Below are 72,089 nucleotides of genomic sequence, written 5' to 3' on the forward strand. Positions count from 1 at the left end.
GTGTTCCGTTTGATGAATCCCAGTGTTTTGAATGCTTTGCTGGTGATTTTAAGGACATGGGCATCGAATTTAGCACTGCTGGAAAAGAGAATCCCTAAGTCGTTAACTTGGTCACACCTTTCGATGATCACAGAGTTAATACTATACTCCGTATTCATTAGTTGTGGAGATCTGCAAGATGAGAAAGAGATTACTTTGCACTTCGAGGGGTTAGCAGACAAGCCATTCAGAGATAGCCACAGAGAGAATTTATTGAGAGCACATTGAAGTTGTTGAGAATCGGTAGTCTCCTTCACTGCTGAGTAGATCTTAAGATCATCTGCATAGAGAGCAACTTGAACATTGGAGGTGTAGATGAAAGAAGGAAGATCATTTACGAAAACAATGAAGAGAAGAGGACCTAAGGGAGAGCCTTGTGGTACTCCGCTTAGTGGTATAAAACAGTCTGAGTTCACTTGATCGATGATAACGCTCAAGGAACGATGCGTAATATAGCTGCGTAGCCATGAGAGCAAAGGGTCACGGATGCCATATAGCTTAAGTTTTTCCAGAAGTTGTTCGTGCGGGACTTTATCAAATGCCTTAGATATGTCTGTGTAGACTGCATCAACTTGTAGGTGGTTATCAAGAGCTTCAGAGGTGTATTGCCAGAAAGGAAGTAAATTTGTGACTACTGACTTGCCACTGCAGAAACCATGTTGATTCTGATCGATAAAAGGCTTGAAGAATTCGAAGAGATGTTTGTGCACTGCTGTGTCGAAGAGTTTAGCCAGGCTGTTTTGCAAGGTTATGGGTCTGTAATCGCATACGTCATTTTTATCACCTTTTTTGAAAATAGGAACTATATTGACCTGCTTAAAGTGCTTCGGATACTTCCCCAGCCTGAGAGACAGGTTGAAGATCCGCAGTATGAGGGGTTTCAATGTAGTGACAGTCCTTTTCCAAAATAAGCCTGGAATGTCATCTGGGCCTCTAGTATAGTCATTTTTCATGCTTTTTAATGCCGAATTTAAATCTTCATCAGTGATAAAGAGATTAATGAGGATATCATCTTTAACAGGTGTGAAGTCAGGAAATGAGGCAGGTCTCAATGTATCATTTGTTTGAATTCTAGAAAAGTGTTTGGCAAACTCTTGAGCAATACTGAATTCGTCAGATAAGAGAATTCCATCTGCGTTATGGAGTTGTAACTTTCTACTGGTTATGTTCTTATGCTTCATGAAATTCCAGAATGGTTTGATATCTCTGTGAGTAAGCAGACTATCCTGAACTGACTCTGTATACATGTTGTAGGAGTTTAATATGAGAGTTTTCACTTCTTTGCGGAGTTGGCTGAATATTTCATAGTATTGACTGTCACCTGTTTGCTTATATTTGTTTCTGTAGAATTCTTTGGATTTAATTTTACGTATTAGTTCACTATTATACCAGTGCGGGTAGGTAGAGCGTGCGGTAAGATGGGATTGAGGAACAATGTCAGATATAACTGAATGGACACAGTTAATCAGGTTGTTGGTGAGCACATCGATGTCATCCATAGCGTCAGCGAGCTGCTTGTCTACGTTTCTTAGAGCTAGGTTGAGCAGAGGCCAGTCAGCCTTTCTGAAATTGAATCGAGGAGTACGGGAGCTGCATTTGAAGTTATGAGAAGTCACTGTGATGTCAAAAGTAATTGGTGAATGATCCGAGTGAAATATGGGGTTGTCGGTGTGAACATCTATATGAGTAGAGGAAAATATTAGGTCGAGGTAGGCATTTTCTCTGGTTGTAAAGTTGCAAATTTTTTCCAGACCATAGCTGTGAAGCATATTAAAGAGAGCCCTAGTCTGCAGTGATGGAGAAGAAGATTCTAAATTGGCCATTTGACAGTTAAAGTCATCCAAAACCATTGCTATGTCGGCAGATTGAATTAGTGGGAAGATTGATTCCAGCGAGCTTTCTAAGTACTGGAGATCTATATTAGTTAAGGGAGGTGGAAAATAAAGCAATACTATTAAAACCTTTAACTTGCCAAGATGAAGAAGGCAGTATACTGATTCAATATTTGTGAAATTTGATGCAGTTTCACAGAGTATATGGTTAGAATGTATAATAGCTACTCCGCCTCCACGAGATCCTCTGTCCTTTCTATGGATTGTATATTGTCCATCTATAATCTCCTGATCATCAATATCAATGGAGAGCCAGGTTTCAGTGAGCAGGTAAATGTCGTAAATATGTGAGCCTTGGATTGCTCTGAAGTGGTTTAGGTTGCTAATTATACTCCTGCAATTCTGAAGGTAAACACTGAACAGTTGGGATCTGGGGATTCTATGACGAGAGGAGAACGTAGTATGTGTAGATAGCAGGGTATCTGATTGCTATGCCGGTGGAGAGGAGATTTTGGACTCCCTTGATGGTCTGTCCGTGAAGCGTTTTACTAGAGCCCCTGATAAAAGGGATCTTAGATTCAACACTTTTTCTGTTTGTGATGGAAGGCATGTTATTATAAAAGATGAGTAGGCGGGACATCGTGTCTTCAGAGAACGGACATCTACTCCGAAACCATATTCTTCTTTAATTAGGTTGATAAGATCTTCAGATTTAGTGGAGGGTCCAAGTCTAGAAAGAAAAATTCGGTCTTTTGTGGGAATAATTGTGATATTATACTTGTGTTTGAGTAACTGAGATTTTTCTGCAGTAGTTACATTCTGTGTTTGATGAGTTATGGCTGGAAGCTTGGAGAAAGTACCTTGAGATATAGATGCTTTAATATTTTCTGACGGTTTGTTCTGTTTTGATCTTTGGTGCGATATTTGAGACTGGCAATCAGAAACAGGTTTACTCACTGTGGCGGCAGATCTACAGACAGGTTTGCAGACCTCATTAGATGTGGCAGCAGTTATTTTTGCATATGTTGCCTTAACTGATGTTGAAGAGTATTCCGCTTGGTGACTCTGAGCTTGTGAAATAGAAGTACAGACAGAACTGTTCCGCAGAGGAGAGTAGGTGGGAGGAGTGGTTCTATTTACATCAGAAGAATCATCTAACAGAGTCTGTTTGGCAATAAATTGCTCAGTTGAATGACTTGAATCATGAATGTTAGCAGGCTTGGGCAAATTAATATTTGAAGCAGTAGAAGTATTGAGGCCGGTGGAAGGTGAAGATCTGGTCTCAGTACTGAGGGCATCGTCAGTTAATGAAGAATTCGTATTCACTTTGAGCCCATTGGTGTCGAGAGTAGGTTCAGAATTCTTCCTAGCTTCCCTTAAGTGGCAAGACATAACTGATGTGAGATTTTTAATTTCGGCGTTAATGTCAGAAATTTCAGCCTGTTGATTAGCTAATATTGTTTTTATACCACAAATCTCCGTGTATAGCTCGCTGTTTCCTTCATTGAGTGTATTAGAATCCAGGAGAATTTCAGAGTTTGCAGTATGAGGTGCGCTGATTAGATGAGTTTGAATGAGGATTTTCTGCATAGTGTTAAAGAGTAGTTCCTGGAATTCAGTTGATTGCAGAATACCAAAGGTTGGATTCAGAGTTTCCGTAGGGAAGGAGTTAGCGCTGAGATCTTCTGACAGCACAGATATATGTGTTTGAGTTGATGCATCTGAGATTTGATGCGACAACAAAGAAGGATTAGAGGCTTCATCCATGTACGATTCAGAGTCGGTATTTCTAGTTATTGGCATGATATTTGTCTCAAATGTACTAGAGTACGGCATTTCAACTTTGTTAGCCGAAGAGGAGGAAAGTGACTCAGGTTCCGTGCTGTTTGGCGTTGCAACAGTTATAGGGCTTTTCTGAGAATTTCTGAGTCGACATCTATCACAACAGAATGATTTCCGCCGACTTTTATTTAATTTTTTCAGGTCAGAATGTGTACAGTCATTGCATATTAATTGGTTGCACTCAATACATTGGACAATGGGGTCAGAGCTGGTCCCACAGATGGTGCAGACGTTAGAATTTTGACAGGAGGTAGTATTTGTCATATTGAATTCAGTTACTGTAGTTTTACTAGATAATTTAATATCACCACAGTTGTGGTTTAGCAAGCAATAGGCACTGTGACCAGCCGGTCGCCTTAGTTGCCCTGCAGTGAAATCCACAGGGAGCAGGGGACTAAGTAGGGAGGGAAGAACAGAGCGGCTAGGCGAAACTCTAATGCCTGGTCAAGGTCAAGTGTCTGTTGGACACATGTATAAGTTGAACTACAAGATAATGGCAGAAAGCGCTTGTATGGAGTAGCGGAATGAACATGCAGAAATTCATTTAATACTTATCTGTTGTCCGTTCAAATAATACAGTACTTGCACCTGGCAATCCAAGGGCCTACCCTTATGTGGTGGCACTAATAGGAACTTAATACTTTAAATAAAAAACACACAAAACAAGAAAAGTTTACGGAGCATATCATACAGACAGCCGGACACAATCATCCCCCTAGCGGAATTATCAGTCAGTTCATTACTAAAAATTTCGGAATCCAGCAGAAGGTGACCAGTTGATGGCGTTCTTCAATCTGTAGTAATAATTTTAGAATTTCATTTAGCAGAACAGGGTGAACTTTATCTGAGGAGTTACATAATACCAAAATCCCTCCACTTTACCCTTGGAAACAGTTATATTTTTAAGTAATCCCACATCCGAGTGTTATTATTGAAATTCATAATGCATGAATGGTTACTACTGATACTAAGAAAATTAACATTCCGTTTTGCCTTTTTAACACGCTGGTGTATGAGACAGTCATTGAACAAAACCGCCCAAGTAACGAGTTGGTTACTTGAGCAAGCAACTATCCTACAGTTGTTCCAGTCAAAATCCTGAAAGTTGAAATTTCCCATTATAAGGTGTTCTAATTTACTGGCGCTCTCCATTTACGTGTGCGTGTATTAAGTCCTAAAACAGCTAAGGCTATAAGGCATCAGTATACTTTGCCTCTAAATTTCGTTTATGTCACGGTTAATTTGTCTGTTTTCTGGATGAAAAACCATTTACGGAGATAAAACCACGCAACCTTCCCCTGAGACCGATTAACTCAGCCACTTTTCTCAAAAAGGCCCAGTAAACCACGAACATTCCTTTTCTCATTAACAGGATTCGAATCCAGGCCTTGGAAAAGAATACCATCACAACGCCCAGTTTTCGTGTACATTTGAACTGAAAAAAAAAAAAATAAATAAAATAAATATCAATTTGTAACCACATCATAAGCTACCGAATATTGATGATGACCCGCCCTCACTAGGGTACGAGACATGGAAGACTGTGTTGTGTTTAAGGGATTTTATTTTTATCTAGTTCAGTTTCCTAACAAAATTTAGAAACCATTTTTGGCCTTCCCAGAAAATTCATGTCCCTGAAGTTGGTGGTAAGGTCACATTCCACTACAATGGAAACAGAAGGATAATAATTCAATGAGTCCAACAGAAGGATAATAATTCCACCAGTCCAACAGAAGGATAATAATTCCACAAGTCCAACAGAAGGATAATAATTCCATAAGTCCAGCAGAAGGATAATAATTCAATTGTCCTAAAAGCATACGAGCTCTGTTTGTCTTCTCTAGAGCATCTCTTGTTGCTGAAAATTTACCAGAAACATTTTCGAAAAGAAATTGCTGAGTACCTGTGTGGGGGGCGGAGGAGATTGTAGCCTGCTGCTTGAACTTACTTTAATAAATCTTCAACAAATATTAACTTCGCGTAATTCCATTAATTTCGATTAATATCAGAAACTCCAAGTTTCGTGTGAAACGAAACTGCTGATATATGGGCTACACCGTGGTGCCATCTATCGCTGATTTCAGAAACCAAAATGAAAATAGCTAACGTGTATTGTCATTCTATCAACGTAATCACCTAATGTAGGAACTGCGTTAGATATCAAGTGCACTGGAACGTATTCTTAAATTAATAATGCCTCGCAATTATTTTATAAGCTATCTTTGTGCAGCATTCAAATCGATATATTATGAAAGCTAACGAAAGCATTTAATAAAAAATAAATAACGTGAAAAAAGAAGACGTTCCCTTTAAATTCTTGACTGAGTCTTTTGAATTAATTTAATTTGTGTTGCTCAGCCTTTGTTTATTTTGTTGCCGAAAAAAATGGTTCTTTTGTAGATACGAGGGGGTATCAGAAAGTTCGATTCCTTACCTAGAAATCATAACCCTAGAAAGGTGAAACTTCACAGGAACTTTAATCCTTTTCTGTGTACTGTCCATGTTTAGTAACCCATTTCTCCCATCTATGGTTCCACTTGGTCTTTGCCTTTCGGGAGGTGTGCTTCCACTGCTTTGACATGTCTTTTGTCCAGATCATACTGGTACACCCAGCATTCGTCACCAACCGATCAAAACGTTCTCAACATCCGCATTACACAAATCAAACAGTTGGCGAGACCGTTGCATTCGACATTGCTTCTGCAAAGGCGTGAGCAACCTTGGAACTCATCGTGCGAAGACCTTAGACATGTGCAGTTGGTCATGTAAAATACTGTGGGCAGATCCAAAACTAATTTCCACTGCATTTGCGATGAAATGAATTGTCACACGTCTGTCACTCAGCATTAGCTGCTCAATCTTTGCAACCATCTCATTGTCTGTGGATGTTGATGGCCTTCCTTCTCTTGGCTCGTCAAAAGACACTTGTACGGCCGCACTGGAACTCCCCCTTCCACTTTTTTACAGTATCATAGGGTGGACAATTCTGCCTATACACAGTTTTCATTTCTTCGTCAATTTCCTGAGCTTCCTTGCTCTGCATATACAAGAACTTGATCCCTGCTCGATACTCCACTTTGTCAACCACATCGTCTTTCCTCAGATTCCGGCTCCACCTCTGGTGTAGCCCGGAATCTGAGGAAAGACGATGTGGTTGACAAAGTATTGAATTTGTAGACAACTTCTATTAAAAACAGCATCTTCCTACTGATGTTTTATCTAGGTCACGGTACGAACCTTTTGATATCCCGTCGTACATCTGAGATTTGCAAAATTTCTTGATGGGGTTAGGAAAGTAGGGTCTTACACGATAATTGAGACAGCCAACTTTAACACTCGATGGTATATTTGGTACGATAATGCCAAACATAAGGATGGTATTCCGTGTGGGAAAAAGCTGACCATATTTTCTGATCATAATCTGCTTAGCTTGTGTGATGTTTTGTTCTTTTGAGTTAAAAGACCAGTTAGTCTTCCGTGACGTTGATTAAATCCCGTTCTGCACTTACCCCTTTGGGGATATTTAGTGTTGCATGTAGGGAAACTTTCCCGGGTATACCACCAAAGATTGAGAGTTTCAGCAAAGTCTCAGATTGCTTACGACTCTCAGTTTCAATTAATAAATCACCAGATCCAGGTCTTTTACCATTTTGGGCGAACCTGTTGAGTTTTCCAAGCATCTATATGAGAAATGGGGAAAGCGTATTCATGCTTTCTGTGTCGGTATGCAGTCTCTTCGGTTGTGATGTGTCATGGTCAGTGTCCTTTAATTTAGCGCATGATGAACGTCAAGGCTCAATTGTAGGGTAATTATCAAATTCAATATTTGTAATACGATCTACGTTGTGAGACTGAGATACTTTAGATTGAAATCTCTACTAAGCTAAATTGAAGCTTTCGCGAATCAAAGAACAGTTCGCGATGGTTGCATAAAGCTGAGATGGAATGAGAACTCCACTTGCAGCGAGTCTCCACTTAACGCAGAGAAAATACATTTAATTAAAAACTTTCGACATAATGTTTTAAATGAATGAGATATACCTCAAAGACAACTTAAAGCAATTATTACGAGATTCCATCTGGCCAGTTCATACCAGGAAATTACCTTCCATAAAAATGCTTAACAATCGGGCACTCTAGTTAATTGGAGTAATAGACAATTAAGCACCGTTTATGGAATATAAATATTCATGAAAGGGAACTTTTCAGTTAGTAATGGCTTTTGAAATTCAAGTTGCATACAGCTGTTAACTGGCAGTATGCCATTGAACACATAACTTTGGTAAAGAAGTGATATGCATTCAAACTCAGAATGAATCAATAAGTTTTTCTTTCTAACAATATTTCCTGAAAAGGATGTCAGCGTTGAGTAATTCAGATAACTGTTTCGCAAATGATAATTTGTTGTCCCTAGTCGTCAGGGCCATGAATGGTTTCTTTGTGACTTTACTGTAATAAATTATTATTTATGTATTTATTTTAATGAACTTACTGGGCATCAACTGACTCCATATCTCTTGTACTGTCGAAGTGCATTGACTGATACATATTAAATACATATTAAGTACAATATTAAAAAGGGAATTGTGGTGAAAAGTCTATTAAACACTCACCTCCTCGTTTTAAAAACTGATCTACAATAGGTTAAATTTCTTAGATTTTCTTCAGACCCTTTACAGGGACTATAAAGTAGTTCCTATACAGTTGGATGCCGAATAGGGACTACTTTATAGTTGCAGCCCAGCTTCTTGAAATTTGCCAAAATATTTTCAACTATATTTTTGTAGTCTGGATCATTTTTGTTCCCTAAGAAGTTCCCAATAAGACGTGAAGCTGACCCATGTCTGTTTTTCTCCTTTATTCATAGTTTCCTCGAAATTTCGGTTCCTCATCAGTTTGCAATGAGGGACCGAAATTTTCTGGGGAAAATGTCGGTCCCTCATCGGTTTCTGGGAGAAAAAACCTCGCTCTCTACGCCTGAGACCGACTAACTCAGCCACGGAGTGAAAAAAGCCCATTAAAGTTGCTCGCATCATTGACAGGATTGGAACCCGGGCCTTTTCCACCGGTGTGGGGAGGACTGTAACGACACCACTGTACTACACGCGCAGACAAGATATACGGTAAAAAAAAAAAAAAAAAAAAACTAAGCTATTATTTTTAGCTTACCAAAATAATTAAATTTATCTGCCGTGCATTATGTCTGAATTGCGTGTGTTCTCTGGTCGATTTGCCTGTTTTGCTGGACAAAAAACCCGAGTTGCCGGTGGAAAGAGATAGACGGTAAGCAAAGCCCTTTTGTACCTGAATTAAAACATCTTGGGGTAATTTCAGATGACAGGTTAACCTTCTCCTCTCATATTAATCACCTCGCCTCAAAGATTAAGAAGTTCACTGCAGCAATTATCCGCAATTCCAAATTGGACTGGGGACTAAATAGGAAGACTAACACTATATTATGCAGTAGTATTCGTACCAATAACAACATATGCTTTGGAAGTCTGGTTCCATAGAGCCGTTAATGTTAAAGTCCGTTCCAAACTCATCTCCATTCAAAGGATTATGCTGCTTGCCGTGCTCCGGACTTGCAGTAGAGAACAGTGTCTTCTGCTGCTCTGTAGGTCCTCCTTGCTGGAGTCTTACTACTAGTCCTGCATGTCCTCTTCAAAGGCTATGCTATCGTCTAAAGCACGGTGTTCCTCAGCATCTCATGCAACCTAACTGCTAACATCAAAGACGAGAAACGGAGAATTTGGAATGAACTTACCAATATGTAGCAACCACGATGGGATTCCAGTTCCACTGGTCAAGTCACCCGCTCTTTTGTTCCTGCTGTTACCTTCCCTCTGAACAAGAACGTTCGCCAATGGTTTTCTCCCCGCTTAACAACATCGTATATACTTGCTGGGCACGGCTCCATCAACTCCTATTACAATTTGGCTTGTCTAACACCAATCTCTGCTTGTGTGGTGCTTAGAAAACCTGGACGCATATTCTGTATCGCTGCAGTCTGTACCACGACGACAGATCTACGCCACAAGCTGCTGTCAGCAACTTCTCTGAAGGAAATGAAGTCGCACTGACTGAAAATTCTCTGTCATTCTCAGCTCTACCAGAACTTTCCTCTACTATTTTCACCAAATGAAAGCAACTCTTCTGGAGTTTGTCATTATCTCAAAAACAAGGAACCAACCCAAAACCTGAAATGGTTATCGATATCTCTAAAATCTGCTTTCACCTGCCATCTCCACCTTGTTTTCTCTTTTTTTTTTTTTTAGCTGGTACTCCAGTTTGGGCAGTTGTGGGTACGGGATTAACTAGCGCCCACTAGTATAGCACTACCTTCAGTGGGTGTTTTTTTCGTCCTTCCTAGGATAGACAAAGACTGCTGTCTTCTGGTTCCTTGTGCCACAAATTTATACTTCTATTTAGTTGCGTGATGTGATTTGCTGTGTGGACATGTTACATGTTCATTTCATTAATGACTTTGTAATTAATAATACTCTGACTGTGTGTATCATTTGCGTATAATATAATATGTATACAGCGGATTTGCCAGCTTCTGGATAGGGGCCACTTTTTGTTGTTGTTGTTGTTGTTGTTGTTGTTAATAAAAAAATTGTTATTCTTTATTTCAGCTGACTCACTATTAATGTCGTCAACTTCATTGAAGTCGTTGTACACGGTAACATATGGTGACTGACAGGGAAGTCAATGCAATACAATGCAACTCAATTGTTCCTCTGTCAGTCGTCTTCTAATAGTCTTTATTGACACCGGATGTTCCTATGATGAATTAAATAATTTTCAAGTTTCCTAGACAGGAAAGTCTGTCAGTTTCAGCTTGCAGATTAATTATTCTTTTCTTACCATGTGATTTTTGGGTATTCCAGAATGGCAGGGAGGAGAGCTGTGGATGTATCTTGATATGTACTGGTGCCAAAATCAATCTAGTGTCCTATGAATTGTCTAACATAGTCATGGCTGGATTTTTGGGCCATACAGATTCAGAGAGTCGAACTGTGTTGCCAGTTCCCTTTCGAACTCATTCATTTGAGTATACATGGATCGCACTCATGGACCAAGGAATCTTAAAATACTTTCCGATGAATTGATTCGCCAATATTCGGTCTTTTTCAGCAAATAATAGCGAGTTTAGTTTTATAATGAACAACTCTTTTACCATTTAACAGCTACTCATTCCTAGGCTTGTCTAGGAATGAGTAGAAACGGTTCCTGCAGAAACGGGTCCTGCTTGGAAAACAGTATTATGGCAAAGGCTACACAGCGATCAGTCATCTCAGTATCACAGACTTTAGTTCCATACTGGCACAGTGGCCTCACCTCTTGATGGTGTGGCATTTCTATTGGCAAGAACCTGTTGACCACTGTAAGCCTCCATGACGTGACAGACTGTAGAGCAGAAAGAGCTCTTAAAGTATGACGGAGGGTATTCTCCATTGACACAGTTGTCAGAATTTGGGCGCAATTACGTCTACTAGAAGGTTGTTGTTGTTGAGTTTAACGACACACACAGGCTGCTTGGGCCATATTGTGTCTTTTTTTCTTAATGCCGTTTTCCTATTGACGTTTGCTAGGTTGGTAGAGAGGAATTCGTCTAGGACGATGTTCCAGAAGAGGGGCCCCAACACGGACCCCTGTGGGCAGCCCCTGTAGATTGATCGGGTGATCTGGTTGTATGGTGTTCTGACAGTTATGCTGCGGTTCGAGAGATAGCTGTAGATGCAAAGATGTAGGTTTTGGGGCAGGTTTGTGGCTCGAAGTCTAACCAGAACGCTTGACTACCAAAGTGAGTCAAACGCCCCGGCGAAATCAATTCAGATTAAATATTTCTTGGTAGAGCTTTTGGCGGCTGTGATGATGTTATCCAGGGCGTCCACAGATGACCGTCCCTTCCCGAAGCCATACTGGTTTTTGTGACTGGAGATTAGCGTTGACATGAGTTGTTATTCTGCTATGTAAGAGATGTTCAAAAAGTTTGCTAAGGCAGGAGAGAAGAGCAATTGGGCAGTAGGAGTCTGGTCTATCTGGCGGCTTGTTTGGATTTTTTAGGATCAAGCGCACACTTGCTACTTTCCAGGCACTTGAGAAATATCCTCCTTGGAGACAGTGGTTGAAAATGTCCAAGAAGGACGTGGGGTATATTCAATTAGTTTCTTAACAATTTCTGGCTCGAGTTTGTCCAGACCAGGTGACTTACATGTCCTAATTCTTGCTGCTGGTGCTAAGTTAAGCTCCTCCAAAGTAAATTGTGGTTCCGTTGTTTCCGTGCTGTAGTCGTAATTTTCTCTGCATAGTAAGAGCAGCTGTGGGGTTGTTACCATTGCTGGCTGCTTAAAGATTGCATCAAGACTATTATTTATCGAGCTGCTCCAGGTGTTTGTCATACTTGCCGTTGGTGTTATGATTGACGGGATAACTTCTCCTCTGGGGAGTTTGTTGTTGGTAACCTTATATACCATCCCCCAGGAGTTTGATTTCCAACTTAGATGAAAAGATTTTTGTTTTTGTTTTTTTTTTTTCTAATTAGAGATTTTTGTTTTGTTTTTCTAATTAGAGCAGTGTACTCATTTCGGATGTTCTTGTATTGTTGTCTTAATTCTTCAACCTCAGCGGCAGGCCAAGATCTCCTGTCACGCTGGAAGATTTTTCTCTTCTGGTTCATCTCCTGTCAAAGATTTTGTAATTCTGCGGACCACCAGGGGATAGAGCCTGGTCTAGGATTTTTTTTCTTCATTGATGGGTCACACGCACTGGTAATGAGGTTGGTGACAGTTTGCTGATGTAGGTTAGGGTCATTTAGCCTAGAATCATCTGCTGGTAATTGGTGGAAGAGGTCTCACAGGGTCTTTTGAGAGAAGGCCCAGTTTGCTTTACCGACCACATATCTCTCTGTCATCAATCATTGGATGGGAATGCGGGCAATGGAGAGCCTCATTTCAAAGATAATGGCCCGGTGATCAGAGGTGATCCAAGCCTCCTGGACCACTTAGTTCTGGAGGTAGCCTGCCATTGATCTGATAGCAAGGGTTGCATCTATGGAAGTCTCCCACAGGGTGCTGGAGAATGTGGGAAGGTTGTGGGGCAGGTTGAAGACTGTAAGAGTGGAATTAGCCAAGAATTCTTCCAGACGCTATCCATTCCCTATTCCCCGTCGGTCTTCAGTGTTGCTATGCCAAAGCCTTGAATGGCAATTGACATCTGCACTAATTAGTAGTCTAGCCGTCGGTAGTTCCGCCAGAACTGTTTCGAAGTATCTAATGATGGCGATACATCTTCTTCAGGTCTGCAATATAGAGAAATGACATAAAAATCCCCAAAGGGGATTTTTATGTCATGTGTGACCTTCATTACTGTGATCTCGGGATTTCGAACAACGATCGGTGTCTCTCCTTCCACTTGGATTATTTTGTAGGAGAGTGGATATCCTCTCACTTTTTATTGTTTGTATATGGGTCTTGTAATAGAAATATGTCTGTATTGGTTTCATCGGCCTTAATCCGAATTTGGTCTACCACCGCACGAGCCCTCTGTGCATTGATTTGAATAAACTTGATTTCTCTAGTATTAAAACGTTTATGCAGACTACCCATAGTCATTTCTTGTTTGGTAAATATTCTTTTGTTTTAAGTAGACAGGGACTTACTGTCCCGTATGGAGTGGTTATGATCCATGTTCTGGACCTTGCAGTTTGCACAGACAGGCTTGGTTTATTTCTTGGGCGTGTATTGTACTCGTGTCCTTTGTCTGCGCAATGCCCACAGGTTGATGTTGCCCGGGCGCATGTGTACGTGGTATGTCCATACCGGCAGCAATTAAAACATTTTGGGACTGCTACAGGCTCTTTAAAGCGGTGGCTTCCCCATTCTATATAAACTCTGTTTTGCGTGGAGATCTTTTGCCAAGCAGGGGGAGAAAGCTCTACTACCCAGTTGGTAGCACCCCCATTTCTTGATTTGTCTTGTATTTTGGCATGTCAAGCTCTCTTTATCCGCGTTTGGGAAGTCAGTCTGGTGATTTCTATGGTATATTTCTTCTTTTAATATCTTCGTAGTAATATCTTTGTCAACATCAAAAATGATGATCTCTGGTCGCTTTCTCTTGGGTTTCTAAGCAACTAGCCCAAGCGCCTGTATCAGCGGATTCGCTAGGATTTTGGTAGCTTCCTCCTGCGTTTCAGTCTCTATAATGACTCCGACTGTCCGGGTTTTTCGAATGGATTTAATCTTGGTGGTCCTCAAATCTTCCTTCAATTGCGTGACTACAGTTGTTTTAACTCCCTCGCTGGTTTTCGGAGCGTCTTCAGATGCAGGTTTCACAATCACTATGTTGGGTTGTTGGATTAGTGGTCTTTTCTTCGGTGCAGTTTGTTTGGCGGGGACTGGCAGCTTGTCAGCCGGCTTCCTCAGCATGTCGGCATAAGATAGGGCAGCACGCTGTGGCATTTGTTCTGCCCTATCTAGAAGGATAGCCTCCAATTTTGCATTTGCTTTTTCCTGCTCAACGTAGGAGTTGTGCAATAAGGTTTCCATCTTGGTCCATATATTAACTATTTCGCCAAGCAGACCTGTAATTCTATTATTCGATTTGCCATCAGGGTGTCTAGTTGAGCTCGAAGAGCCAAGATTTGCTCCGGCAGGGTCCCCTCTGGAAGAGTGTGATCAATTACAGAGCTAACCTCTTGCTGTTTATTTCCCTCGTCCTGGATATCAATAGGTGTTGGAGCACTCGTCTGAGCATTCTTAGGCTCACTAGTGCTCCTAGTCTGTCTGTCCGATCTGGGAACAGTTGGCTCCTGGTTTCTTTTCTTAGAGGCGGAAGGCCTCGTGTCATCAGTGTCTTCTGTTACCTCATTCTGGTTTGGTTTCATCTTGTGTGTGGAAGGGGCAGGCATGGCCTGCTGGTCTTGGTTATCAGAAATGACCTCAAGTTCTACGTCGCTCATGCTGGATGCGGATAATCGAGTCTGGCCGGATTATCGCGATGTTAGATATTCCACTAGATAAAGCAACTCAAAAGCTGAGGAATGACACTCGGCACAAGTCCGTAGCACTATTAGGCGTCAATCTGAAAAGTTTGCGGTGTTTTGGGCTATCCCTGTTGATCACGCGTGCTCCTGAGGAGCCCAATTGAAGAAATTCAGCTAGAGCAGTGAGATAAAACTCATACAGTGTAGTTGTACGTAGGAGTGACAAAACTACAGGTGCGTAATCTTAAAAAGTTCTGAATGATTTGAGGAAGGTAGCTTCTCAGCCCAAACTGATGCATATCTTTAATAATACCATGACGCCAAGTGGTATCAAATGCTTTCTGAATATCTAGGTTCACCATCACTAGATGTTGCCTCATGACGAAGGCATTACGAATGTTCGATTCAATTTTGACAAGTAAATCTAGGGTAGATCTGTTTTAACGGAAGCCATATTGATGGTCAGTAAGAAGGTTTTGGGAGTCCTGAATCTGACATACAGTTTGTCAAGTAGGACACAAGTGGAATAGTTTTTCCAGTCTGCTTTAAAATATGAAACTTCCAAGACGTACGGCCTTTAGGACATGACATGGAATGGAAATTTCTGCTGCAGATAATATGTGAGCCTCTTATGCACCATCCTTTCAAAGATTTTGCTTACACAGCTTGTCAATGATATTCGTCTGTAATTCTCAACTAGAGAAGGATCTTTGCCTGGTTTTGGGACAGTACAAATATATGAATGACGCCATGACAGAGGATATGTATTTTCTGAAAAGATCAGATTATAAAAGAGTAATAGTATGTAGAGATCAGTTTCACATAGATGTTTCAGCATACTATTGTGAATGCCATCTGGTTGTTCGCTGATCATGCTGCACAATTTGAGGAGTTGCTTAAGGAGTCTCTGAGTTCAGATAAAGTAAAAGGCTGGTTATATGTAAGTGAGAGTCTAGTTGAAAAATTCAATTTACGGCGTTCTTCTTCATCAGTTTTAATGCGTTGAAAGGAGGTCACATAAGTGGAGGGGCAGTAATGTTATAAAAAGATTCTGCTAAAGCATTTGTAATATCAGTTGGGGAGGATAATTCATACCCATTCCATTGTATTATTGGAGATTGTAGCGGTAGAAATTTCCCATTGAGTGCTTGTATTTTTTTCCAGATAATTCGAGTGTCAGTATTTTTGTTGATAGTTGAAGCGAAGTTAATCCATGAGTCACGTTTTTCTTTCTTCCTAATTTGTCTTGCTATTGCTACGAGTTTTTTGTAAGCAATTAGGTTAGTGGTAGTTGGCAATATGCGAAACTGGTTCCAAGCACGGTTTTTTTCTCGTTTCGCTTTGGAGCATTCTTCACTCCACCACGGATTTTGGTGTACACGCTTGCGCTGGTCAGATTTTGGAATGGAAATTTGTGCTGCAGATAATATATGGCTGGTAATGTGATCAGTTACGTCATCGATGTGCTGTTTCTGTACATATAGTTTTTTCAAGTAGGACACAAGTGGAATAGTTTTTCCAGTCTGCTTTATGAAAATTCCAAGAAATACGGCCTTTATGACATGACATGACATGACCTGTGTTTGAATTGAACTGATGATAGGAAAATGATCACTGTGAAATGGATCATTCAGCACTGACCATTCCATGCTTGGATAAATAGATGCTGAACGGATGGATAAGTCTATGGCTGATGTAGCACCTGTAAGTAGTTGAATATGAGTTGGACAGCCAGAATTTAACAGAGTCAGGTTGTGGTTATCCAGGAATGTTTCAATTAATTGGCCTCTCGTATCCATGGTAGAAGATACCCACAATGGGTGGTGACTGTTGAAATCATCGAGTAAACAGACTGGAGGTGGTAGTTGTGTGATACGATTATCATGTTCAGTCTGAGAGCAAGGATAATTCGGTGAGATATAAATGGATGCAAGGGTTAACGATATTCCCATTGTCATCCGAACTGCCACAACTTCTAAGGGGGTTTGTAGTTGGATAGGTCTTGAAGGTATGGTATTGTTGACAAGTATAGCCACTCCTCCACGAGCAGGAATGCTGGAATTCTTGTCTCGCCTAAACATAGTGTACTTTTTGAATTTCATAGAAACTTGTGATGATAAAAAGGTTTTCTTGTAAACATACACCTACTGCTTTAGTTTGTATCAGTAAATCACTCAGGTCATCTCTATTACTGCGTAATCCTCTACAGTTCCATTGTAAGAATTTGTTCATTGTTTGGAATTAATTGAAGAAGATTGGTCTTACTGTTTTTTCTGAGAAGGTTTCTGTCTGCTTAGTTTTGATTTTTCATTTTTTGGAAAGGTCGGGCGTCCTGTGTCCATGGTATCATTGGCATGTAATTCTAGTACTGTGTCGTCATCTTCTGATTGAACATCAATTTCCATGTTGCCATTGCGTGTTTCACTTTCTTCTGATTTTCAAAAATAATTGATTTTTTTTGTTTCTGGCAAGGTAGAGATAGCATCAGTTGGGACACTGATTGGCGTATTGCTCGTTTCATTGACTGTAAGTTTTTTTTGCAAGTTAACACAGTTTTGGCACAGGTGGCAAAGGAAAAGATCTGTTCTATAGAGACATCTGTTTGGGTTGCATCTGAGCGGCTGTTTCTGGTAACCGATGCGTATGATCGGCTAGGCATAGTTAGCAGCACTTTCTTTCTTGCGCATTATAGCCTTAGTTGCTAATGTGCCAATAAAACCCAACAACAACCAACTTGCTTTCTTGCTTCAGGGTATGCGATTTTATGCTCCACTTTATATTTTTGGATTTTTTGCCTGTTTTCCAAAGATCACACGCTTTAGAAAATGCAGTTTGGGCAAGTAGGAGTGGAATCAGTACAGTCTCCTTGGAGCCACAAATTGGACACACAGCATTGCCTCGGCATGCTGTCTAAGAATGGCCGTACTTCTGCTTAAAGCAGCGAATGGGATGCGGGATATAAGGCCGGATCTTGCAGTTTACATAACCTGCTTTAACAGAAGAAGACTTGGAGTACTGAACGTCAAAATAATGGATCTGGGTGGTAGTAGGTTGCCATCTTTTTTGGTCATTATTCTCCATGCATGAGTCACTTTTTGTTCACAGAGCTCTTATACTATTTCTTCTTCTGAGGCAGTAAGTAAGTCACATTCGCTGATAACGCCTTTAGAGGTATTCAGAGTGTTATGTGGAGTAACCGACATTGGAATATTGTGAAATATTGTTAATTTTTTAACAATTTTTCTGAATGCCTAGGCTTGGAAGCTTCAATTAGGTCTCCAGATTGGAGACGTTTAACCATTTTAGGAGATCCAACAACCGATTCTAAACATTTCTATATCAGAAAAGGCTATAGCTTGCCGACAGGTTGTGTTGATAGTGAATGCATTATGAGAAATGTTGGAATGTCTAGTTTGTTTTTCTGTCCGCAGTCTCTTCGGACGATTCGAGTCATGCTCTGAGTCAGTGTTAACAGGTCTGGAGCCCGTGGGCTCTAGCGGTGGATATGCATCGCAATCCATCCTGCTCCTTTTAGCTCTGGAAGAGGGAGAATTCCTTCTCCCAAGTTACCGATCCCACCACGTAGAGGCAGGAGCGGTGCCAACCAGTGACCAAGCGATCAGCAGAAGAGGAGAGCAATACATTGCTAGCGATAGCAGTATCGTTGGAAGCTGGATTAGCAGGAATGTTGCTAGTGGTCAGCAGGAACGTTGCGAGCGGTGGAGGGATTATTAAAGCACTAATACTCTCCTTAGGAAAAACGCTAGAAAATCGCACTAGAAAGATCGCTTGCTTGGCACTCGGGCCCTACAAGAAGAATAAATATCCTTCAGAAACTTTTCTGAGGTTTAGCACTTCTAGTAACTGAAATGTATATGATTAGAGTAGCATCGTTTATACAAAATCCATCAGATGTGATGGTTTTCAACGTTAGTTTAGCTCCACATGCCCAGATGAAATCTGGGCGTGTGCAGTAATAACAAACTAAAAATAAAATGGTAGATATAGTGTGATATCCCATTAGTTGACATGTAAAAGGCGTTGTTTACAAGTCAGAATCTAACAAACTTTGTTGTGCATTTGTTGTGTTTAAGGAATAAACATATATCATGATTGCAGAAATTTATAAAATTTTCTTTCAGGAAGCCTACTCAAAATTCAAGCTACATTTGAAGCAAAAATAACCAAGGTCTTTGTGCTTTGTGACTGTTGGAATGAAATTTTCATGAATTTCCAGGTTCAGTTGCGTTGGATGTGATTTTAGGGAGGTTTTACTGCATTTATTTTTAGGGAGAGATATTTTGTCAGATTCTGGAAGCTGTTGATGATAGCAATAGAAGCGGTATTTCGGTCGTTGATCCGATATAGGAGCTTCAGGTCGTTAGCTTAGCTGATCTGATGAAATCTCTATGTTGGAGTAGATGAGTGGTTTTTAAAGAGGGATCCTGACAGAACCCCACCAGCAGTACACCAACGTTTTTAGTTGCTATTATTGGGCAACAGGATATTAAATACTAAGATATTTTATTCACGTTGACGGGAGACCCCTTGTCATTTGGAGCAACTTTAAAAATGCATGGATATCGCCTTTAATCTTGAAGGGCATGTCAAATGGGAATTGGATTTCCAGGTGAACAATTATCTCAGCCATATCTTGAAATACCTGCAGAATTATGATGATTGCTAACAGATTTGTTAAGGTGGACGTCCATTTCAATGCATAATGGATAGAAAGAGAATTACATGGCATAATATCGGTTGATCAAGCTGGGAAGTATGCTCATACTATCCATGTTATTTAAGTGTTATAAAATAAGTTTCCCTATTCAGGAGAGCCTGGTGTCAAACGATTAGAGTAGCGCTGTGAAAATCGGTGGGTATGTCATTTAGAGTATGGGGAAACGATTTGTAGAAGAAAAAAAATTAGTTCAAATGTCCGCCAGCAGGGGAGAAACGGCGCTGAGCACATGTAAAAGTTGTCATTTACTACAAAACACGCTACTTACGCAAATGACATCCTGTTAGTTAAAAGCAGAAAGGCCAACGCCACCATCAATAACTATTATGGCTCTTACGAAAAAGGAACGTGCTCTTTTAGTAAAACTGTTCTATCAGAATAATAGTAACGCTAATGCAGCACTACGTGAATATCGAAAACTTAAAGGTTTGCATAGAGGACCTTTGACCTTGTCAGTGGGGCTTCGAAAACTAATAAAGAAATTTGAAGCGACTGATCAGGGAGGTAGGTGTAATTCCACCCAGGGGCACAGACGACCACGTATCGGAACTGAGGTAGTGGATGTCAGAGGTGTTTCAAGAGACTTGAACCTACCTTGGTCTACTGTACGTAAATCGCATCGAATAATTTTACGCTGGTTCCTGTACAAGATTCACGTTGTGCAAGACATAAAATCTTGTGATCAGCAAAACAACAAATAGACTTTGCTCTACGATTTCTGGCTCGTATGGAACTTGACGATACATGGGCTCGATTGATCTTGTGGTCTGATGAGGCACATTGCACTCTTCATGGGGCTGTAAATGCACAAAACTGCCGAATATTCTCGTCCATCTGCTGCTGTGCATGAAAGACCACTACAAAGTCCATACGTTACAGTATGGTGTGGATTCACAGCAGAGTTTATAATCGGACCATTTTTCTTTGACGAGTCTACAACTCATGCCCCCCCCCCGTAAAGTGTACGGTAACTAGTGCACGGTACTGCGCTCTTCTAAGAGATTCCCGCTCTGCAAGAAAGGCAATGCTTGGAGACCGTTGTGTTCATGCAAGATGGTGCCCCTCCCCACGTTGGTCGACAAGTGAAGCAACTGCTCCGTTCAACATTAGGAAATTATTTCTAGAGATTTTCCGCAGTTCTGGCCAGCCCGATCCGCAGATCTCAATCCCTGTGATTTCTGTCTATGGGGATACCTGAAGCACAGAGTTTACCGTGGCGGCATACAGACGCTTGTTGGTTTGAAAGCAAGCATTAAACAGCATGTAGCCAACATCCCCAATAAGATGCTACGCGAAACTGTGTTCTGATATTAAAATCTAATCCAAAGTTAAGTATTCCATCTCATGTTTACAATGCCAATTTTCCCCCTGGTTGTGGAAATTTGAACTAATTTTTATTTCTTCCACAAATCGCTTCCCCATACCCTAAGTGACATACCCACCGATTTTCAGAGCGCTATCTCTAACGGTTTTGAAACCAGCGTCTCCTGAATAGGGAAACTTATTTTATAACCACCGGTATATCCCTCGTGGGATTCACACTAATTATAACACTGTTATTCGAATCCATCAATTACACGAGGATTTTGAAAAGATATGGCTTGTTTTAAACTATTAAATTGTGCAAATTGCTCGGGCATCGCACAATAGACTAACATTAAAAGGAACACAAATAATATAAACTTATAAGAAAATTATTAGGAACTGATAAAAATACAGTAACCAAAAGTTGATATGATAGGCTCATTCAAAAATACAGCAACAACGACACTTTCACCATTATGATCTTGTGGAAGATGGCTAAGTTGGATCGTGGGATACGAATCAAGATATTGCACGATGTGCTTAATGCTGACTTAAGAAACAACTGATGAATACCTTTTAATATATAAAATGAAAATTAAGAAAATCTCGCCTTAGAAGAAAAGACTCTTTTCGAGTGTCAGACCTTAAGTTTTGTTTATTAATGCATCTTCATTTGGTTCCGTTTATTACACACCATCAAAATGGTTTAACGCCATTGTATTCGTGTATTCAGTGATTGTTTTATTTAGTTTTTAAGTATAAAAAAAATAGGAATTATTTTTCTGGGTGCTTAAAATAGGAATTATCATTCCATTTTAAGCATAATATGTGAACATAAACAATTCCTATTAGCAAACGTACTTTGTTACATATCATCTACACAGAAACATTGAAATGCATTTTTATTCCATCTATGTTCAGTATAAACACTGTACAATAAATACGTAACTTATAACAAATTACCCATAGGGACAGAAGAAGATTTTTCCACAATAATTAGTGTGAAAATTCGGTACTCTGTATTTTCCAAAAATGGCTTAAAATTGCAATCTGTAAGAACAGTAAGAACAGAAGCGAAAATAGGTTTTGACATGTATGTAGTTGGAGTGGTTTCCAAAATTAAAGAAACAGCCTTTTGCGCGAATATTTTTCAAATTAGATATAGAGTCCATCTGTCAAATTGATATTCTTACCATCCACCAACCCAAACATCAAACTATTTGAGGCAAATCTTTATTGTTTTATTTTTGCCTCAAAGCGACTAAGGCTATGAAGCGTCTGTTCTGTAAACTGCGTGTATTTACAGTTAATAGAACAGAAGCTTCATGGCTTTAGGCGCTTTGAGTCGATTTACATGTTTCCCTGAATCAAAATAAAATTTTTTGGGGAATAGATTCCGTCCACATGCTCATTGAAGACAGCTGGCTGGGCTATGGTCTTAAAAAAATCCTTGACGAAATGCAATCTTTCGAACGAGGTCGAAAGGCGGAGATCGTGATCATTGCACTACTGGGTGCTGAAAATGGACGAGCCCCATATACCTAATGGAATAAAATAAATACTGGTGTCACTGGAAAATCCGTCATTTTAATCGAGTTATTATTTGAAATTATTCTTCAAACCACAATTAGTGTGGTTTGTTAACCAGAAATAAACATTTCTATATACAGTAGAACCCAGATAAGAAGTTTTCCAAGGGACTAGAGGTTTAGAACTTCTTACGAGGGGAAACTTCTTAGAAGGGAAAATGGCCTAAGGGTATGAAATATTAACTACACAAAAATGAAAAGATACACATACATAAGTTAAAGATATTTAAGTACTCTTTCAGAATTTATAAATATTTTATTCGGCCTATTGGGAAACATTTTTAAACTGAGGATTTCTAATTGCTTAGCATTCTGTTCATTAAACTCATTACTAAGTTGGAAGAATGAGCTCCTTTGCAGTTCCAACATACCTTAAAAGGTCACAATTACAATAAGACAGAGCAACAATCCACTAAGTAATTCAGAAGAGTTCACAACCATCAGAACTTATCGCTTAACGAGGTCGACGTATCCAACGATGGATATCGATGAAAATAATTGCAGTATGTCACCTCTATTATATTAAAAAGTTTATACTAAAAAGATTTTAGCGCTGAAAGTCTAAGACTACGGAAAATTCACTAATCGAACGAGTTTGTGCCAAGCATCATTTTAGTTCATAGAAAACCACCGACCGAAGTAGGTGAAATGGCATCGTTTCTGTTATATCCCATATAAAAACGGTGGGCAGGGTTGTTAATGACACTAATGACAGTACGCTGCTGCAACAGGATCTAGAAAAGTTGAGCAGATGGGCTGAGAGGTGGCAACTGAATTTTAACATTGACAAATGCAAAGTACTGCATATGGATAAAAGTAACCCCAGAAGTACCTACCAACTGTGCGGTACTACACGTAGGGTGGTAGAAAATGAAAAAGACCGGGGAGTAATTGTGCAGTCAGATATGAAGTTTTCAGAGCAATGCAGACAGGCTGCAAGAGCGGGTCATGGGGTTTTGTCAATGATACAGGAATTTTGCTAGCAGGGAAAAGGAGGTGATTATCTCTTTGTATAAGGGATAATCACCTCATTTTCTATATTTAATATGGCAATGGTCAGGCCACGTCTTGAGTACTGCGTACAGGTCTGGAGGCCTCATTTTAGGAAGGACGTAGATTTGCTTGAGCGTATACAGAGAAGGGCAACAAGATTAGTGAGGAGAATGAAGGGATCCTCTTACCAAGAGAGGCTTAAGTTCAGCAAATTGCAGCGGCTGGAGACTAGGCACCTGCGAGATGATCTGATTGAGGAGTATAAGGCCTTGATTGGGTTGAGCACGCTGAATTCTGATATGGGATTCTTCCACTTGTTCATATTAAGAACCTAAGGGGGCATAAATTCAAATTGAGGAAAGACAGTTGTAGAATAGATTGTGCGGGAAATTTGCCTTTAGCCGGCTGGTTAATTGCTGTAACAAACTTTCATCTGTCGTTGTGCAAGTTGATAGCTTAAATAAATTCTAGGAGGAACTGGACAAACGTTTAGAGGGAATGGTTGTGTAAATTTATTATTTATTTATTTATTATTTTTTTTTTTGGCTGATGCTACATAAGCTCATACGTTTCGAATAAAGTATCGAATATACAAAGATTTTGAACCGTTTTGAATGTCTATGTATTGCTGCAACCTTACATCCTAACCAGAAAAATATTTCTCCTGTATGGCTTGTGATTTGTGGAAGTTTTTTATTTGTTTGTTTCTTTAATTTTGGAAACCAGTATTAGGTTTAGGCTTATAATTCGTCTTTATCGATTTGTAGTTTATGGCTTATGTGTGTATACAGACTACATCAAAACTCCACTGACGTCCATAAATACAATTAACTTTGTCCTTCATCTGAATTGCATGCACTTTATCGCATCCTACGACACAGACCGCATTTGGGTTTCGAACATATAATTTTGACAAGAATAATGAATGCATCACGTGTACAGTCATAAGAAAACATAGAGGCCACATTGTACCAGTCCGCCATTACCATTTTCCCAGGAACGTTTCATTATTTACATAATAGTTATTAGTGATGGATCGTGGGAATTATGCATTATTTACATCAAATGCATGTTCCGCGGCGAGTGTCTACTTACTTTTGCACACATTTTGTTATCGCATTGGAGCTACTTAATATGGTAGATCCACCCTTTTGTGTAACACACCCATGATAGTAATTAGGCTTTCAAAGCTTGATGTTAAATCATTTTAAGATATTCTGTATAATACAGCCCAGATAATCAAGGAAAAAAAAAAACAGGATGTGTTTATCCTGTTCAGCAGGAACTTCTATCATTGACTGTATTGAACACAAAATACACTGAATGAACATATTAGAAAACTGCTTTAATATTAATTAAAAAAACTGAAGTTCATTAATATCCATATTCCTGCTTATCCCATGACTCCAATTCTTTCAGAAAGTCCCTCATTGACTGCAGTAATAATTCGATTTTTTGACTACCAGGTTTGGGATCTGTCGGCAGGGGAGTGAGGCCGTCCTTATTGTCGATATTCTCGGAATGGTCCCTGTGATACAGCTGGTTAGAAGAAGATCGGTGTGCAGCGTACAATGTCTCGTCCTTTCTTTTGCCGAATCGCAAAGGAACGCGTAGTCGACATCTTTGACAGAATTCTTCTGTATCCGCTCGCCGACACAGTGCTTGACACCGTTTAGGTTGGGCAGTAGCCCTGCTTGCCGCTAGTATTACTAGCACTACAACTAACGCCACCCATACGTTAGGGGGAAGAAATTTGTGCATCTTTATTGACCTTAAAAGAAAAGAAAAGAAATAAATCATTAAGAAAATCTTATGCAAATTCTAAAGTCTAGAGGAAATAAAACAATCTATGTAACAAATTATTAAGTGTTTTTTTTTTTTAATTATTTTAAGGAAAACCTTTCAAGACAAGTACTGTAGTTCTATTGGTTACAGCTGGTAGCTCTCTAGGCTGGCGCGTCCGCACCCTCGTGGATAAAGTAGCTGCTGTGCCCAGCTCTCTCTCTCTCTTCTAGTGTTCGGAAATGGTTGTCTCCTCCAAGTTGCTTGCCCAACTGCAATACATTTAGCTATACTTTCGAGCATGGTTACAGTTTTTAGTGTTAAAAGGAGGCTACACTGGGCTTTTCAATAAGTTATTTGTTTATTATATTATATATATTATACACACACTGGCCAAAAAATGCGAACCTTTGTATTAAGACAGTCGCAGACAGAAGAAATGCAAATAGATGCAAAACAAAAAAAAAAAAACTGTGACGTGTGATGAAGACTGCACGAGCTGTTCGACTGCAATAATCTGAAGCCAGAATGGGGAAAACGCGTGATCAGAGTTTGAAAAAGGTCTTTTCGCGGGTGCACGTTCAACAAGAGCCACGATTCAAGAAACGAAAGATATAATTGGTTTCTCAAAAGCAATCCGTCCCAAATATTTTTAATAACTAGAAAGCAAGCAGTTCTTCCACATCTCAAAGACTTAAATGTGGCAGAAAAACTTCAAGAGCGAAGCCGTCGCATTCTAAGCTGGACTGCACAGTTGTTGTTGTTTTTAGCGCAAGGGCTACTAGGACTGCATGGGAAAATAGGACTTCCAGTGTGCAGTAAATAACATCTGAATATCAACCAAGACCAGTACTGCTTCAATTTTACCATGCGCAAGGAACTGAGTATTTGAAATAGCCTGCCTATTAGGAAGTCCACTTGTTTCAGAGAAAAACCGAAAAATCTGCTTGCAATGGTGTCGAGAACGTTGTAATTGGACAGCGGAACAATGGAAGAAAGTCATGTGGTCAGACGAATCACGATACTCTTTGTTTATGCTCTGATGGTAGGCAGAGAGTATGGCGAGAACTTGACGAAGCGATGGGCCCTGCTTGCCTTAAGCCTACCCAAACATCTGGAAGTGGAGGGAAGGTGTTGTTGGCACGGCTGGGTCCGTTGATACCGGTGGAAGGTTGAATTCATCAAGGGGAGTACTTGGATTTTGTATGAAATCTACTGCACCCTGCAACGTTGCACTTTAATCCTGAAAATTATGGCCACTTTGTGGTTAACAATGCAACAGCGCATGGTGCCAGAATAATGCAAGAATGGTTCGGAGAGCATGATACAGATTTCCACCATCTTCCGTGGCCCAGACATTCACCTGATCTCAATCCTATTGGAATTGTGGGAAATCCTGGAGAAAGCTCTGGGCTACAAAGTCCTCTTCCTTCAAATTTGTGGCAACTATGAGAAATTTTGCTGGAGGAATGGTTACAACTAGACCAAAACACACTAAAACACCTTAAAGAATCCATGCCGTGCTGCACTATTATTCGAAACAAAGGCTGCCCGATTCGATACCGAATAAAGTTTCATATTTTTTTGGCCAGCGTGTGTAGTTCATGTTAGTGTGATTTCGTTCTTAGGTATATGGACACTAGTTACCTGCATCGGTAATTAGTGTCCAGTCATTCTCCCCCTCCCCCCACGTGAAGTATGCTTTTTCGCTTTTTGCAGTTCGTGTGCATCCCCACGATACTGTTATTTATCTTTTCTGAAGATTTATTTTCTACTCCGAGATTATGTAATAATATCCCCAAGAGTAACTAAAAGAGCTACCGCAATTTCTTCTATAATTGAAATAGAACAGCATCAGAAGTATCATATTCAAGGCCAAGTTGGTTTCTCCGCAAACTTTTTTTACAACGAAAGACTATTAAGCTATTAATTAAAGTGTATATACGAGGTTAAAAACTCATGCTTTTTGTGGTCTTAACAGAACATAACATGAAGCTTATTCGCTATTACACTTTCCATCTTGATTCTTAACTTCATTCGTTCACTCATCTTGAAACCTTAACTTCATTCGTTCACTCATCTTGAAACCTTAACTGCTTTTTTCGGGTCTAACTGTAGATGGTTTGGTGAAATCGAGTGGTACGCAGAGGTACGGGAAAAAAAACTTAAGTTTTCAGTTGACCGCGATTCGAATCAAATGCCTGATTGTAACTGCACGTATTATTCCTTTTTTAATAAGTGTCCGTGTTTTCGGCACAGAACGCCTAACTCAATAGCTGAAGAAACCTAGAAACAGTTCGTACCTCTTAATGGAAATGAGGGCCTACACTTTCTGTCTCAATCGACAAATATATCTTTGCCTACTACTGAAAAAAAAACAAAAAAAAACAGTATTTAAAAAAGACTAAACCTATTTTACAACAGGTTATAGATTACTGTATAATATAATTCAAACTATTGTAATCTAGATTGAAATTTATGTATTATATTCTACAAGTTGAAGAGATATATTCCATTTCATATGGGACTTTTTACAGCTTAAGATCTGCAACGGAACCCCAGTTCACGAAGATACCTGATCGGCAAACTCTTTTTAAAATATAAATCCGCAAATACTTATGTTTAAAAAGGTTATTATTAATAATGAATTATATTTAAAAATGAAAAAAAATTAAAATATTAAAACATTGTAGAAATAAAAAAATTAACCGGATATTTTAGAATTTTTCTAGATTCTGAAATATGGATGTTTCTTAATTAACTCGTTTTTAATATATGTGAAAAACCCACATTCCGATTTCCTTCTAGGTTTTCCGTCCCACTTTTATTAAAAAAACAAAACTCAACATCAAAGATCGTAAATTATTGAACAGAATATGATGAAATAATAAACAAAAAGTACTAAGTTCGTGTAATTCGTACATTTTGTAAGCGAAGTGGAGAGCGCTGAAAACACCTCTCTAAAGCAATTAACTTTCTCAGGTGATGTAGATCCGAGGTAATTAAATGGTTAAGACCCAAGATTCTGCTCGAGTTCATTGCCTCTTTCGCTCTCTTTTTGCCAAGGAAATTGTTTGGTTGTTAAGTTAACTCTGACTAATCCATCAGCCTCATTACGTTACCTTCCGGTACTACAAAACTGTGAAATGTTTAGCGCATAATTGATATATTAAAATAACCTTTGTTTTTCAAAGCGAACGAATGTCCCAAATCAGTGTTTATTAAAAGAACAGAATTACAAATGTTTCCTTTTATTATGCTTTTACTGTATTCAATGAAATGAAGTTACGACCTTTAAGAAGAATGCAAAATCTGAAGCATTCGTCAGATGACAACATTCATTTCTTTGATAAATATGCATAAAGTGGCCACTCTTCGAAGCACCGCTTTCATAATGGAAAAGCAATCCATCTGTAGAGTATTTTGTTTCTCTGCTATAACAATTGAATGTCATGGGATGATGACAAACCATGGAAGACCAAGTAAGCAACGTAAACTATCGAATATCCCGGAAGATGACAGAAAATAATAGATTCAACAGAATATCATTTGCTGCTGCTCTACCACAAGTAAACAATTTATGTTATATTAATGATATTTGGAGCAAGTAAGCATTGCTAAACATCACTTCTTCAGGGAAAAGTAGGTAATTGTGATGGTTTTATTAAAAATGTCTTGTTCGTTCGATGGAACGAACAAGACATTAATCAATTAACGTTGCTGTTATCTACTCAGAAAAATCATTATTCATCTAAAACATAACATTGTGTGTTTAAAGATCAGTTAAGTTATACTTCATCTCGAAAATGATATAATAATATATATTTTTTAATCCTTGTCTCTGAATATTACTCGATAAAACATTTTTACAAACGCTTCCTGGTGAACAAAGCCTTGCAATCAACAAAATTTATTCAATTTCGCTTAAATTAAAAAGGTACTGTTCCTTAAACATTTACTCGCAATTAAGAATACGGGTTTATCGATGTATTATGTCTGTAAACTGTGCATATTCCTTTATCGAATCACCTGTTTAGCAGAATGAAGAACATTCAAACCGCGATGTGCGAAAAACGGAAGAAAGGAGAAATCTATTGAGTGCCGTCGAGATATACCATGGAGGTGTACAGATTAAGATCTTATCTGATAGAATAATAATCAAATCAATCATAGTCAATGCTGATTACGATTAACATATTTAATTCCAAACTTATGAAGTTTGAAATCGGACCTGCTACTCCTAGATATCAAATACAAAATCAATTCGTATGAATCTCAATCGCCTCTAATGTGTCATTTCTAGGTTGCCAAATAATTATACCATTATTAATACTATCGTATTTCAGCAATCATATAATTGTCTTAAACTATATGCCTGATTTTTAGTGTCTGATATAACTTTCTCTACAAGTGCTTGCCTCCTATGATAATTAGATACGATTAACTCAAAGAAACCCACTCACAATAAGAAAACACAGAAGTACTTGAAGCAGTATTTAATAAGATATGATCCAACACAGACCTACGATTTCAGTTTATTATTATCGTTACTGTAACCAAATTCTGAAGGTTTAAGACGGGTTGCCTAAGCGCCTAAGAAAGCCTCTTTTGAAATATTGAATATGTAAGGAAAGATAATAATCAAAGAAGAAAACTTCATCGAAAAAGGAGAGTCCAATGGCTTCATTCGTGATGACATAATATCTCATTACTTAATACGAAAAGTGTTTAGTTGACATTTTTCCTGTAGTTGCAATAATTTGACCAATATAATTCTGAGGAAACAGCGCTCTACAAAAGCTTACTCTTTTCTCTGACGGAAGCAATCAGCGAAATACGCGACAGAAAATAAGATTTCACATTTTAAGTTGTCAGCACAAACTTATTGAATGTGCTTTCTGATGCTAGAGACATTTCGAAATAAAGTAGCCTTCAGTAGCAGTAAAATATAATCAGGTCGCATGACTTGTAAGCACAGATTAAACTTGATGTGGGTGGAAATGAAATTATCTCCATCTTTCGTCATCTGCATATCAAAATACTGTGATGGTTCCAAGATGACAAAACTAGAAGCGTTAAGATTTCTTGTACAATAAGATAAAACCAGCTGATTATTCAGTGGATAAACCAATAAGCTGACGTAGCTCAGCATTATTTATCTGTTATGCTCTTCAATGTACAAGAAAATAAATTATTTAAACGAATTCACCTTTCTCATTTAAGATCTTATTAAAGAATGCATTCCATTATATGTAAATGCAAAACGAACTACTCTACTCTATTGGAACAATATAAATAGAGCATTTCTCAGGTAGAAAAGGTCCTTGCGAGAGGTACAGTGCAGAACGTCGCTGACCAAGCTGACTGGCGCTGACTGGCGGGGGTCAAGTCAATAAAGGTTCTTCCCGTCTAGAAGGGAGAAACTTTTATTGGCTTTTTTAACACAGTGGCCTTTATTCGGTTTCAGGTTGCATAGGGTTTCCTCTCAGAAATTCTGTATTTTCGTGCAAGAAACAGGCAAATCGACGATAGAATATAAGCCGCTAAGAAGCGCAATACATTGACGTTTCTTGGTCTTAGCGTAAAATCAGAAAGCAAGATCGGAAGGTAGGAATCCATCAAATTTTATTTTAACGTCTATGAGTAACTCATAATTGCGATTTCATTTATAAATGGGTTGTAATTTTGGAAGACAACTGATGGAAGAATGCAACACCCCCACTAATCATTTTACTTTAATGTCCCATGAATTTTTATAGAATCTTTACTGCTGCCCTTACCCGTTCATGGTTACTAATGGATTTGAATGTTTTCGAAAAGCAATACATAATATATTGCTTTGGGAAAACATTTTACAATAACATTATTATGAAATCAATTTTATAATACTAACAAGATTCAAAGGAGTTCTCAAATTTCATATGACTAGAAAGATTACAAATATCCAGTTCTATATCTGGTAGGTAATATCTCTTCAATCATCTCTCCCTCTCTCAGGTAATTTATTTGCTTAGGTTACATCACCACCTGCAATCTTTTTTTAAGCGAAATATGAAGTCAAAAATGCCATGGTGAACAACATCACTTCTTTCCTTAACTATCTTTATTAGGCATTTATTTATCTGCACAAATAAAGGTGAAAATATGCTAAAATTGATAAAAACGTCTCATGATAGCAAGCATATTTCAAGGCCCACCACATAAAAATAATAGCATAATGAAGAAAAGGAGGAAGCAGATAAGTACCAAATAAAATGTTTTTGTTCTTATGTATTATTGTATATCATATTACGTTTTATTATTCAAAAGGGCACAACTATTTTTTATTAAAAAATACTCGTATACATATATGTATATCTTTTTTTTAACATATACATATATTTATATATATACACACACACACACACACACACACACACACACACACACACACACACACACACACACACACACACTTTTCCTACTTTTCGATTCACGCATCTTACTCTTCATTATTATAAATGATTAAACACAAATTCACAGGAGTCTGCCTGAATTTTGACTTCTCTACCAGAATTCTACCTCATCATCATCTGTTATCATTGCGCTATTCCACAGGTCGATGTGAAAAGCCTTGCCACCATGCCCTGTCCGTGTGCCCTCTCCGTCGTTGATTTCACTCCATTTCCTCCCCTCTTGATGACATCGGTCTTTATCATGTCCTGCCATCTCATTCTTAGTCTTCCCCTCGGTCTTTTGTCCCTGAATTATAAATCAAGCATTCTACTTGGCAAACGCCTCACTTGACAAACACTTGACATGTCCAAACCATTTCAAACGGGACCTTTCAATCCAATTCTGGAGTTTTTCCAACTTGAATTCGCTCCCTAATCACACCATTCCTGATTGTTTCACGTCTTGTCTTTCCGGCTATGCTCCTCACAAATCTCATTTCTGGCCCTTGCATTCTGCTTTTATATTTTTCCTCATAGTCCACATTTCAGATGCATACGTCACAACTGGTACGTAATAGGTCTGATATATAGCCTTCTTACACTTCGCAGGTATGTTCCTGTTCCAGATCCGATGTCTTGTCTGCCTATAGATATTCCCGCCCGCTTGTATCGTTTCACTTATTTCTCCGTCTGTCACTCCAGTCTCTGTAATGGTGCTTCCTAGATACTTCAAGTTGTTAACCATTTTTAGCCCTTTCCCTACCATTGTAATGTATTCGTAAAGTTCGCCACTCCTCTTTAGAACCATTACTTCACTTTTCTTCTGACTGAAAACCAGTCCAAATTCATTGGCCATACTAGCCCACATATCACCCTTTCGTTGCATTTATTCCCTGCTCTCTCCCCACATGCAAAGATCATCTGCGAAGAGCATGACGCTCATCTGTTTTTGTCCAAGTTGTTCCGCCACTATACATTGCACATCATTCATGACAGCTATGAACAGCAGTGGTGAAAGGACGCCTCCTTGCCCCAAACTTGATGTTATTTCGAAGCTCGTCAACCCCCATCACTGTTCTCACTTTGCTCACTGTGTTAATGTAGTCAGTCCTACTATTCTCAATTATCTCCACGAGATGTTCCTTTATCCCCATGCTTTTCAAAACCTCCCACACTTTCTCTCTCTTCACGGCATCAAACGCTTTCTTAATGTCCAAAAATACCATCCATAATTCTTTATCGTGTTCATAACATTTTTCCATCAGTTGCCTGATGCAGAGAATTAGATGCACCGTCGATGTGCCAGGCCTAAAGCCATACTGTTCCTCGGCCATCCTATTTTCAATCTTCCGCTCTAACACTCTCTCGTACAGTGATATGTAATATCAGTGTGATGCCTCTATAATAATTTGAACACTTTTTCCTGTTCCACTTCTTGAACAACGGGATGATCGAACCTTCTTTCCAGACCTTCGGCAACTGTCTCTCATCCCAGATTTTGCGGAAGAGTCTGTATGTCCACGCTATCCCTGCTTCGCCTGTACCCATCAGCATCTCTCCGTTTATCTCACTATACCAACAGACTTACCTGTCGTGATGTATTTCCCTACCTGCATTACATCATTCCACGTCAAGTCTGCCTGGTTTCTCTCCGTATCTTCTCTTTCATTTCCTTTTTTATGATCAACCTGCCTTTGTCCCTTTTTCTGGCTGTCGTTCGCGTTCAACAGATTTTCAAAGTACTTCCATGTTTCTCTTATCTCTTCATCTTTGATTATTAGGTCCTCATTCTTATCCATCAGGTATTTGTTCTGCTCACTATCTCTTCTCCTGTTCTTCACCATACCACATAGCATCATTTTTATTACCATCGATATCTTGACGTACAGTTTCACTCCATTCTTCCGACCACAGTCTTCTCTCCTCGTTAACTACCCTCTCTCTCTTCACGGTTTCATATCTCTCTTTATTCTCATCATTTCTGTTCTGGAAGTAGGTCCTCAATGCAGTAGGTCAATGTAGGTCAATCAAATCAACCTGTTTTTCACAGCCTCTCTCGTCCTCTCATTCCACCATGGGGTTTCTTTCCATCTCCTATTGCTTGTCCTTCCGCATACCTGATCTGTCAGTCCTACTATGCAATCTTTGAATGCTTTCCATTCTGATTCCACCACCGTCTTAGGTGCAACCTTCCTGAACTCTTCTCTGAACATCGCCCCTTTTTCCTCTTCTTTCAACTTCCATACCCGTAGTTTTCTCTCTCTCTCTTGTTATTTTGATCCTCTTCAATTTAGAGAATCTTAAAACTCCAACTAATCTGGAATCACTACCCAGGGAGACACTCAGAATAATCTTGACGTCCAACAATAGGTAGATATCAATAGGATTCTACCTATTGCTATCTATGTCTGTTTCATCTTTCTAATATCGTTGTTATTTCTCTACCATTTGTTAACACTGGTAACTTTGTAATCACCCCCTTACTACGACATATTGTCATAATCTGTTTAACAGTACGGAGCTCTTAGATTTTACCTACATTTAGCTTTTGTTGGGCCTTGGTTTCGTTATACTTCATTATATGATATTTTTTACATTATTAATATTATGAGCATCGATACCACAAATAATAATAAGATACTACGTCGGTCGCGTAGGCTAAACTGTATCGCGGATTCCACTGAGGCTCTAGGTGGTCTGAAAAGTAATGCAACTAGCCATTCAGCATTTAATGCTTTTAGTTCTCAGTTTAGATGCCCCTAAGATTGAGGCATGCAAAATCACAGATAATATGATTAATTCAGATTCTGAATATAGACTATCACTTCTCTCTACTCGGCATATTCAACACAATAATCTAAATCTTTTAAAATTTAAAACCTGTGTAAATTTGATTTCTCTAACTTGTCCATTTAATGCACCCATTTCATAACACATCAACTACAGACTCTCCAGTTTTGCCACGCTAAGTGGTGTTGTTGAACAGAATAGATCTTCTTTAAAGACTTTCGTTAATAAAAAAAGACATAGAATTGCAACATTTTCAGGTTCATGGTTTCAATAATATCTCAATTACAATACAGACAGAACACAATCTTTTTAAATATTGGGATTAGAAAATCTTAACATAATAAGACATAAATCACTTTACCCTTATGGACTTAATAATAAATTTACTGGACAGTGTTTTACTAACAATATGCAGGACCAATGCGTTTATAAAATCTTCCAAAAAGACTACCAACTAAGCACACTCGAATCAAAAATACTGATAGAAAAAAGCACACATAGCTAATAATTCAGATAAATTTTCAGATCTGTTAAAATCTTGGGACAGCCGAATCATAAATGTTAAGCAAATTCAAGATATTATTTTTGATTTGCAGAATAGAAAGCTAAAAGCCTTATTAAAAGTACGTATTATCTACAACTTTAAAAACCAACGTTTAAATCATTTATTGAATGATATTTTTAAATTTAAATTGGATAATAAATCCATAGTGTCCAATGAATATCTTAATTTTAAATTTCAAGGAATGGGCAACATTTATATGAAACAAACAATCAACCAATTTAAATGCGCTCTACCTATTACTAATTCATATATCAGTACACGTTTTAGATATATTCAATCCACAGGACTAACTGTTCGAAATTACAAGCAAGTGGTTTGTAACCTCCAAAAAAGCGACCTTGAAGCTGAATTTTTTTGTCATCTGCCTGAGTATCAAACATTTGTAGATCAATACTACAAACACGTTATTACTGGTGAGTTAATAATTGTTCCACACTCAGATTTAAGCAATATTTTGTCATGCGGTTTCAAATTAAGCTCTGTACCCATCGGCTTAATACAATTCTGTTTAAAATTGGCCTACAAATACAACACCCCTTGTCAAATGTGGATTACACTTACCTCTGAAGCTAAAGTTTATTTTATGTTCATGGATACCCAAATTCCACAAATGCCCTATAAGCTTAGATTTATAACATCATGTAGAAACAGTTAAGCCAAGCTCCTCCATAAAAATCTACAATCACTACTCAAAATCATTATAAGATAATCCGGAGAATCAAAAATTATTCTAAATAACGCCCCCATTTTAGATTATTTAAATGATAATACCAAAACAATAGATCACATTAGCACATTTGATTTTAAAAACCTATTTACCAGTATTTCTCATAATGATTTAAAATCGGTCTTTAGCTATTATTATAATTAGTATCAAAACATATTCTTTTAGATATTATTATTGGGATAACATCATTAATTTGTGTTTTTTTAACAGCAACATCTTCAATGGTACTAACTTATATAAACAGCTATGGAGAAATGTAGCTCAAGCATAGTTGCAAACTTTTATTTATATTATTTTTAAATAAAAGTATGTCACATTGATGATCTGATTGTCCTAACTCTCTGAAAGCGTAGCTCCGCAGGCGCATTATAGCCAAAGCAGCTTATGCGCCATTAAACCCCCACAACAACAGCATAGCTTCGCATTAACCACCTGGGTTACAATTAGAAAGCATCAACTAATATATTACTACAGCAGCATCTTATCTAGATAAAAAATATTTATAAAATAGATAATAAATTTTATAATAAAGTATATGACAAACGTAAGGACTTTAATTTTGTAGCCATTAGCTTAACGCACTGTCATTCGAATATTTTAAAGAGAATTCACGACAACATCATTATCTCGCAGGGCTTCAGACTGCTAAAAATATGTATTAGCATCAATAATACTATATAACCACTTAGAAACTTGAGAGTTAAGCTGATTAAAAATGACTTGCATCTAAGGTCATCTCTAAGCATTTTAAACCACTATTATTGCAATTTAATAAGAGCCGAAATTATATACATCCAAATTAACTAAAGTATGTACTAAATAAATAAATATGTCAGTCCTATTAGTTCTCTTTGTTTTCACTATTGTAGTCTTCTTACCAGCAATAACACACGCATCAGGAGTCTGGTTCCACAAGGCGGTAACAGCAGTAAACAGAAGGAAGCTTTAGTTTAAATTTAAGCATAAGAGTAGACATTAACATAGCATTTCGGTTGATATAGAGATTCAAAAACAACCACTTCCAAATTCTAGTAATCTACCCAGTCCAGGGCCGTTACTAATACGAACGGGAACTTGCGCCCTCGGATTACCAGAGCACCAGCTTTATATTCTTTTCACTTTTCCACCCCTAAAATTCTTCAACACTCTGAGCTATTAGTGCAATACGAGGGCAGAAGTGTCTATTACTGTCCTAAGTACCTTCCTAACTTCGCCTCCCATTAGCAAAATAGCCAGACATTGACTGCTTAGTGTAACAACGTGCATTTAAATATATACAATATACATATAAGAAATAAATAATGAAGGGAAAGAAAAGTGGAGTGAAAAGAAGAAATATAGTTAGTATTATGGACCAGAGACATTGCTTAGGCAAACGAACCCTACGACCATAATGAATAAATAGTAATATACTGAAAGTGTATAGGAGAAGGTTTTTACTTTCGAATCTACGGTATGGTTGGTTTTAATGGCAGTTTATCGGCACAAGGGCAACTAAGGCAGTACTGTAGCTAGAGATTTTGCAGCCCGGGGCGGTCCCTGAGTTTGCCGCCCCTCTCAATACACATCAAAAATACTACAAAAAGTCAGAACGACGTATAGGAAAATAAATTAAACACTATGTTTATTTTTGAAGTAAAACTTTAATTCCAACATTCTAAAATGTTATTTTTCTTGTTTTTCTGTTAGCAAAATCGTCGATGACATTGTCGAAGTGTATTTCATCACTCAGTTGCTGTTCTATAGACAGCAGGGAAAGATTTCTTAAACGCAAGGTACTCATTTGTAAGATGTAAAATCTTACAAATATATTATTTTATAGAAAAGTGAGAGTAATTTAAAGTAAAACTTATAATATGGCAATATGGGGGAGCGAAACCTTACAAGTCAAGAATATTACTAAGGTCACTCGCAAGGGATTAAATTAGACAACGTCTATACAAGGGGAGGGGTAGGCTGAAAGGCTATTAGCAAACTGGGTACACTTCGACTCCCAGCTCACACAGACAAACCAAAACAATAGAAACGAGTAGCAACTGCTGTTAGTAATAGGTGTTAACTCTGGAAAACAATGGCGCGGAGAACCATGGTACTGACGGGGCATTTCTTTAATCGGTGGCACCTGGAGAAGAGAGGGTAGTAAATATGGAACAAATGCTGGGAATTAGATTTAAGACTGGCGTCTTGACTGTCGGCGATGGCAGGTTTGGTAGATCTTGGGAAATTAGTCTGCTAAAGTATAACTATAGGCGGCAAACTTCAAAGGTACAGACAGCCTGAGAAATTTCACAAATTTCTTAAAATAAGAAGTTAGATCCAGCAATAAACAGAAAGCTTGGGAAAAGATAACATGGGCGAATTAGGACAGAGTGGAAGTTGATAAAATGAGAAAGATTGGTTAAGACTCAGAACAAGGGCGACCTGACACAAAGGGGCGGTACGTAGTTGAGATGAAAAAGAACGAGTGAACAGGGAGAGAAGAGGCCAGATCCCTGAGTTGAGTTTATGTGGGTGTTTACGAAAATGGGTTAGTGGGATTCTAAGTTGAGTTTTTTGTTGGTGCTAGGGAAAATGAAATAGTCAGCGGACACAGCAGTCGAGATTTTCGTCGATATAATTAAAAGGAGTTAGTAACATGGACAGTTGAGGGTTCTGTTGTGGTAGGAAATACGTGTGAGTTAACGGTTGAGTGTTTGGTCGTGGTGGGAAAAGAGAAGGGTAGCGCCCTGGGAAGTTTTCTTCTTGAAAGAGTTCTTAATAGATGGAGCGGAAAAACGAGGGTAGCACCCTATGAGTTTTTCCTTGTGATAGGTTTTAATAAGGTGGAGAGAAAGGGAGCGAAATCCGCAGAATTAGTAGCTCGAGAGAAGGAGCGAAAATGCAGAATTAGTAGCTCGATGAGAAGGAAGGAAGCAACGAATGGATGGTAGCCCTAATAAGGTGGAGAAAGAACGCCAGTCCCATGCAGCCAAGAGTTCCTAAAAATTATCTGTAGCAAATTCAGGTGTAGCAGATGAAGAAGATCCTCAGAGAGCCAAAAAATGGAAGGTTGAAGTCTCCCCGGAAGGGAAAGAAAAAAGATAGAAGTAGGTGAGATAGGTGTAAGTACTGTAAGTTAACAAGGACTGTTAGTGAAAAAGTATAGTGATTAATAAAAAAAATGGGGGTAGCACTAGAAGTAAATTGATAGATAAATTATCTCTGAAGTAAATTATATATACTAACAGAGTTTAATTAATTAAAAAAGGTTATTGTAAAATGCAAGAGAAACGAAGGATGAGTAATAGATTAAATTGTTGTTCAAATGATTATAATGTGTTCGAAGGGTGGTAAGGTTTATATGAGAAGTTTTGATTATGTTTTAAGGATAGATAATTGAATAGAGTGTTTGTATTGATGAAGAATTGTTGGTTCATCTGAAAGACTAATAACAAATAGAGACTTTAGGAAAGTTAAGACTGGTCTTCAGTGTATTGTAACAGAATGGTGAGAACACAAAGTATAATGATGAAAGTAGCATATTGATTGTTAATATATGAAACAGAATTGTGTCCAGGAGTAAGTGAAATAGGTATGGTGAAGGTGTATAAGTCTTAGGCGTTGTTAGTTAGGGCAAGAAGAATGAATCAGTGTTTTCATATAATGGTCAACTTAGATTAGCTAGTGACGGGAAACAGGAATAAGGATAATTTATGCAAGGTATCCTTGATTTAACTTTGTATGCATATTACATGTTTTTTTTATTCAATTGTATATTACGTTGTATATATATATATATATGTAAATAAACTTTGTTGTTTATTAATTTGTGAGTTTGAACACTCAGCCTTTCCGAAGGGAATTATACATAATTGAGAAGTTCCCTTGAATCTAGAATTCTCCTGTGAAGCAATGTCAGATGTGTACGTGGGGGTGTAAGAAATAGAGGTCTATAGTTATAAGGGAACAGAAGAAATAAGGAATATTTAATAAAGCATTATTATTATACATATTCAAAATAAAATTTAAAGAAGAGTAAAGACATATGTATATTTATTAAGAAAGGACATTCTTTCCTCCCCCCACACATTGTAGATCTTAGGTAATTTTTTTTAAAAATTTAAAAAAAAAGTTAAGTAATAAAAATTACTAAGTTAACCTAAATAAAAGAATCGTCAAAAAATAAAATTGTCTCACGTGAAAAGTGCCGCCCCCAAAAAAGGTTCCGCCCGGGGTGGACCGCCACTGAACTAAGGCCAAATTGTGCCTGTCTCTGTAATTCTGCAACTGAATTTTTTTTTTTTTTTTCATGTGTCATATAAGTTCATATAAATGAGTTTTTTTTTTTAAATTTAAGTAAGTTGGACAGATTTGCGTCATCGCTGAGAATATGGATCATCTCTAATGAAATGTTTTGGGTTAAAGCTGATTTAAAATTTGTCAAACGAGCAGAATGATTTTGGGGACATTCGAGGAGGATATGTTTCACTGTTAGTAGGGCGGAACAATGACAGCAGTGAGGAGGTTCATCACCTGTCAACAAGTGGTGTGCGAGATGAGAATGCCCAATGCGTGTCCTTGAAAGGACAACCCCTTCTCGTCTGTTTAATCGTGAACTAGATTTCCAGTATCGTGGCTTTTTTTTTTATTTGGAAGAGTTTATTATGAGTTCGTTGCTGCCATACTGATGTCATTGGTCAATATATAATTGTTGTATGATGAGTTTACAGTCCATATAAGGAATCGAGGCAAATGAAGACACGGGGTTTACGGGATTTTTTGCTGCTTGATCTGCTTTCTCATTTCCCTGGATTCCAGCATGCCCAGGAATCCAGCAGAACCTTACCTCTGTGTTATGTTCTGTGAGCTTAATTAACTGTGCTCTGATTTCTTTCACAATAGGATGAGAGTTCGGATATTTATGTTGTAAAGAAGCTACTGCACTCAAGGAATCGGTATAGATTATAATCTCTTCATTAGACCTGTCGTTGAAGTGTTCGATAGCCATTTTTATTGCATGGAGTTCAGAGGTGTAAATACTGCAACTTGGGAAAAGTTTTTCAGAGACAGCACAAGTAGAAAGAACTACTGGAGCACCTACATCTGTATCATATTTGGATCCATCAGTATATATTTGCAGACAGTGTGTGTGTGTGTGTTTGCTGATGCATGAGTTGAATGTAGCTGCTGTATATATTGATTGTCCAACGCCTGTTTTCCCCACTTCCGAAAAATTTCATCACATAAAGGTTTGAAAGTGGACCATGGGGGCTCCATTTAGCATTAGCATTAGTAGAGGCATATGATGCAAGAAAGCAAGCTTATGCAGCATCAGCCAAAAAAAAAAAAAAAAAAAAAAAAAAAAAACACCTTCCATTTCACCCCTCCGTTCGTTCGAAATACCTGTCCAGCTGAGCCTTAAATTTATTTAGGCTGTCAACTTCCACAAGGGGTGGAAGTCTGTTCCACCAACCAACTACCCGCTGGCTAAAGGCAAATTTCCGCACATCTATCCTACATCCGTCTTTCCTCAATCTAAATTTATTTCCTCTCCGGTGATTATTCTGAGCAAGAGGAAGAATCCCATTGAGCATGCTCAAACCATTCAAGGCTTTATACACCTCTATCAGATCACCTCGCCGGTGCCCAGACATAGCCTCCAGACACTGTAATTTGCAAAACTTAAGCCTTTCTTCGTAAGAGCAACCCTTTGTTCCATTCACTAATCTTGTTGTCCTTCTCTGTACTCGTTCCAGCAGCTCTACATCCTTCTTGAAATGAGGCTCCAGATACAGTACTCAAGGTGTGGCCTGACCATTGCCTTATACAAGGGAATAATCATCTCCTTATCCCTGATAGAAAAATTCCTGTATATCATTGACAAGACACCATGAGCTACTCTTGCATTTCTCCGGTGTCTGGGTGGATATTGTCTAGGGTTACACCCCAATTCTGTGCAACATCCTTCAATCTGATTCCAGCAGGTTTATTTTCATTTGGTTTATTTCTGTAGAAATTTTGGAAATAAGGAGTAAACATGTAAGGACAGATGGGATGTGAGGGCATACTCCGAAGTTTGGCTGAGTACGTAAGCAGCAGCATCTGTCTCCGAAATAATAATGGAGCTTCATGTGCATCGATATAAAGACTCTGGACTGGCGACGTTCGGAAAGCACATAGAGCTATTCTAAGTGCATTGTGTTGAATGGTATTTAGGACTGTAATGCTGATTTTCTAGCTGAGTCATATACAGTTGCACCGTAGGCTAGTCTGGATAGGATTAAAGTTTTATACAGGTGAAGAAGGGAATGTCGATCAGCTCCCATTGACATCGCAGGATGCACTATAAAGATATTCATTTTCTTCAAACAAATATTTCATACATGCTGTATGTGTTTCAGGAAGTTTAATTTCTTATCCAATATTAAACCTAGGAATCTAATATTGTCATTGACTGGAATAGCATGATTTCCCAGGCGCAATTCAGGATCAGGTTGCACTTTTCGCTTCTTGCAGAAATGTATAGCAAATATTTTCTGTGGAGATAGTCTGTAACCATTCTGTAACATCAACCATTTTGTTTTATTTATTAATACTTGGAGTTTCCTTGCAATAGAGTACATATTTTGTGAGTGACAAGATATAGTGAGGTCGTCAGCACAAAGATATACGTTTCTACTGAATTCGGGATGGTTGTTGTTAGAGTGTGTATTCTAACTGCGAAAAGCGTGGCACTGAGGACTGACCCTTGTGGGACTCCTCCTTTCTGTATGGAGATTTTGGAGAGTGTACTTCGATAACGGACCTGGAAAATTCGATATTCGAGAAAACTCTGAATTAATGCTGGTAAGTGTCCTCTTAGTCCTAGGGCATGTAGGTAACGAAGGAGGCCATGACGCCACGTGGTTTCAAAGGCTTTCTCTATATCTAGGTTGTGTATGGTTCTGTCTGTTTTTTTGTATTCAGCCTGTTTGAATCGATTGAGTTTCAATCTTTCTTTTTTTGAAAAGGTAGGGCGTCCAATGTCCATTTCATCTTCTGCATATAAATCGAAGATAGGCTCATCCTGTGGGATATCAGAATCGGTATGCATATTTGCTGAGCATGGTTTGTCTTCAATGTTTGGAGCTGATGAATTTTAGTTTTACAGTTTCTCGCTGAGTATCAGGAGCAGTTGGTGGGACTGTTAGAAGCACATTGCTAGCACAAGTTACTTTGCGTTGTTCTGTAGGTGATTTCTGTGTGGTTGATAACACTGATAGAGCCCAGTCGGCTATTGAGATGGATGGTGGTATTGTGATTGCCGTTTGTGTTCCTACTGATTGGTATTTCTGGGTTGCCGCAGCATAAGTAACTTTTGGCATGGTGAGCATAAATTCCTTCTTAGCTTCCTGGTAAGTAACCTTTTGTTCGACTTTGTATTATTGAATCTTTTTTCCTACCCTCCTGAGTTCGCATGGTTTTGAATATGCTGGATGTTGGCCTTTACAATTTGGGCATTGTGGCGTTTCTGCAGGTTTTAGATCCGCAATTCGGGCAGACAGTGTCTCTTCGACATACCGTTTGCGAGTGTCCAAATTTTTGGCATTTGAAGCATCTGATTGGGTTGGGAAAATAAGGTCGCACGCGGCAATTCAGGTATCCGGCTTTGACACATAATGGTAAGGTTGGTGTGCCAAATGTCAGAATAATGCTTCTAGCGGGAACAAGTTTACCATCTTTTTTAATCATTATTCGTTTTTGTCTGGACGACTTTTTGCTCTTTTAGTTCTTCAACTAGCTCATCTTCAGTGACATTCATTAGGTCCCATTCTGAGATTACTCCTTTCGAACTATTTAACGTAGCATGAGTGACCTGTATAGGTATTCCGCCAAAAGTTAATATTTTAAATAGGGCATGAGAATGCTGATGCTTAGCTGTTTCAACTAGCAGGTCTCCAGATCGGAGTCTTTTCACCATTTTCGGTAAACCAGCCACACTTTCTAAACATTTCCGAATTAGAAATGGTGAAAGTCCTCTCATAGGTTTGGTTGAAAGAGAATGGAATATAAGGAATGTTGGAAATCCTCATGATTCTCATTTTTACGTAGTCCCTTGATTGTGATACGTCATGATTGGATTCATTAACGCCTATAACAGCTACAAGAAGATCTGTAATACACCACAGAAAAGGTTCGACAGGCAAAGGCAGTTTATGAGAAATCACTAGCAAACAGAGCAAAGAGGGGGGGATAAAGAATTCTTCACATATATAAAGGCCAAGAAGAGCAGGGCAAACCAGATCGGACCTTTACGTAAGGGAAAGAGGATAGTATTAAATACACCACCTGACGTAGCAGATGAACTCAACAATTATTTTGCATCGCTATTTACAAATGAAAAACCTTTTGTGGCAATGGGAAATTGTGGGAGTAAAGTTGAAAAATATGTAATTAATGATATTGAAATTTCGCAAGATTATTTAATGAAAAAATTTCGAGCCTACAGGCCAGTAAGGCTCCTGGAGTTGATGTAATATACCCTATAATCTCAAGGGAGGCGGCAAGTGAGTGCATTGAACCACTGAGGCTGGTTATGCGAGCATCACTAGACTCTGGGGAGATTCCCTTGGACTGGAAAAGTGCAAATGTATCTCCCATACATAAGGGTGGTTCTAAGAGTGAAGTGGGAAATTATCGACCTGTCAGTCTGACTTCAGTGGTAGGGAAAATCATGCAGGCAATGATCAAGGGTAGAATTCAGGATCATTTGGATAGAATTGAAATTCTCAAGGATACTAGCATGGTTTTGTAAAGGGAAAATCATGTTTAACAAATTTGGTTCGTTATTTTGAAAGGGTCACTCACGAGCTGGATTTGGGGAAATAATTTCGACATTATTTATTTAGATTTCAGCAAAGCTCTTGACTCAGTCCCACATGAGTGATTGCAACCTGTTCCAGCTTTATAAGCTGGAACAGGTTGGAATCACTGGGAAAATCCTTAGATGGATAGCAGGATGGCTTCAGAGCAGGAGGCAGAGGGTTGTGATAAATGGCTATTCCTCAGATTGGGTTGATGTAAGAAGTGGGGTTCCCCAAGGATCAGTATTTGGTTTTATTTATTTATTTGGTTTTATTAGGAGCATTAGCAACTAAGGCCATATTGCTCCGCGATATACGGTGGTCATTCGCTGACCTTTCCGCATCCTCCGTATTTGGTGGTGACGGGCTCGAACCCCGGTCTAATTAAGAAGCGTATGCTACGCACTGCTGCTCCTTCCCACCTGGCTACGGAGGCGCCCAGGATCAGTATTAGGACCACTGTTGTTTTTCATCTTCATAAACGACATCGATGAAGGAATAGAGGGCGTGATGTCTAAATTTGCAGATGATGTTTAAATTGGTAGAGTAGTTAATGATCACTGTCAAGCTGAGCTTCTTCAGAGAGACCTAGATAGACTTCAGGAATGGTCAGAAAAATGGCAGCTATGCTTTAATCCAACAAAGTGTAAGGTATTACACCTGGGAAACAGTAATTTCAAAATAACTTATTCATTTGGTGGGGTTCAACTAAACCCAGTACTGGAGGAAAGGGACTTGGGTGTTACGATACGGTCAGACATGAAATTCTCTGAGCATTGTAAACAGGTTGCAAGGAAGGCCCATGGTGTCCTATCGATCTATCGAACTTTTGCAAGTATAGATAGGGACGTGATAATCCCATTATATAAGGCTTTTGTTAGACCACACTTGGAATACTGTGTTAAGTATGGAGACCGCACCTAAAGAAAGACATCGAGCTTCTTGAAAGGGTGCAAAGACGGGTAACTCGCCTGGTGAGATCGGCAAAGGGGCGTCCTTATGAAGAAAGACTTCGAATATCTGAGTTGCAGAGTTTGGAAACTAGACACCTTAGAGGCGATTTGATTGAGGTGTTTAAGGCTCTGAGCGGCATCAGTAAAATGAATGAGGACGAAATTTTCGAGATTATAAATGATGCTAGAACTAGGGGACATAAATTCAAGTTACGGGGGGAAATGTTTAGATTGGACTGCAGGAAGTTTTATTTTAGCCAGCGAGTTATAAATTACTGGAATAAGTTGCCTACATGGGTGGTAGAGGCTGACAGTTTGGAGAAATTGAAAGGTCATCAGGATAGTACCTTCGGGTGAGGGAAGCGCATAGGATGATAAGTTTCATTTCCTTTTCTTTTATTAATTATTATTATTATTTATTTATTTTTTTTGGCTGGTGCAGCATAAGCCATTGGCTTTCTTGCACCATGCGGCCATTACTAATACTAAGTCATGAGATGAAAGTCTAGGCTCAAGAGCTGGGTAGTTGTCAATATCCATGGTTGCTCCTTTTAGCCCTGGAGGATAGCTTTCCCCCCAGGTTACGGGCCCCGCCACGTGGAGGCAGGAGCGGTGATACCAGTAACCAAGCGATAAGAGATTAGTGGTTAGTGTGTTATGTAGATGAGGTTTAGTTCTATATATAAAAATAAAAGAAAGGGATCCTCCTTTCTTCTGGAAAGCTTGCTTCTTTGTTTAAAAGAGCAGAAAAGAAATAATTTTTGCAAATAAAGACTTGAAAATTCTCAGTAATCTGCTGATTTTAGAGAAGACGCTTTCTGATTCCCTTTTAAACTCGCTTTGATCACTCGCTTGGCACTCGGGAACAGGACACCCTGAAACACTTTGTGGAATCCATGACAAGACATGTACGGACTGTATTACGGGCAAAACGTGGCCTTACGTGGTATTAGGTAGTGGTTGTTAATGCGAATATATATATATATATATATATATATATATATATATATATATATATATATATTCGCATTAACAACCACTAAATGCACTAAATTGAAGACTAAATGCACAAAGCAAAATATGTTATGGATAAAATTAACTATGGGATATCGGTGTAAATACACCACAGTTTACCCATAAATTTAACTATGTAAGTAGTTAGATCTTATGTACAGCTTAGCTTAATTTTCAGCACTCTCCTCGTAGTAATCCGATTAGCTGGTGGAAAGTTTTACGACATACATAGTGGTTATAGGATTCTAATAACTTACGGGGATTAGGGGTTTATAAACTAAGTCATGGGCTATAAAAATTTTGCTAAGAAAGGAAAGTGCACCTTCCATTCTATGGTTGCTTAATTAAAATAAATTAAATGAAGAAAGATGAAAACTAATAGCCGTGCACGAGTGACTTCCGAAATCGTCCTCAGTTAGCTATAGTGGGCGGGGGGAGGGGGAAAGAGAGCGCGCGAGTGTGTTATATACGGGTTGGGTTCCCGAAATGCATTTCCGTGCACGTGGAAACGTAATACGTGCTAAATTCCAAATGGGGGAGAAGTTGGCGGGAATCTTTTTGTTTAATACGTTGAGTGATGTAGGGCGCTTAAACCACTCAATGACGAGGGCTTCGTTTTGAAGGATTTTATAGCTGGAATTTAATTTGACTACTGTGATGGCTGAATCGATGAGTGGGTTATGATTATAAATTGAACATGTTGTGTTACTTCTCATCTGAAGCTATTAAAGTGGTAGTATGCACGCGTGTTGGAAATTTTTGATGTCCCGAATTTTGCTGTTGTACTGCCTATGTAACAAGTTTGGCAATCTGATTGGCATCTGATCAAATATATAATGTTATTATGATCTTGTGTCCCATATTCGTGTGTTGTCTTGTATGAATTGAATTTGGAACTTAATTTGTTATAAGATGTGAATATTAATTTGATATCTGTATTCTTAAAAATTTGTCGAAGTCTTCTAGCAAATTGTTGATGATATAGAAGCGCGATAAGGGGTTTATGTATCTTATTCTTATTCACGTGGTTATTAATTTTGCTTGGGTTATTAGTGTTATTATGAACTTTGGTGATTGTTTCTTTTATTAGTTGTAATGGGTATTTTCTGTCGATGAATTTTTTGGTGAGGTATTGCAATTCTATAGATAGGTCTGTTTGTGTGTGACTATATTTTACAGCGTTGTATATCTGGTTGTATAGAACTGCTTTTTTGATGTATAGAGGGTGGTAATGTAAGAATTTACCTGTATGTGTGTTCTTTCTGTATATTTTGGCGCCTAAAGATGTACTTATTTTGTATATAGTGAGGTTTAGAAAATTAATTTTATTATCGGTTTCTACTTCGATGGTAAATTTGAGTCTTTCATGTGTTGTATTAAACGTGTTCAGTAAAGTATCGATGGTGGTTCTGTTGCCTATTAAGAGGACGTCATCTGCATATCTAATGTATAGCTTAATTCCTGGGGGAAAGGATTGGAGTATTTTTTCTTCAATAGAAGCGAGGTAGATTTCGGATAAAGCGGCAGAGATACCGAGGCCCATGGGAAGGCCGAAAATTTGTTCGTAGATGTTATTTTGGAATTTAAATTGTTTGGCGTCAAGTAACAGTGATGTGAGTTCTAAAATGTCATTAATGTTTAAGTCGGCACGTTTTGTCAATGTGTCGTCTTTAATTAATAGTTCTTTAAGAGCCAGTAGCATGGATTTGATGTGTACGTTTGTGTATAGGAAGACGTTGTCGAAGGACGCGAGAATATCGTTTTCAGATATGGTCATGGAAGTTATACGTTCGTGTGCTTGTTTAGTATTGTAGACCCTGAACCGAGAAAATCTCATTAAAGGTGAAATAATTTTGACGAGGAATATGGATAGGTTACCATAGGTGGACTGTTTATAGGAAACGATGGGCCTTAAAGGAAAATCTTGTTTATGGAGTTTGACTATTATAAAAGTGATTTGATTTGATTTGATTTAAGAATTCTTGGCGCAAGAGCTACTGCGGCTAAAATGCGCCTGTAAAATTTTATATAATGGTTTTGTTTTTAATTCGTATATTGCTGCTAATGATTTCCAAGGGTAACATAGAATGACTATAGCTTGTTTTAGAAATATTTAGTTTTATATTTGATTGTAGTAATTTATTTTCTTGAGGAACTGAAAAACATCTGCTATATTTTTTCTATCTTCCAGTATGGTTTTGAGAGTGAGGGAGTGATGTTTGTTTAGCTCTTTGAAGGAATTTCGGCGCTCATCTGCAAAAGCTGGACAAGTAATCAATATATGTTCTACTGTTTGTTGTGTGTGACAGATAGGGCATAGGGGGGGATCCTCTCCTCGCAAAAGATAAGAGTGACTGAAATACGTGTGTCCTATCCTTAACCTAGCAAGTATCACTTCATCACGTCTATTTTTCTGAATGCTGGATTTCCATGGTTGGAGTAATCTTTTGATCTGATGCAATTTGTTAGTGGTAAGTACTTGCCATTGCTGCTGCCAGTGATGTTTCCCACTGTGATCAATTACGTGTTTATAGTCTGAGAAAGGGATATATTCTGATGCAGAAATATTGTTGTTAGCTTCTTTGGCGGCTCTGTCTGCTTGCTCGTTACCATGTATTCCGACATGGCTTGGGATCCAGCAAAATCTAATGTTGCGACGTTGTTCAAGGAGTTTTGATATTTTGTATTGAATCTGCTGTTGTAGAGGATGTTTGTTAGAACTGATATTTTGTATTGCCATCATGGAACTACGGGAGTCAGTGAAAATTATGCTGTTTTGAAAACTTGAATGGTCGATTTCGTCTAGTGCTAACATAATGGCTTGCAGTTCTGCGGTATAAATGCTACAGTCTTTTGGGAGTTTTTGGGCCAATGTGATGTCAGAAAAGTAAACTGCCGCTCCCACATGAGAATCAGTTTTGGATCCATCTGTATATAGAAAGCAATAATCTGAAAATTGTGCCTTATAAGCAGCATGCAGCTGTTGATGGTTTATATGAGAAAGGATTTGTTTGCTCGAAATGTGGAAGGAGGAGTCACATAAAGGTTGTCTGATTATCCATGGTGGAGTTGACTGCTTCGTCAGCGGATTTATGTTATCTAGGTTAAGCTCTCTACTGAGAAGAAGGTTTTTTAATCTCACATTCGCAGGTTTATTGATTCTTTGTTGTTGCTGATAATGTTGTTCCCATTCAGAAGCAAAAAGAGTTTTCTGTAGAGGGTGGTCTGGTAAGGATTTTATTTTAGCTGCATAAGAGAGTAATTGATTTTGTCTTCTGATTTGCAGAGGAGGTTCTTGAGCTTCGGCGTACAGGCTCTGCACAGGTGAGGTGCGGAAAGCTCCAAGGGCTAAACGTAGTGCACAGTGATGTACCGGGTCGAGCCATCTCAGGGCACTAGGCCTTGCCGAGTCATAGACTGGGGCACCATAGTCTAGCTTAGACCGAATGAGAAGGCGATATAAACGTAGCAGAATTGTCCTGTCTGCTCCCCAGGATATGGCGGATAGGACCTTCAAGATGTTCATTTTCTTCAAACAGTGGACTCTTATGTGACTGATATGCTCTAGGAAAGTCAGTTTTTTGTCAAAAACTAATCCTAAGAAACGGACACTATTTTTAACTGGGATGATCTGTTCTTTCAGCCTGAGTTCTGGGTCAGGATGGAGATTCCTTTTTCTGCAGAAATGTATACATGCAGTCTTTTGTACCGATATTCTATATCCATTTCTTTCTGTCCATTTTATGACTCTGTTAATGGCTACTTGCAATTGCCGTTCTATTGTCCTCATATGCTGCGCTTGATAAGAAATGCTGAAATCATCAGCATAAACAGTTGTGAAAATATTGTTTGGGATTTGTTCTATTATTGTGCTGAAGTGGATTGCAAAAAGTGTGGCACTAAGTACAGATCCTTGAGGGACCCCTTCTTCTTGATAATATATATTAGAAAGTGTATTGTTCATTCGAACTTGGAAGGTCCGATTCTTAAGGAAATTATGTATGTAGAGGGGTAGGTGTCCTCTAAGGCCAAGTTGGTGTAACCTTTTAAGTATACCATATCGCCACGTGGTATCATATGCCTTTTGGATATCAAAATTAACCATGACTTGGTGTTGTTTCCTGAGAAAAGCATTTCTTACTTGATTTTCCAGTTGTATAAGTACATCCAAGGTACAGCGATTTTTTCTAAAGCCAAATTGTTCTGAGTTGAGAAGACCATTATTTTCTAGGTACCATGTTAGTCTATTGTTGACCATTTTCTCTAAGATCTTGCCTAAGCAGCTAGTCAAAGCTATGGGACGATAGTTCTGTGGGTCTGACAGATCTTTTCCCTGTTTTGGGAAAGCTAGTATTATTGCGTGGTGCCATTTGTTTGGGAATGAATTTTCAAGGTATATTTTGTTGTATAGATCTAACAGGGCTAATTGGGACTGTTCATCTAATTGTTGTATCATTGCATAGTGGATTTCGTCAGGACCGACGGCACTGTGTTTCACCTGTAGCAAAGTTTGTTTTAGTTCTGCTACAGTGAGCGGCAAGTTGTATTGTTCACACTGATTGCTAGAAAAGTTTAGTTTTATTTTTTCGGCCTCTTTCTTGTACGTTTTGAAAGCAGTGGGGTATGCACAGTTAGCAGATGTATTCGAAAAATTTTCGCCAAGAACATTGACTATGTCTAAGGTATTTGTAACCAACTGTCCCTTCCAATTTAGCAATGGTGAGGGGTTTAATTGAGAACTGTTTGACATCCTTCTGATCTTTTTCCAGATAAGTGTAGCTGGTGTGGAAATAATTATAGTGGATGCAAATTTCATCCAAGCGGCTTTTTTGCTTATTTTTTGCACTTTCCTGACCTTAGCTCTGGCTCTCTTGAATTGTATCAAATTGTCTGTTGTTGGATTTCTGCGAAAAAGGTTCCAGGCTCTATTTCTCTCTTTTTTAGCTTCCCCGCACTCTTTGTTCCACCATGGTTTTGGATATATTCTGATGTTAGAAGATGTTTTAGGTATTGTCTTTTCCGCAGCTTGAAGCATACTATCAGTAACATAGGCTACTGATGTTTGTACCGATTCTCGTTTAATAATGTTGCAGTCTAACTTGGCTAGTAACCTGAATGTTTCCCAATCTGCATCATATATTTTCCATCTGGGGTGCCTACTGGCTTGACATGGCGTTTTCTTCATGATTTTCAAAATAATGGGGTAGTGATCACTGCTCAATGGAGTCTCGTGCACGCTCCATTTAGTGATAGGGAACAGTGTTGGGGAACAGATTGATAAGTCTATTGCAGAACTGCTTTTTGATGGAAGGTGGAAATATGTGTGTGTGCCGTCATTTAAAATCATTAGGTTGTTCTCGACAACTAATTTTTCTATTTGTTTACCCTTTTGGTCTATTTTGGGATCGCCCCATAGTGGGTGATGTCCATTTAGGTCACCTAAGATACAGAATGGGGATGGTAGTTCAGTGATCAGCTCTTCGAAATCCTTAAATTGGAATTCTTGATTAGGGGGTAGATATATTGAGGCTATGGTAATGTTGAAGCCTATTGCTAGACGGACTGCAACTGCTTCTAATGGTGTGTTCAATGGTATTGTTTGGGAAGGTACATGTTTGTTAACTAATATTGCAACTCCTCCTCTCGTTGTTCCATTCGTTATGCGATCCTTTCTATATATGATATAATTTTTGATTATGCTATTGTCCTGTGGTTTTAAATAGGTTTCTTGTAGGCAGATACTTAGTGGGTGGTACTGGGTGATGAGGTCTATAATATCATTAGTGTTTGAGCGAAAACCTCGACAGTTCCATTGGATAATTGTACCTGTCATTTGAGGTTAGATGTTCCCTCGGATTGCTTCCTTGGGGCTGATTTAACTTTGTCTACCTTTATTTTGTCTTTCTTTGAAAAATATGGTCTACCCGTATCCATTTCTTCTTCAGTGAAGATTTCGAGAATTGGTTCCTCTCCTTGGTTTCTTGCATCTGTATCCATTTGTTCTGCAATCTTTTTTCCTGTATTACCTAACTTTTCTTTGTTTCCTTTTCTCCTTACATTTTCTGAATTATCTGGTGGGAAAGATAACGGAGTATTGATAATCTTTTCTTGTGTTTGTGATGGAGATGGTTTGTAAAACTCACGAACCCATTCTGAGATGGATTCTCCTGGGGGGATTGTGACATCCGTTTGTGTGCCACAACATTTTGAAATGGGTAATTTAATTTCCGGAGCCTTTTTGGTGGTGGTAATCTGCGCATAAGAAGGTTTGTTTGCTATATTTATTGTAATCGCCTTTTTAGCTTCTTGATATGAAACTCCATTTTCTGCTTTGTATTTTTGTATCATTTTTTCCTTCTTCCAAATTTCACACTCCCTTGAATATGCAGTATGTTCCCCTTTACAATTGACACATTTATGGTTTCCAGCTGTGCAAGTAGAAGTGGCATGTTCTTGCGAACCACAGTTTGCACATGTTAATTTTCCTCTACATACTGTCTGCGAGTGACCAAACTTCTGACAGTTGAAACAACGGAGAGGGTTTGGGATGTACGGTCTTATGTTGCAGTAAAGATATCCAGCTTTTACTGATCTGGGTGCTTTAGGCGTGTTGAAAGTGAGTATCAGATTCCTGGTGGGGGTTATTATCCCTTCTTTTTTAATTGTAATTCTTTTAACACTAATGACTCCTTGTTCCTGAAGCTCGATTTGAATTTCCTCTTCGGGCACATTTAGAAGGTCCCATTCCGTAATGACACCTTTTGAGGTATGTAATGTATTGTGTGGGGATACCGTTACTGGTATTCCTGCAAAGGTTGTCATTTGTAATAATTTTTCGGAGTGTTTAGCACTGGCTGTTTCTACCAATATATCGCCTGATTTTAGTCTTTTAACTTGTTTTGGTGGGCCAACATAACTCTCAAGAGTCTTTTGTATGAGAAAGGGTGACAATTGCCCTACCGCTTTCTCAGTATTTGAATGTATAATAATGTATGTTGGGGAAATTAAAACTTTAACGTCTGTTTTTAATCTCTTTGTGGAGACAGAGTCATTTGTATCGCCTTTTCTGATTGTCTTAGAGGTGTCTCCGAAAGAACTAGATTTCCCATATCTTGGGTCAGTTCTATTCGGGTCCGTTGACCCAGTGGATTATTGGGTATTGGAGTCAGTTCGCTCCATTTCGCCCTGGAAGGGAGAGCTTTTCCCTTCCAGGTTACCGGCCCCGCCACGTGGAGGCAGGAGCAGTGCCACCCTGTGACCAAGCACTAGGAGGTTAGTGATTAATATATAACAAAAAATAAAAGGGAGACAGAAGGTTGCTTTCCTTCTTATTCTAGTAAAGTTGCTTTCTTTACTATGGATTATTTAATTGGGTGTTAATAAATGCTTTAAATAAGAAAACGATTTCTACTTCAAGAAAGAGCGCTAATTCAGAGCAAAGTCACTTGATCACAGAATCGCTTGGCACTTGGGGCCTTATAAAAGTGTGTGGGGGAATGTTACTGCGTATGCCTATTTGCTGGAGGGTATGTAAATTAATTTGTTTATTGGCTCTGAGTCTTCTTAAGATTCCATCAAGTTTATTTTTAAGCTTGTTAATGTTAAACGTGTTGCAAGGTCTGTATGTTGTTGAATCTGACAGGATGTGTAACATTTTCTTTATACATGTGTTTTTGTCCATGATTGCGATGGTATCGCCTTTTGTATTATAATATTCGGGGTTTTAATAAAGTCTCGTATGTGGTTTAATTTTTGTTGGTGAATATTAGGTTTACTAGTTAATTGGGAGTTAAAAACAGCATTGGTTTCATGTATAATTCGATATTTATCTGGGTGGTTAACAGGTTTAGTTTGTATTTCAATCATAGCGTCTTTAACTGGGTAGTGGTTGCTGCTGATGGCGAAATTGAATCCGTATTCTAGACTGGCAAGTTCATTAGGAGAAAATGTTTGTGTAGAGATGTTAACAACCCAGTTGGTGGGGTTTTTTTTTTTTTTTTTGTGGCTGCTTGTGAGTGTATCCCATTTCTTGGAGTAAGAATCCTAAGAAGACTCAGAGCCAATAAACAAATTAATTTACATACCCTCCAGCAAATAGGCATACGCAGTAACATTCCCCCACACATTTTTGGAATAGTCAAACTCCATAAACAAGATTTTCCTTTAAGGCCCATCATTTCCTATAAACAGTCCACGTATGCTAACCTATCCATATTCCTCGTCAAAATTATTTCACCTTTAATGATATTTTCTCGGTTCAGGGTCTACAATACTAAACAAGCACACGAACGTATAACTTCCATGACCATATCTGAAAACGGTATTCTCGCGTCCTTCGACGTCGTCTTCCTATACACAAACGTACACATCGAATCCATGCTACTGGCTCTTAAAGAACTATTAATTAAAGACGACACATTGATAAAACGTACCGACTTAAACATTAATGACATTTTAGAACTCACATCACTGTTACTTGACGCCAAACAATTTAAATTCCAAAATAACATCTACGAACAAATTTTCGGCCTTCCCATGGGCCTCGGTATTTCTGCCCCTTTATCTGAAATCTACCTCGCTTCTATTGAAGAAAAAATACTCCAATCCTTTCCCCCAGGAATTAAGCTATACATTAGATATGCAGATGACGTCCTCTTAATAGGCAACAGAACCACCATCGATACTTTACTGAACATTTAATACAACACATGAAAGACTCAAATTTACCATCGAAGTAGAAACCGATAATAAAATTAATTTTCTAAACCTCACTATATACAAAATAAGTACATCTTTAGGCGCCAAAATATACAGAAAGAACACACATACAGGTAAATTCTTACATTACCACCCTCTATACATCAAAAAAGCAGTTCTATACAACCAGATATACAACGCTGTAAAATATAGTCACACACAAACAGACCTATCTATAGAATTGCAATACCTCACCAAAAAATTCATCGACAGAAAATACCCATTACAACTAATAAAAGAAACAATCACCAAAGTTCATAATAACACTAATAACCCAAGCAAAATTAATAACCACGTGAATAAGAATAAGATACATAAACCCCTTATCGCGCTTCTATATCATCAACAATTTGCTAGAAGACTTCGACAAATTTTTAAGAATACAGATATCAAATTAATATTCACATCTTATAACAAATTAAGTTCCAAATTCAATTCATACAAGACAACACACGAATATGGGACACAAGATCATAACAACATTTATATATTTGATCAGATTGCCAAGCATGTTACATAGGCAGTACAACAGCAAAATTCGGGACATCAAAAATTTCCAACACGCGTGCATACTACCGCTTTAATAGCTTCAAATGAGAAGTAACACAACATGTCCAATTTATAATCATAACCCACTCATCGATTCAGCCATCACAGTAGTCAAATTAAATTCCAGCTATAAAATCCTTCAAAACGAAGCCCTCGTCATTGAGTGGTTTAAGCGCCCTACATCACTCAACGTATTAAACAAAAAGATTCCCGCCAACTTCTCCCCCATTTGGAATTTAGCACGTATTACGTTTCCACGTGCACGGAAATGCATTTCGGGAACCCAACCCGTATATAACACACTCGCGCGCTCTCTTTCCCCCTCCCCCCGCCCACTATAGCTAACTGAGAACGATTTTGAAAGTCGCTCGTGCACGGCTATTAGTTTTCATCTTTCTTCATTTAATTTATTTTAATTAAGCAACCATAGAATGGAAGGTGCACTTTCCTTTCTTAGCAAAATTTTTATAGTCCTAACTTAGTTTATAAACCCATAATCCCCGTAAGTTATTAGAATCCTATAACCACTATGTATAGGCGCCTCCGTAGCCAGATGGGAAGGAAGCAGCAGTGCGTAGCACACGCTTCTTGATTAGACCGGGGTTCGAGCCCGTTACCACCAAAAACGGAGGATGCGGGAAGGGCAGGGAACGACCACCGCATATCCCGTAGCAATATGGCCTTAGTTGCTAATGCTCCTAAAAACCAAATAACAACAATAACCACTATGTATGTGGTAAAACGTTCCACCAGCTAAGCGGATTACTATGAGGTGAGTGCTGAAAATTAAGCTAAGCTATACATAAGATCTAGTTATTACAATACAGCACATAAGGACTCCTTAAAAATCAAGAGTCTACGTAAGTAGTGTAACGGCATTATTTCATTTTACCTCATATTGTGGCTACCTTCACAATGAGATAGCAGGTATTGCACTACTTCGAATAAATTACGCTTCTCTAGTAGAGGAGACTACTTTTGTCCCTGGCATTGTCTGCCGTGAAGGGAATTTGTCGCTTACCAATGTACTCATATATTTTAAATTTGGTAGGACAAATAAAGATTTATTTTATTTATTCTCAGTGGGCACCACCATCCATACGCGGTTCGTAGCTTGTTGGCTCACTCATCGGTGGGCGGGCAGGTTGACTTGGCCACCGTGATGGCATATCTGCATTATCACGGTACCTGCAACAACCCCAATTCACTTGCCTTCTTTTATTTCAATGAAGTGATGCCAGTCTTTGTCCGACTCTATGTGTTCTAGATTTAATATACGGAAATCCCAACTTATGGAATTTCTACTTAAAAATCCAAAACAGATTGGGCAGTACAATAAGCGAGAGAAGACTCCCCTGTTAATACATAAATGCATACCAGACTTTAAACAAATGAATGTACTTCTATTGGCACTCTGTCGCCAAAATTAGATGGTTGAATCACTGTACAGATCGATATGAGTTAATTTTATACCGCTCCTTCTGGATAGTAAAAATATTCATCTTAAGAGGATTAAAGAGTGCTGTTCAAAACTTACTAAGGTTTTTCTAATGCTTTCGTCTTTCAAAGTGCTGATCAGACAAGATCCAACTTGAGACCTCCATCAAAATTTTAATGTCACTAACAGTGCGAAAAGTTGGGCTTTCGTGACAGAAAACAAAACTATATCTTCTACTGCACTAAAATTAAGAAAGATTTCTTTCTCTGGGGAGATATTGCGGTCTCGCTATTTGCACGCAAGATATTATGGAGATAAATGAAAGGAGTAAACGGTTTAAAATTTCCTCGGTGGATAAATTGGGAGGGGTATTCTTAATTAATACCAGCAGGTTTTAAACAACGCCTATTTGTCATCCTCAAAAAATCGCTTAAGAAAGTGATATATAAAGAAAAATAAAGTGAATTAATTAGTGAATCACTACATGTATACTTTGATAAATGTATACTGACCTTAAACAGCGACTTTTATTTTATAAATGTTGTCCTCAAGACTGGTTAAATCTGAAAAATAAAGATCATCGGCAATTAGCAGAAATGTCACCATTCTTAAGATGTCCGACTACTATAAAAATGTTATTTTGGTTACTTTCTATGTTTCCTAGCATTTCAGCATTTTTGTACATTGTGATAATACTTGTATGAAAGATGACAACATTAGTAATGATATTTCATTTCAATGAAATTGTATAAAGAATGGCTGTTGAGATAAGTTGCACTTTCATACAACTTTTTGCTATCAAAAGTAAATGATCTTTTTAATATTTTAAGCAATTATAATTAATTAAAAAACTTTTATTTAAATTAAATTATAATTAAATTTTATTTAAAACTTTTAATAATTCAATTAAATTATTTAATTACCATTGTACATTAAATGAATAGCAAGTCTTCCTTAATGTAAATTAAGAAAGTCGCCTTAATGTAATTATGATGATGACACTGTAAATATCAGAGGAGAGATACTTAATATAGATTAAGTAAACTACCTGTGATATTTGCATAGTTAAATTCTCATTTGTGGAAAGATTAAATATAGAATTAAATCAAAAAATATTTGATTTAATACTTTATTAAAAAAGTAAATATAAGAATGAAATGAAACCTAGGAACGATTATTACTACACTTTTGAGCATGAAATTTCGATAAAATTATTAACTGATATATTAATAATGTGCTATTAATGACATTAATTTTGTAAATAATCATTCAGAAATTCTTAATAATTATTATCATTATAAACATAACGATAATACAAGAGTGTAATTTATTATTTCATTAAACCGCTTTTTTAACTTTTCATCTAAGTTCCAACCCTCCATGACAGAATAGTGGGCTATGCAACTTTTCGCTATTCCAAAATGATTGATTCCAACCTAGTCAATTAGGAATTTGTTGGCGAACCTTTTCACTCGCATGCAATCAAAACATGCATTCAAACCGATGTATGAATATAGGCAACACACCGAAGGCCGATTTTCCTTAATGCTAATTCAAAACAGCTTAAAAAATCGCCTTGAAAGATGGAATATGCCTCAGTTGAGTCCCGATTTCAAAAATTTTATATAATGAAATAAAACTGCCCGATAAAAATTAGGCTGGTAAGATACTATTTTAGAGAAGGAAAACTAAACATTTGTAACCACAGAGCGCTATAATCTACGAAATCGTGATTTCCAAGAGGAATAAAACGAGTGCTTTATGGTTAGCAAATTTGAAAAGATAGATGGACTATGCATAAGATTATTTATACTCCATATCAAGGTACCAAATGCCCCATGTACCTCGGGTGTTTCAACTTAATGTATACTATTAAGATACCAGTAAGATAAAGCGATATTTATGCGCTCAGATAATTATTTACCAATGCAAGACCTCACTGGGCATTGGTAAGTCAACTTTCTTTATGCAATTCACTTGTGCATAAACTCCTCCAAGTCCTCTAGGTAATATATGAGATTATATGAGGAATCTTTGAAACTCTGTAACGTGACCATTATTAACATATCAGATGCTGCTGAAAAAGGCTGTATACGATATGCTAATAATTGGATTCTAAAGGACCAAGATGAATTATTTGAAAACTTGATATGCTATTCAATTAAATACTAATGCATATCATTAAGAAATGTGATGAATAAGTTTTCTGTTTACAAAAGTCATTATTCGAGTGCGACCATGCAGTTACATAATCGTGTAATAAAAGGAATTCAGAACTACACCACTATCAATTGATAGAAATATTGACTATAGTTCTGTAAAAACTAAGAAACTAATCTCGTTCTGTTTACATCAAATTCCTAAAAAGTTGGATTTAGAACTTAATTATGAATTACAAATTATTATGCAAAAATTACTTATGTAGTATATGTTATGCTTCTTTTTCCCCATATGGTCATACACAGTCTCTTTCTCTCTATTGAAACTGATTAAAACCATACATCTCTCTATTAAAACTGATTAAAACCATACATCTCTCTATTAAAACTGATTAAAACCATAGGCCCTTGTAGGCACTGACCACAATCGGATTTAAATAGCATATCCCACCATACGTCCAAAACTTAGCGGTTATCGTAAGCTTAAATGTGCTAATAAAACAAATCCCTTGTGCAGATAGCGACGTGTTAATCAGTTACCTCTAATCATCCAGTGCCCCGCCCGAATGGCACAGTTTACGTTAGCAACTCATGAGACATTACCATTTGCTAGATGATGCACCAGGTATTTATCGATAAAACTACATTAATGGTCAAACAAAGTTATAAATAGACCCTAACGCATAATATTGTCTGTTCTGCCCAGAATAACCTTCCGAGATTTACAGTGGATGGTTAACGAAGACCTCTACTTGTAGATAATGTTGCACCCTGGGCCTTTTTTCACCACGTGGCTGCGTTTGTCGGTTTGAGGCAATTGTATCGTTTGATGGTAAAACCCCGAACTAGGGTTTTTCGTCCAGCAAACTGACCACAGAACACGCACGATTTACAGAAAACATATACGGAGCAATATGGTGTTAGTCAATAATGCTCCTAAAAAAAACCCAACAACCGTTTTTATTATGTCTTTAAACTGCATGTAAAAAAGCCCATAAAAGTCCTCTTGTCATTGTAGGGCTTCCCAACACCAGCCTTTTCCACCCGATATGCAAAGGACAGTGATTATATCCACCTTGCTACCAGCGAAGACGATGGCTTCAATTATTTAAAGGAAGAATTTCCAAAAGCAGAGTCTTTGTCTGACCTCAAGTTAGAAAGCAATCGCATGGTAGCAGTTTCGAACAAAAAACACAAACAAAAGTACCACTCATTAAGCGTTGCAGGGAGGTCTTTTAAATTTTAAGCAAAGACTTCTTTGCTACTTTTCTTCACATTCTTAGCGAAAGCATTTTCGTAACCTGTCTTAGCTTGTCTAATCTGCAGGATCCATATTTTTGTTTCGAAAAATTCGTTTAGGGAACTGGCTCTTGGTGTGCTAAAATAGTCGTAAAAAAAAAAAAAAAAAAAAATTAACATTTCTCTATTCTGTTCAGTTAAGTTTAATTATGGCAATTTTAGGTTATTATCCATATTTTGTTGTGTTCTGTTCAATCAAAGCTGTAAAAAGATGACATTATCGATTGATTTTATTTTAATGGAATTTTTAGGCATTTTTGAATTTTTGTCCTATATGTCATAACTATTTTAATCTAACAAATTACGCTATTTTATTATTTTTACCATCTTTCATTTATAAAACTTTTAATTAATAAATAACATTTTATTCTCTTTTGAATAACGTTATTATTTCAAATTCCATAACAAATGCACACGTCCTTTAAATAAAAATAAAAGACTAAAATTGCGTGCGTGCAAACGTGTGCGTGTTTGTGTGTGGGTGGGCACGCGCTAGCGTGGTAGCTTTAGTCAACAGCTTACTTTTGTAAGATGTAGATCTTACAAATTAAAATAGAAATACCGGTATTTGATTTGCTAAAAATAAATCCAGGAAGAGAGATGGAAAGTGATAATTAGCATTAATTCCCGAGTATTAAGTTAAAGATAGTAAGTATTAAGATTGGATATTTAGTTTTAATATAAATAAGGTTAAAGTTTGAAGAACACTGCATTTTAGTAATGGACAGTTTTACAGGTGGGAATTAAAATAGTGGCTAAATGGAGACAAGAAATGTCGAGTAACATAAGAGGGCAAACAGGGACAGCAGAACTAGGTAGACTAGGTGCTATTTGAGAACAGGCATGAAAGGGTTGCTGAAGGCAAGAACAATAGGACCGTGAAACGGGATTACGAAGCATCTCTTTTGATCTAAGCCACCGTTAGGAAGTAAACAGGAAATTAGTGGGCGTACAACGTTTGCGTCCAACAAAAAGCGTCAGGGTGACTGAATTTTGAATAAGTTCGATATATTTAGCAGAGAAAGTGTGAACACGGAAATGAGTGTTTTGGAGGTGAGCAACATGAAAGGGCCATACTGCCATATGAAAAAAAAATAAGAAATTTCTAGAGAAGGGTTGGTTTGTGCGCTAGGGAGACAGCTGGGGTGAGTTGTTTTAGCAAATAGCAAGGAATGCAAAAATTAAGCAGAGTATGGGGACTGATTGAAGTCCCTGGGGGAGGCGTTCTGAAATCTTGAGGAAAAGAGTAACGTTCAGGGGGAGTAATTTGAGAAAGTGTCGATTCTGTATCTGACTTCTCTGCTGTCTAGGAAAAAAAAGTCGTGAGTTGCGGATTGAAGTGGATTTTTTGGTGGTCGGAATTTACATCTCGTGGTAGCAAGAAAAAAAAGAAAAAAAAAGGGGGGGGTGAGAGAAATGGGTAGTGATGAGTAGAGGACGCAAGTTACTGCGGACTGAAAGCGATGATGGTTTTTGGAGGTATGGAAGACTGGGAACATGTGCGTTGAAAGTTGTGCAGATAAGTGAGCAAAGAGGAGAAAGAAAGCCTGGTCTGGCATCGGAGGGCAGTGATAATGCAGTGCAGATAAGTGAGCCAAGAATAGAAAGAAAGCCTGGTCCGGCATCGGAACGCAGTGTGCCCAAGAAATGGAAGAAAGCCTGTCCGTCGTCACTAAGGAAAGCAGAGTGCCCAAGAAATGGAAGAAAGCCTGTCTACCACGTAGGAAGCCTGAACGCAAGCAAATTGGAAGTAGCGACCATTCCGGAACGTAAGTCTGTTCCTGTATTTTTTTTTTATTGAACCCCGAACTCAAGGATTCATAATCTAGCTCTATAAGGAATTGGGTGATAATTCTTTTAAAAAAGAACATTCCTACTGTATTAGGCAAGTTAGTTACTAAGGTTTAGAATATTTTTATGAATGTAAATGATTTTGAAATAACGTAAGGGTGGTAAAGGGGATGACTACGATGATAACTAGAGAATAACTAAGGTAGAATGAGTGATTTATAGTGAACATTATTGAGGTAAGAGGCCACCAGTTGTAATACACTTCATGTGTTAAAGGCTAGAAACAAATATACAAAAAGAGTAATAAGAGCTGAAATGAGTTTACTGATGTAAGTGATAAAAATTGGTAATGCAAGAGAAAGATTGAGTCATCATCGAGGATTCATATTTATTAAGATACAACTAATACAAATTGATGTTAATAATTTGTAAATCGAGAATAGTTGATGAGAGAGATAGTGTAGTGTACTGTAGTATGGTTCAAATATATGGAAATTGGTATGCTTGTATGTAATTATGTTTTTTATGTAAATGCTGAATATAATTCTCATTAAAGGTTTGTAAATTTGTGTAAATAAATGTGTCTTTAATGTTCTGCTAACACCCGCTTTACACACCCTAGAATCTAGAATTTTCTGCGAATTGCAGTCAGATTTGCGTTTTGTGGGGTGGGATTGTGATTTCACTAGGGTGGAGGTCTAAGAAAAAGGAAAACAAAAACTTAACCCCCACGCTTTATACATGTCAATAAAAATAAGTTAAATTTTCTGCATTTGTATAATTAATGAATGATTGACTCTTGCTCAAATAATGAATGGATTCCCATACAATCAACCATGTAAGTTGACAAACATTACAAAAGTAAGAGTTAAATAATTAAGTGTTATCAAAACACCCCTAATTTTATTTCCTCCAAAAAACAAGTGCATGGTGACCGATAGCATCCATTTAAAAGTGCTGAAAAACGTTTTCAATTGGTTGAAACTCACTGCGGGGTTTACGTTTTCGTGCAATGAGTTAAATACGGATGCAAACAGAAATTAGCTATCTGCAGACAATAAATTTTAAAAAAAGAGAAGACCGAAACATCTTGGTTAATTTAATACCTTTTATTCCCACCGATTATTGATTTATTTTCCTCGTGTTTTACTAAGATATCGTTTTCTTATTCGAAATAAAGAACACGCTTTCTTTGATCCTTTCGTCGGAGGTACCATTTCTTAAGAAATCCATCTTTGTCCGAAACAATGGATGTGTGGCATCTGAGAAAATTTCCGTTTGTAACATTGGAGTAAAGGAGGAAGCGGGCCACGAAGGGAGCACTTTCATTATACAGATATCCTTCGAATATTTTGTTCTTTCAGCGAAGAAAACAGTAAGAAATGATAAAAACGAAATGGAGATACTCGTATAACACGCTGGTCGATGACAATGTACGGTTGTCTACTGCCGAGATATGAAGCGTGCTCTTTTCGTGTTTAGATTACTGAACCCCACGTTGTGGATTTTTTTTTTTTTGTGACATTTATGAATTCGTTAAAAATAGAAACTGTCTCTTATATTTCTAAAGAAAAGGTGTCAGAATACAAAGCACAGCTGATAGGAACCTTCGATCAACTGGATATGAAGTGAAACTGGCATGCCCTAGAAACTAAAGCTTTGGATATTTCGAGTATAAAATACCACAGCCGTTGCTAAGTTATACGGTAAAATTAGTTTTAACTGTAGAAGAGTAAATAGCATTTCGTACTATTGCACGAACTGTAATATCACACCGACTTTAATTCAACCGTAGCCGAGTGGTCAATCGCACGTGTGCATAAGTAAACGTGCCTTGAGTGACCGGTGTTCAAGCCGTGACTGCTAAATACGATGCTGTTTCTTGTATTCTGTCTAGCTTGTGAACTCCTGTGGTTCGGTCGTCTGGGAGTATAAACAGAAAATGTATTTATTTTAAAGCTAATTTTCATCCACAATCTTCTAAATCAGAGGTTTTCACGGGACGCTATGGTTCTCCGGGGTTCGCTTACTCTTTTTCACAAACAGCAGATAATCCAATACATTCAAATGTGCATCGTTTCTGTTTTCCTGTATGTCTCAACCATTTTTTTCCTCTGCCTCAAATACATATTTAAGGAAGTTTCTTGGCCTGAGATATTGGTTCCCATTGGAGAGATACGATTGCTGAGAATTCTTTTACAATATCAAGAGCCTTATTATATGTAAAATAGAACGTAGCTCCTTGGATTCACCTGATCGCTATACGTAATATCTGCATCCTTGCTCAATTCTGACAGGCAGTCTAAATGCCTCCACAAACAGAGAACCTTGTAATTTCAAAGAATTTGCAAACGAATTCCATAAACGTTTCAAACGAATTCCAAAAGTGCCAATTAATCAATTGGCACTTTTCATCTTTCTCTACAAAATTTATGTTAGGCCAGCCCTAGAATTTGCCTCACAGGTCTGGTCCCCACATGCAGCTTACCAAAAATCAAAAATTGAAAATATTCAAAAAAGAGCTATACAGTACGTTTGCTTTAAAAGTGGCCTTGAATACAATGAGAAATCTTATCAAGAGTGGTGTGTATTCTTTGGACTTGAAACATTAGAAGAAAGAAGAGATAAAGCCGACTTACTCCTTTTTAACCAGCTGTTAAATGGTACCCTGAAATGCCCTCAATCTCATCTCACAAATAAACTTCAAGGCACCGACAAGAGCTTTAAGAAACCATCCACTGCTAAAACCATCCTATGCAAGAACTAATTATGGATACTACAACTACTATAACAGGACTGCAAGATCAATCAACAAATCAAATCTGGAGATATTCGATACCCCTTCAAGGAACAATTATTATCTATAAAAACGGGAGGTTAGTTCTTTGTTGTAGGGTTTTAGGTGCATTAGCAACTTAAGCCATTATTGCGCCTCTGAGAGTATCCAGGTTTCTACCATTGGTATCCTTATGGAGGAAATTGATATGTATGGACGAATGCGACAACTTCAACTTAAACATACAGCTATAATTGCTGATGGTAATTTGGTGTTTTAAAAGTGTATATAACATTTCTGTGCATCTTATCGAATTACGATTCTTTTAGCCTGTATCACTTTTTTGATCTTTCGGCTCCGTACTATTTTTTTCCTCGGAGAAGTTCAAGAGATCCCATTCTGTTATGATCCCTTTGGAGGTATTCAGAGTGGCATGGTGCATGATGTTCATAGGTATTCCACCTAAGTTTGACAATTTCTATAGTGATTTTAAATATTTCTACTGTGTAGTTTATAAAGGTTTCCTGATTGTGGACGCTTTACTGTTTTTGGTGGTCCCGCTGCATTTTCCCAATATTTTTGAATCAAAATTGTGATAACTTACAGAAGACTTGATAGGGCGTGAATGAGAAGGAAAGTTGGAAGGTCCCGTTAAGAGTTCTCTTTTTTTTTTGCCTATTAATTTGGGAGTAATCACGGTCAGGTTTCCCATTATCATTAGTGTAATCTCACTGGATCAAGTTAGATGATTGAATGTCTATGTGGGTATACCCGTTTCAGCCCTCTAGGCTGAAACAATCTAAAACAATTTATTTTTTAACAATACTGGTCAGTGACGCTAAGAATATTTCCAGGCGACTATTTCACCGGAAAGGAAAAGTGGGCTACATCATAATGGATGAGAGTATTTCTTCTTACTAAAAAGAAATAAATCACTGATGAAATGATTAAAGTGACTTTTTTTGATGATTGTAACGTCAGTGGTGATACAAGAACGGCCCAGCATTTCACGCTACATTGAATTCGCAACTAAAAAACCAACACCCACATTATAGCCGGTATCATAAACTTGTAGGCGGAAACCTTGAGAGGAACTAAGAAAAGCCAGAAGAATTTAAATTTATGACCGAACTTTTCTTCCGCTTCTGACTTCAGCAGTGGTGTCTTATAGGAGCTCGCAGGTGTGTGAAAGAAATCATGAACGGAAGAGTATACTGATGTAAATATTTTAACCGCGGGGAGACAGACTCACAGATATATCTTCATCTGGAGATATTTTATCTTCATAAGATACTTCTCTTTGGGTGTAATGGTTCTAGTCATAGGTCCTTACCTGCCAATCCGTTCGCTGAATGCGAGCCAGTATTCGGTCAGCTAAAAAAACAGCAGCTGGTGATAAAGATAGTTTATAGAGCCGTAAGCGCATGATGGAGATCAATATTTCACTCTTGGGGTGGTATGAAACGTTTATAAGTCAGTTCACCAAATATATCCTGACCGATCGGCTGTGAGAAGAGATTATTGTTTGTATTTAGCAATAAAGATCGTCAGCGAATAAGAGAACATTACTAAGTCGATTCAGTGATTTATTGTCTTTCAGCATTCACCCTATCCTACACACACGCGCGATTATTAAAATATTTATCGTAAAACCAATTTATTTTATAACATTCATCTTGAATCAGTTATGCTAGGAGTCTGATAACTTAAAGCTTGAAACCATTTTAAAAATATAGGAATTAAATAAAACAAAAACTCCTAAAGAAGTGGCCACATGACTTTGGGTCATCAAAACATAAAAGGTGAGTGTTATATGGGAAAGCGAATCTATAAATTTTCAACAATTTAATCTACTGCCGATGTCAACAGCAAAACTAAAAGGCATTCCAGTAGGCTTATACTGTATTATGGACAGTGTGCAAGAATTGATTTCTTGTATTCTCTTGTTGCTAGAATTTACAGAGGGATAATGCTGTCAAGTCATTTAAGGTAACAGCGATATTTAGATGTTCTAATAGCTTGTTGTTGATGAGATACTTTCTATCTTAAAATTTTTAACTGAGTAGCTTGTGACACTTGAGGTTCTCGACCATATCAGTGTCGGCTGACGTTTATTTTGTTTCGAAAGAAAAAAATATTATTGCTGAATGAAACGATCAAGATTTTCACAGCAATTGAGCGAAGACTGAATCATATTTCAAGGGTTTTTCATCCCGAGAAAGAGAGACTAGAAAGATAAAAACTCTGGATTGAGGGTTGGAAGTTTTTTTGATCCACCAAAATAGAAAATCTACCGACAGGCATATCCAATTACGGAAACAGTATAGCCGCATAGCCTTATAAGTTGTCTTCTAAACGTTCTATCCACGATTTGATTAGACGTTAGTTACTGGTCTTATCTGTGTGCATAGTACTAAAATGAACACTTTCTCATGACAGAGAATCTTTCTTAAAAAGCTGTCTGTATCATGGTGTCGTTTCAGTCCCTGCTTATTCAATACAAACGGTTGGAATTCTTCCCATTTCAAATCAAAGTAGCTTACTGTAAATTGTGTGCATATGATTCGAAGGCGTGTCATGTAACATAAGTGTAAGCTGCTGTTACGTGACCATGCCTGGAGACGCATCGTTCCATTTTCGGAATAGCCTCTATACATGAAATTCATATTTTAAAATATTAGGGAGTGTTCTATTAATATTCACGAGCTTAAGTATCTTGATTTACATATATGTTCCTGTTAAATATTACTCCCCTTCTCCAACCAGCAGTTATGAAAGATTATGATATGAATCGGTTTCTTTTATTCATTATGGCACCTAAAATTAAATCTGACAGACGGGGAATAATTTCCGGGATATTATTGTAGAAATATATGCAACTCAAGTATGATTCGATGATTTGCACTCATTAAGCAGCCATGAAATGGCAACGCTTTTAAGCTAATTTTAGACTCATTCTATAAAGTGGTTCTAAACAGCAATGTCTTGCATCTTTATTATATCATAATGGAATCATTATCCTTACGGCCATTCCGTGTGTTGCATATTTCCCATTAAGTCCTCAGATCTTTTGCAATGGAGACGTGTCATATCATGCACAGGTGTGAGATGATGTAGGGTCCTGATCTATGACAATTGCGGTTACATAGAAATTCCTCCCATTTAGAGACCACGCAGCACTTAAACAATCTATTTAATAAAATAGAATTCGGAGCTCTCTGTTATACTATTATTTATATAAACTTAGTTAAAACTGTTAATTTGCAGTAAAGTCGAGGATAATCTAACTTCCAATAGCCTTGCTGAAAAGTGTGAAAAATACTCAACGTGTGCACTACCCTCGAACTTGTATTAAGAATGAAACAAAAGTCTGTTTAGAAAAATACGATTTCTAATATCCAATATGACCCCTATGGGATAAACAATCCATTGAAGAAGGTGGGCACTTAATACAATATTTTTTATCCAAGTCTCCCGTAAATGAGTGGTAGTACTGCGCTTGAACTAGAATATCTTGTTTTGGCTCATAGTTCCAAAACACTACAAAGGTGTTCAATCGGATTTAGGTCCCGATTCTGCACTGAAAATTGCAGGTTAGCCAAGTAAATTTCAATTTTTGCGGTGTTCCGCGAAACTTCAGTGATTTTGAGTGAAATTCGTTATATGAATATGCATTCCACTCTCAACCATTATAGAGTTCCAAGCAGTTTAAGTTGGGAGTTCGCTTCCTAATTCTTCCACCCCTGCTTAGATAAAATAACGGTTTGGTCCATCGATTATTACACTAGCAGTCGATATCGAGTTATTCCACCGCATAACTGTGTTTGGTTTTTTGAGAAAGTGCTACAACAAGTCTGATCGTAACAGCAGATCCTAGGTGCAGATCCCGTCTAAAGGAAAGGAACTTGAATCGGCTTTATTCAGAATATGGCCAGGTTTGGATTGTTTTAATGCCTTTTGAGACTACGTGTGAACACAACTTCATAAATGAAAGTTCAAGCTCGACAAAGATGTAGGCCAACATTATATTGCTGGATAGGCATTAGCTAACCCTAGTAGACTGCGATTGCATCAGTCCTGAAAATGTTCCTCCAAAAATCTAACATCATCGTTGCTAACGCCAAAAGGGCTGTCCATAAATATATGCACTATGCGTTCACAAACGATGGACAAATATCCATTTCAAATGGACTGTTGCAGTCCATTAGAAATGGGTATTTGCCCATCGTTTGTGAAACCTGAAGCAATTTAAAGGATTCCTACGTGATACGATTGAATTTTATTTATTTATTCAGTTTTAACATGTGTACAGCGCTAGGAGGGTTACTAGGATTTGATATCTGATTTGATTTTTGTCAGCTAGCAGGGTTACATTCATATAACATATGGGTTTATTGAAAAATAGAAAACCTACCGACAGGCATACTCAATTACGGAAACAGTACAGCCGCATAGCCTTAGTTTCTTTGTCGCTTAACATAAAGCGTCATCTCGATATATACAGTATCTTATGTACGGCAGCTCTGGAATGTTAGCTCAACTCATTGTGCGTGTGTGCGTTGTCTGGCCCCTTTGTCACCAGGAACGCGATCACCTGGAAAGCCTGCCCAATGTCCGTGTACACTACAAGGAGGTGGGCCACAACTAAGTGTATCTTTAACCACCAGGGGTGGGCCCTTTCAATGTTCGTCTGTCCTAGATAGGGTGAAAACCGTACCCACTGGAGGTCCTGCTATACCAGATGGAATAGCACTACCCAAACTGGGGTAGCAGCACAAAATAAAATAAATTAAAAAATGAAAATAAAATAAGGAAAATGAAATAAAAAATAAATAAATTTTAAATAAAAATTTAAATAAATAAATGAAGAGGCAAAACAAATAAAAATGAAATAAAGTAAAAAGGAATAGAAAAAAAAAAGGAATTAAAAAAAAAAAAAAAGAATAGAAGGTGAGTGTAGCAGTGCATTTTGAAACGGTTTAAATTTAAAACATCATGGATACTGTAACGTAGATAATAGCTAGTAAAGCAGTTACGATGGCAGTTAAAGTGAGATAGACGTTGCTAGAGTTGAGTTGGTTCCATGTTGGGATGATGATAGTCTCGAGAAAAGTTACTTCGATTTGGTGAAAACAGCAGAGGTAAGTTGTTGTAGAGCTGAGAACAATAGAGAATTTTTAGTCAGTGCCACTTCATTTTCTTCAAAAAAATTTGTAACAACAGTTTGTAGTTTATTTTGGTTGGTTGGTTGTTTGTTAGAGGATTTTAGTTGCATCGGCGACTTAGCCCAAATTGGGCCGTATATAACATGTCTGTAAATTACAATATAATTTACAGACGTATTATATACTGTTATATTATATATACATATGTACAATTATATGTAATATGTCTGCATCCCTTCATCTCTGAGGAGTATCATCTGAGAACAGGTTTTTCCAACAAGATAATACTCTATGTCACAAGGGGAAAATGTAGAGAAACTGGTGACTGGAACATGAAATGAATTCAGCCTCCAGTTGCTTCCCCAGTCACCATATCGTAATCCAATTGAGCAACTGTGGGATGAGTTGGAATGAACTCTTTTGGCCCTTGCGTGTAGCACAATTGGTATAATCTCCATCAATCCCCCCACCGGGTGGAAAAGACATGAGTTCGGATCCCGTCAATGTCGCCAGGAATTCTTGTGGGTACTTTTTTCACAGCGTAGTGAGTTAGTCGGTCTCGGGTAGGGGTAGCATGTTTTCAAACAGGATTCAAAATTTGAGCGATCGATTTAAATTTAAAATAAGTTTTTAAAATATTGGAAAATGGAAGCAAATAATAGTTCTAAAATGTTATTTAGCTTTTGAATGTTTTCAAAACTAGACAAAAGGAAGAAACAGCTTCATCTTTATATTTTAAGTATGTATTGTTTTTTTATTTAATTTTCAAAAGTATTGTTTTTTTAAATAAAAGTTGTAAAACACACGCCTTCATTTAGATGTTTAATGTTTTTATTAAAAACTAAAACAATCATGTAATAATATTGCAATCCATTAAGTAAAGAGGAAAAATATTAATAAACTCCAAGCATAATTTCAATAGCTCAAACTTCTGTCGGGTTCTGTCTCAAACAGACTACTGTCGGGTTCTGTCTCAAACAGACTACTGTCGGGTTAATTGTACAGTTCTGTCTGGCAGAAATTTGCAAATATATTTGGCAAAATAATCTACATTCGATAATATTGTATTTTTTAATTGTATTTAGATTTTTTTAACATATAAATGGACAGTGAAGAAATGGTTCTCTTGCTAATGATGCCATTTTTTATAATTCGGTTTTCTTTATTCTCTTTGTTCTTAATGTTAAGTGAGCTTAATAATGAAACTTTAGTAGAAACGCCAACCAATCTTGTCATAATAATATCTTTTCTTTCTGTTTATGAGCTACATTGCTATTATAAGAGTTCATCTTTCCGGATAGCTAACGTAAGAAAATTTGCAAGAAGGCAGTCCTCCTGCCTGCAGTAATGGCAGCAGTGTCACGCAAACCTGAAGAAGATATGTAGAGTTTTTTCTCTAGGGGACAATTTTGTGTGATGCGTGATGAAGAAACAAAATAATTGGTAACAAATGGAAGAGAATAAAGCAGGATATGCATCGTGGGGGACAACTTCTAATGCCTAGATAAAAGTAGCATTCAGCCTTGTGATTAGAACACGTGCATCACTCTATAGTAATCCAGCTATGTTTATTCGTTCTATGGGAGATTGTGACTATGGACACGAGCTTATCACAAGTTATTTTCTAAATTCATGGAGATGCTGTAGGAAAAATGTTTATGCGGGGACATATTTTAGTTTGAAAAATGTTTTTAAATAGATTAACGAAAATGTATTGGCTCCACTAAAACTTTGAAGGTA

The sequence above is a fragment of the Mastigoproctus giganteus genome, chromosome 12 (assembly GCF_048544385.1).
Source record: "Mastigoproctus giganteus isolate SK-2022 chromosome 12, ASM4854438v1, whole genome shotgun sequence".
NCBI lineage: Eukaryota > Metazoa > Arthropoda > Arachnida > Uropygi > Thelyphonidae > Mastigoproctus > Mastigoproctus giganteus.